This window comes from Primulina tabacum, chromosome 1 (genome assembly GCF_025594145.1).
Source record: "Primulina tabacum isolate GXHZ01 chromosome 1, ASM2559414v2, whole genome shotgun sequence".
Classification (NCBI taxonomy): domain Eukaryota; kingdom Viridiplantae; phylum Streptophyta; class Magnoliopsida; order Lamiales; family Gesneriaceae; genus Primulina; species Primulina tabacum.
The window spans coordinates 19,304,715-19,376,803 of record NC_134550.1 but is presented as its reverse complement, the minus strand read 5'-3'; the positions used below and the strand labels follow the sequence as shown (position 1 = coordinate 19,376,803).

The window sequence follows — 72,089 nt, the reverse complement described above, 5'->3', positions numbered from 1 at the left end:
ATCGATAATGCAAATATCATCTATAATGCCCTGTAAAGTATCTGATTATACATTAGTGCTGACAAGACCCAAGCTTGCTAGATTTTTTTCGGAAAAAAAACTCTCCTTCTTCTGCTGAAGTACTTTGCAAGAATACTACAAGCTGCTGATATTACTGAAGACATGAGCTTGATTAGTCTTAGAATTTCAGAAGACGTTTCGATTGTCTTGAGATTTCTGTAACTTTCACTTTGTTTAATGTACTGGAAAATTTCTAATAAATTTCAGTTGAAGTACTTGATGTTCCTTTATTCCTTTCTGCAAACAGCTCAATGTTAGAAGAATAAAATGAATAAATGATTAAGTTCAGAAGGAAGTAAGTCGTCTTATGATAGCTTCTACTGGAAACTGAAGAAAGCCTTGTTCTGTTAATGAGACAAAATACTTTCTGCATCTGACACAAAATCACAGAAGATCAGAATAAAGTTTACCTAAATTAGTGCAATTATTAAATGAAAATACTTGGTAACTGAACCGATGATAGCTTGATATGGGATGTTTCATATATATATCTACTGTAGTCAAGACTTTCTCGAGCTTTGGTGCCTGATTTTCATCTATAAATATGAACATGGGGTAAACCAGATAATCATTCTTTAAGAGAAATGGCATGAGATAATAGTCCTGATTTGGCTGATGAGTTTATGAGGGAGGTGACCGCTGCAAGAAAGAAAGCAATAGAAGACAAAGTGCTGAAGAAGACACTTGCTACCTGGACTAAAATCCAGGAGCTTAAGTCCTCCTTCGAGAGTGGGCGAGCATCTTCCACCAAGGAGTTGTTAATGATGAAGAAATATTATCGACGTCTCCATAGTGCTGATAGTGCAGACGTCGTCTCTGATGATGGCGTCTACCTTCTCATGCTCTTAAAGGAGCAAAAGACTCTGAAAAAGATTGCTTTTTCAGAGGAGTTTCTACGTACCTCTACTGGAGAGCTGACCACTTGGTTGGAATTCTAGAGAGTTTACGTTAAAACAAAAGTGAGAAATGTACGCCCCCGCTTCTATTATTTTTAATGAAATTTTATGTCTACTGATTATCTCTATCGTTCAGCTTTTACCTTCTGCAAAATTAAAAACTGAATAATCACAGAGGAAAAGTTAAGCCATAATATCAGATGATGATAAATAATCAAGTTAAATCTATTAATCCAAGTGTATTTCGAAAGTAAGGAAACTTATTCTCAGGCAGAGGTTTTGTAAAAATGTCTGCTGCTTGCTGATCAGTAGGAATGTATTCCAGACGAATGTTCTTCTTTTGCACATGATCTCTCATAAAATGATGTCTGATATCAATGTGCTTAGTTCTGGAATGGAGTACTGGATTATGTGATATAGCAATTGCACTGGTATTGTCACAAAATATTGGTGATTCAGAGGCTTGAACTCCATAGTCTTTGAGTTGTTGGTGTATCCAAAGTATTTGAGAACAACAGCTTCCAGCAGCAAGATATTCAGCTTCTGCAGTAGACGTGGCTATGGAAGTCTGCTTTTTGCTAAACCAGGAGATCAACCTATCACCAAGAAATTGACAAAAACCACTTGTGTTTTTTCTATCCAGTTTATATCCTGCATAATCAGCATCTGAGTATCCAATAAGATTAAACGACGAGTCCTTGGGATACCAGAGGCCTACATTTTGAGTACCCTTAAGATATTTTAAAATTCTTTTACCAGCAATGTAATGTGATTGCTTAGGGTTTGATTGAAATCTAGCACAAATGCAAACAGCAAACATGATATCTGGTCTACTGGCAGTAAGGTATAACAATTAACCAATCAAACCACGATACTGAGTTACCTCTACTGAAATTCCCCCTTCATCTTTATCAAGTTTAGTAGATGAGCTCATAGGAGTGGAAGCAGCAGCACATTCTTCCATCCCAAACCTTTTCAGTAGTTCCTTTGTATACTTAGTTTGGTTTATGAAGATTCCAGTATCAAGTTGCTTGATTTGAAGTCCTAAGAAAAATGTTAATTCTCCCATCATGCTCATCTCGAACTGGTCCTGCATTAACTTAGCAAACTTTGCACATAACTTGGGGTTAGTTGACCCAAATATGATATCAGCAACATAAATCTGAACTAACAATATGTGTTTGTTTTTGGCTAAGGTAAACAAAGTCTTATCTACAGTACCAACGGTGAAACCATGATTAATGAGAAATTGTGAAAGTGTGTCGTACCAAGCCCTAGGTGCTTGTTTCAGACCATACAATGCTTTATATAATTTAAAAACATGATTTGATAACAAATGATTAGAAAAACCTGGAGGTTGTTCAACATAGACTTCCTCTTGTAGTAGACCATTAAGAAACGCACTCTTTACATCCATTTGATATACTTTGAAGTTTTTGAAAGCAGCAAAGACTAAGAATATTCTGATAGCTTCGAGCCTAGCTACTGGTGCAAAGGTTTCATCATAGTCTATTCCTTCTTCTTGTCTGAATCCTTGTGCAACCAGTCTTGCTTTGTTTCTTACAACTGTTCCTTCCTCATTTAGTTTGTTTCTGAATACCCACCGAGTTCCAATGACAGCTTGGTGAGAAGGTCTAGGTACTAGAAACCAAACTTTATTCCTCTCAAATTGATTCAGCTCTTCTTGCATAGCTTCTATCCAACTGGGATCCAGAAGAGCTTCTTCAATCTTTTTTTGTTCATCTTGAGAAATAAAAGCAGCATGCATGTATTCATTTATCATCTGTCTTCTAGTCCTTAGTGGAGCTGCTGGATTTCCAATTACCAAAGATGGAGGATGAGATTTTCTCCAAATAAAAAGATTTAGATTGTCTTCATATAAAACAGTAGATTGTTTAGGAGTATCGACTGCTGGTTCTGGAATGTCAGCTGCTGGTTCTGGAGTATCAGCTGCTGGTTCTGGAGTATCAGCTACTGGTTCTGGAATGTGAATGTCTGGTTCTGGATTTTGAATATCCTTGACACTTGCTTCTGCATCATCTTCACTGTCTAATTCCAGATAAACCATGTCTAATCTTTTACTTAAAATTAGATATGTTAGTAATCTCGGGAACACTGCTGTCTTCATCAAAGACAACATGAATAGATTCTTCAACATTAAGAGTTTTATTATTGAAAATTCTAAAAGCCTTACTAACTGCTGAATATCCAAGAAATAAACCAATGTCAGATTTTGAATCAAAAGCAGCTAAATGATTTTTGCCATTATTGTGCACAAAGCATCTACAACCGAAAACATGAAAGTAAGATACGTTCGGTTTACTTCCTTTCCATATTTTATACGGAGTTTGATTGTTTCTCTTGTTGATCATCGTTCTGTTTTGTGTGTAGCAAGCTGTATTAATAGCTTCTGCCCAGAAGCGCTAAGAGATGTCTGCATCTGCTAGCATTGTTCTAGCAGCTTCTTTAAGTGTTCTATTTCTCCTCTCAGCTACTCCATTTTGTTGAGGCGTCCTGGCAGCTGAATATTCATGATGAATGCCATGTACATCTAGATATATCTCAAGAATCTTGTTAGTAAATTCAGTACCTCGATCACTTCTGATTCTAATGACAGAAACTGATTTTTCATTTTGAATCTTTTTCAGAAGTTTGATCAGGAGGTTACTGGTTTGATCTTTTCCAGCAAGAAAAATTACCCAAGTAAATCTAGAGAAATCATCAACAACAACAAGGGTGTATCTCATTCCCCCTAAGCTTATGATAGGGATTGGACCAAATAAGTCCATATGTAATAATTCTAAACATCTTGAGGATGATTTGCTGCCTTTATTTTTGAAGCTAGATCTTACTTGCTTACCAAGTTGACATGCAGAACATACATGATTCTTAATAAATTTTATGTCTGGCAATCCATCGACTAAGTTCTGCTTTTTGAGATTTTTGATAGACTTAAAATTTAGATGATTCAGTCTTTTGTGCCACAACCAGTGTTTATTACTTAGAGATGCAACTAAACATGTAGGAGAAATGATATGATCTATGTTCCATGAGATTTTATAGGTGTTGCCTTTTCTTACTCCGGTTATAACAGTAGAATCATCAGCATTTTTAACTGTGCAAGTGTGTTTCTGGAATGCTACTGAAAATCCATTATCACATAATTGACTAATACTGATCAAGTTATAACAAAGATTTTCAACTAAGAGCACATCTTTAATAGTGATGTTACCATGGATAATCTTACCCTTACCCACGGTTTTATCTTAGGTTATCTCTGGTCCAGCACAACTTACTACTTCTGATAGCAGACTTTTCTGTCCAGTCATATGTCTTGAACATCCACTGTCCAAATACCATGTTGAGCTACTGATCTTGGTTTTCTTCACCTGTTCCTGCAAGCACAAATTTTAGTATTTGGTACCCAATCTATTTGGGTCCAAGCCTTATTAGTCCCTTTGGAACCCACATTTGTATAATTTTTATACTTTGGGTATCCATGGAGGTGTGTGCAACAGAGGGTCTGTTGTTTCTAACATTGTGCATCTTAGTATGTTGTTCTTCCCTTCTGTTTCTATTGTCTAGCCTGTATCTCTTCTGAACAGGTCTAGAATGTAGTACTGGTAGTTTTTAACCTTCATAGGAGGTTGTCTTCCTGAGTTGAATCCTCTTCTGATTCTAGAACTCTGGTCAACTTTTTCCTTAGGTTCATCATAACCCAGACCATAATGCATCATTTTGTTCATCTGATTTACTTTCCTTTCTACTGAAACAGTAGGTACTTCTGGTTTTTGTACCACACTGGATTTCACAAAGTGAATATACTTCCCTTTGCACATATCCAGTTTTGGCTTAGTATTCGTTTCAAAAGTGCCTTCATTATTACAAAATCCGAGACCACTCCTGTCTCCAGATTGTTTTTGTAATTCTTGCATCTTTTCCAGTGAAATAGAGGACTTGTTCCAAACATTTACCAGTAGTGATAACTTTCGGTTTTCAGAAAGCATCTTCTGGTATTCTGCTTTTGCTCTTTCATTCTCCGTTTTTAATTTACTCATCTCAACTTGTAAATCATTACAGCTGTCTACTTGCAAGCAAGTTAACTTACTGTTCTGATCTTTTAAGTCCTGATTTTCGATCTTTACTTCCTCGAACGATTGAGAAAGTCTAGAATACTCTTCTCCCATGTCGTGTAATGCTTTGACTAAATCATTGCGTGTAAATTCATCAGAGTCAAAGTCAAATACCTCTCTGGATGTCGAGGTTGACTTAGTATTTGCCATCAGACATTTGATCTCATCTTCATCACTTTCACTCGAATGGCTTTCAGAACCAGAAGATTCAGAACTTGAGTCTGCCCATTTGGACTTACTTTCTTCTGCAACCATTGCCTTCCTGTCTCTTCTGGTCTTTTTATCATTGCGTTTGACACCCTTCTTCCTCTGGTCATCCTTCTTTGGTTTTGGACAATCAGCAATGAAGTGTCCAACTTTTCCACAGTTAAAGCATGCCATATCACTAGGTGATGATTCCTTTTTGAAATTGCGGTTGGGACTTTGAAATGTTCTATGATTCTTTCTCATGAATCTGGAAAACTTCTTAACAAATAATGACATTGCGTCATTGCTTATCTGTTCAGCACTTCTCTCAGAAGTGTTCTCTAAAGCAGTAGCAGAAGATGAACATGGAGCAACTGTAGTAGTAGAGTTAACAGTAGCTGCGAGAGCTTTGGTTGGTGGATTTGCTAAGGGCTCTTCTCCACTTCGAACTTCAAGTTCAAACTCATATGTCTTTAAATCCGAGAACAAGTCGTGTAGTACTAACTTGTTGAGATCCTTGGAAGCTCTCATTGCCATTGTTTTGACGTCCCATTCTCTGGGTAGGCCTCTCATTACCTTTAATGCAATTTCTCTATTGCCAAAGTCTTTCCCAAGAGCTGAGAGTTCATTGACGAGGCTGCTGAATCGTTCATCAAATTCATTCATAGTTTCTCCAGCCCTCATCTTCATATTCTCAAACTTCTGAATGGCTACAGACAGTTTTTTTTCCTTTGTTTCTTCGTTTCTTTCACAGATCTGAATTAATTTTTCCCAGATTTCCTTGGCAGTATGGCACATCTTGATTTTGCTGAAGGTATTTTTGTCGAGTGTCTTGTATAAAATGTCCTTCGCAACGTTGTCAAGATTGGCTTTCTTCTTGTCCTCACTTGTCCATTCATATCTTGGTTTTACAAGCATCTGAGGTGCACCTTTGGTGATAGCAATAGCTGGATTTGGCTTTAAGATCTTTAATGGACCATCAGTGATGACATACCACATGTCATCATCTTGAGCCTGCAAGATGAGCGTGCATTCTGATTTTCCAATCATCGAAATCTTCTTTTGAGAACATTGGAACTTTGCTGAAATGAGCCATGTCTATTAAATATTTTTCAGAACAAGAATAACTCTGCTCTGATACCACTTGTTGAGGATCGGGTTGAGTTTAGAAGGGGGGGTTGAATAAACTCAACGGCCAACTTATTAAATTCTTTCGAATGATGTGCTAAAATCCTGTTAGAGATTTTAACGATTCTTGTTCAAGTATAAAGACCAGCTGATCAGAAGATAATGTGCGAAAAACGATCTGTTGGTTAGTGGGTGAAAAATAATAAAGCCGAAAAGCAGTAGATAGCACAAGGTTTGTTTCTGGAAGTTCGAAGATGAATCTTCTACGTCTCCCCTTCTTCTGTTTCCAGAAGGTATCACTAAAAGACTTTGGTGAATATAGCACAACAATTGTACACACCCACTTCAACAGGACTTACCCTTCGCCTATTGAAATTCTTAGCTTTACAACTCAACTTCTTGAATGATCTTAAGTTCTGGAAAAGACTCTTTTCCAGTTACAAATTCTTCTATCAATGAAATAGTGAAGTGAATAGCTTGAGAAGATATAACAAAAAATAGCTAGCACAATATGATCTCAATGATCAAGAGTATGCAATGAAGCGTGTGCTGCTTTTTCAGTGTTTGAGCTCTTTAGATAACTGAAAGTTCTAACAATGCTCGAATGATGTTTTTCAATTCAGATTTTTGTTCAATGCTACGTGCTACTTCACGAAATCCTTCATCTCCATATATAGGCTCTATTCAACGTTCAAAAACTGAACGATTCTTTTCTTTTTGGTGGTTCAGCTTTATTGATTAAAATGGACCCTGCAGAATACATCAAAAGTAATCAGTCGCAGTTCATACCAAAAATGGTATACTGTCTTAAATGTTCTTGTATAGCATTTAATGGCATTTAATGAAGCAATAAATGCTGGTATCACGTTAATAGATCAACGGTAATATTTAGAGACTTTGAGATACGCAAGATTCTATTAGTGTATATTTCGAATTTTGTATCCTTCTAAATTATTTAAGCAGGTTTTAGCGCGATATAAGTACTTCTGGTTTACAACATCTACTGGTTCTACTGGTTTTTAACTAATCCAACATCTACTGGTTCTACTGGTTTTGTACTTAATCCAACATCTACTGGTTTTTCCTTAGCATCTCCACAATAAATTTAATTCTAACACAGAAATTCCCCAAAAGCGGCCTCGATTTTGTTGCGACAAATTATCTCATGCGGTTAGAAATTGTTCTTTCTACACAAAATAGTAACCATAGCTCATGATACCACTTGAAAGGAGATCGGTTACGGTGCCCGGATGCGCAACGGAAGTTTTAAAAAATCATATTTTACAAGCAAGAAAACTGAGCACCCTACCATAGTGTGTAGCAAATACGTACAACACAAAATGATATTCATAGGGTGTTTTTAAGATTTTTACCTATCAACCTCAAAAGATTGATGATGGCTCCAACTAAGTTGTAAACAACTTAGCTCTTGAATGGTTGACCCTCTACAAGCTTTCCTTGCTTTTGGACTCCTTCCTTCAAATTATGTCCACCACCAACTAGAAAGATCCACTCAAATTTTGTACTAGAAAATTTAGAGCATTTTTCTTTGAGAAAAGAATGTTTTCCTCAACAATTGAAGAACAAAAATTGTAGAGAATGGGGAGAGAAGAGTTTTTGGCCATTGCATGGGGTAGGAGGAGAAAAGGAAACTTTTTTGGTGCTTGAAAAAGTTAAAGTACATGTGAGACATATGCCTTGTTTATTGAAAAAGTTGTTTCCCAACTCTTCACCTTCCCATGCATGCTATTTGGGTTTGTAATATTTATAAAGCCCATGGACTTTTATTTAAAAATCTCAAACACATTTTAGATCATTTAAACTTTACTTGTATTTACTTAATCCCACTAGTTGAATAATTATTTTCTATTGGGCTCTACAAGACCCAATATTATTCAATTAATTCAATACTTGAATTAATTTAATTATTTGGACTCTACTAGGCCTACTAGTGTTTAATTAATTCAATACTTGAATTAATTTAATTTAGCCCATAATAATGTTTATGAAAATCACAATTTTAAAATACATTATTTATTTGGCCAACTTTTAATTTTGGAAAACTTTCACAAATTAAAAGTCACATTCCCCTTATATAAGTCATACTTTTAGTCTTTCTTGTGCTTATAAACTCCTTTATAAGACATTCAATAAATTGAACTAATTTTACTTCTCAACGGGATCTAAAAAGTTAGCACTTGTGTGACCCTCAATGGTTCAATGATACAACTAGCGGTGGGTTCACATCTCAATGTGATTCGCGACTAAACATGTCCTTATATAAGCATACCACAGTTGCTCCATTCTTACTTATCAACTCCTTGATAATAAGAACGTCAGAACTCAAGTCTGATAATATCCAACCAATCATGTTAAACGCCTAGCAGCATCTCTTACATGATTCCCTAGGTATCAAATGATAGTGCCTGCAAGAACCAATCTATTATGGTTAGCGTACAGTACGGTCCCTTCATCTCATTTATCCCGACCGATTCGACAACTATTGGTATATCGAGAACTGTCAATGAATCGATAATATGTGTCATGTCGTAGTTTCATCGATTGTGTAATCTATGAAACCCCTTTCATAATTACCACCATACTCTGATCGGATATTTCATACTATATACACATAGGATATCCATACCTGAAGGTAAGCGGTGAATCCCCGACTACAATGCATCGACTCCTATATGTTTCGACAAAACACCCAACCTTGCCACCTGATGAGCTCATATGAGTCGGTAAACAAGTCAAAGTGCAATGCTAGCATATAGAGTCTCAATGTTGTCCCGGGTCATAAGAACTAATGGTGTACAACCATAAACTAGGACGTTTCCACTCGATAAGTGAGAACCACTTGAAAAGTCCTTTATGGAGGGTTGTTCAGTGCACTCTACAAGGAGCACCTATCTGCATGCTCGGACATCACAATGTCCCCTACCAATGAAACATGGTACTCACATCGCAGATACTAGTCTCAAGCTCGAGCGGCCTTTATCCTTCTTAGCGGCGGCTGAATCGACTAGGAACTGTTTAGAATATACATTATTCCAAATATGAGTTTCATGATACTCATCATATGAGCATCTCATATTCTTTCTACTATTTGTATATTCAAAGACTTTATCTATGCAACTAGCATGGGTATACAGATAAAGATGTGCCAAAACAATAATTTCAAATATTATTAAAATAAAGATTGTTTATACATAGAGTTTCAACGTGAACCCTCGGCCTACACTTGGATCGACGGGCACCTACTCTAACAATATGAACAATATAAAGCAGAATATTTTGCTGGTTATATTGACTCAGGTGTTGGAATCTATACAACAAAGATTGCTACAAGAGACTTTTTCAGAAGAATCTTATTCTTATGTAAGGGGATTAAGATGACGGAAACAGTGATTGGAAGTGTTGGACAAACGCCATGGTATAAAGTAAAAACACCACCGATTTATTTTCATGATATAAGAGCTGACATTTTGCTAGGAAATAATTTCCTACAAATTTTTAAATCATATACTCAAGAAAATGAGACTAGAAGATTAGTGTTTACAACACCTTGTGATCACAAAATCATAGTCCAGCGACTCAGAAAGGCATTTTACCGAAAATTGACAATGCAGTTTTGCAGCAAGCGTGGTGATGAAGGAAAACTACTAAACCCAAAAATGAAGGATTCTAGAAGGTTTGAAAAAACAATGCTCCAAATAAGAGCAGATAAACAGCTCCAACCTGAAGAAATACAATGCCTTAAGATAGTCTTATATCAGAATGAGTTAGAGTTTGAATCAAAGGTATCACTTGAAGATGTCAAGAAAAAGATAAAAGAAAATTACGGTAAAGATCTCTTGGCATGGTGGGACAAAAATCAACTCAGAGCTTGCCTTAAAATTAAGAAAGGAAAAGAGTGTGAATTTGTCTGATGCAATCCTATCCCAATGAACATAGTTGATCAAAGGGATATGTAAATTATAATCAAGGAACATTTGGACCTTGGTTTGATTAAAGCAGGAATTTCACCATACAGAAGTCCGGGATTTCTAGTAAGAAATTATGGTAAGATAAAAAGAAATGAACCCAGACTAGTTATTAATTACCAAGAAATTAATAAGATTCTGGAGTTTGATGGGTATTGTATACCTATCAGAGAACATCTAATCAGTTGCATACGCAATGCAAAGATATTCTCTAAATTCGATTGTAAGTCTGGTTTTTATCTGATTCGAATTCAGGAAGAAAGCAAGAAGTTCACAACTTTCTCCACTCCACAAGAACACTATATCTAGGAAGTATTATCAATGAGATTGGCTAATTCACCTCAGATATTTAAAATAAAAATGGATAATCTTTTTAAAATTATTTCAAATTTATGTTTGTCTATATTGATGATGTTTTACTCGCATCTATAAATATAGAAGAACTTATTAAGCATTTAGAGATTTTCTCTGATGTTTGCAAAAAGAAGGACTGATTCTATCAGAAAAGAAAGCAGTCATTGCCAAAAGAAAGATTGAATTCCTCGGAATAGGAATCGATGAGTCTTGAATAATTTTGCAAAATCATATAGTAGAAAAGGTGCAGAATTTTCCAAATGAGTTATAAAAAAAAAAACAAATTTAAAGTTTTCTGAGAGTTGTTAATTTTGCTGGGATGTTAATCAAAAACCTAGCACAACACAGAAAAGTGTCTAGTACATTACTGAAAAAAGATTCAAAATTTATATGGACAAAAGAACACACAAAGGGACTTAGTCAATTAAAGGATATTTGTAAAAAATTTCCGGAAATGGCTATATTCCTCAGGATGAAGATAATCTGGTATTATATACTGATGCTGGTGATCATTGGTGGGCGGCAGTTTTAACAAAGCTCACACCAGAAGAAGAACAACGATGCAGATATTGCAGTGGACTCTTCTCAGATGCAGAATCCATAAGATGGCATATCAACGAAAAAGAATTTTATTCAGTAAAAAAAGCTTTTGAAAAATGACCATTATTTTAAAAGTTTACTTTAAAAGTTGATAATACACAGGTAAAAGCTTTCTTAAGGAATAGAATATAATCTAAACCCGAGAAGACCAGATTATTAAGATGGCAAGCATTATGTCAAAATTATATTTTTGATATTGTGATAATAAAATCTCATGAAAATATTCTTGCAGATTTTTTAACAAGAGATGGACAGCGGTGATATCGATGTCATCATAAAAATGCATAGGCATTTGAGGGAATACCTTGAAATGCTTCAAAACGAGTTCAACAAGCTGGCCCTAAACGCAGAAGTTGCGGGAAGGCTACAACAAGCTGATAAGAGAATTATCTCTGCTCGAATCATAGGATGTTTACAGGCTTATATTCAGCTATGGTCTGTAATACAAAGGCCTCTCCTCCAAGGCATTGAGAAGCCACTGGTTTCCCAAGTGGAGAGTTTTCAAGTACAGGACTCTATACCTGGAGCAGGGGATTCAATACCCCTAGCACAAGTGTTAAGTCGGGATCATCTCCAGATGAGTCGGTTGAAACAAAAATTGAGATTCCAGATCCTAATCTCGAGTCCTCAAGTCAACCCTTCACCTCGGGGATTGAAGAGGGAAAGATCAACCTTAGACCTAATACTGACAAGGGTAAATCTATGGTTGGTACTAATGAAGTTACAATTTCTCCATTCCAGGTGTATCAAAAAAACTGAGAGAAATTAAAAACAAGAGTGGGCATTAACCCAGCTACAATCAGGGTTGATGTTTCGGGGAAATATCCTAGGGTATAGATGAAATCAAATTCATATCCAAAGGAGGTCAAAGCATGGTATGAATTCGGGGCTCTTGCCTCAGTTTATACAACCTCACCAAGCTTCCCAGATATTTCACGATTACCTAAATAGATCCAGGAATCTTTTCATGAAACTTGGCCAAATATCGACTATTTGTCCACATGAGACATTCTGTAGCTATAATTTTTCAGTACAGCACCAGAACCAGCAGGAAAAGGCTCTCACGAAGCCTTTCAATTTCATCAAGCTAAGGAGGCCAGATACAAATGTCCAGAAATTTATTAAGGATCCTCCGTCAGAAGAGACACCTCTTGTTGCTTCAATAACTGAAGACGACATTTCTACCAGAAAAGCATGTGGTTTATGGGTTTATCTCACTGAGATTGACAAAGTCAAGTTTCTATTTAATTTTTATCATAATTCTTTAAATGGATCATTCCTGTTAAATACCATGACAGGAAAAAACAAGTTTTGTAGAAGATTTATTCGAAAAAAAAAAAAGAAATCTTCTATGGAATAACAAGCATCCAGGGAGTAAAGAAACTCGTCGGAAATTATGTAATATGGCTCATGTGGGAAGATAATCGGAGAATATCTGCCAAGAGTGCCCTAATCAGAAGGAGCCAGAATTTGGCAAGGGTTTCAGGCCTCGGTCAGACAAGAAGCATCTTGCCGAGACAGGACCAAGTGGTGAAGGACCACAATCACGTTTTTCTCGGAGAAATCAAAAGTTTAAAATTCCTCGACAAAAATAAGTGGACATATAAATACCATCATTTTTTCTTGGGGATTACAAAAGTTAAAAGATTCCCCGACAGGAGATAGTGGGCATGTGATAAACCCACTAAATGACGAAGAAAACTTGGACCCAAACAACTATAAATAAAGAATAAATGGGATCAAAATCACACAAGATTTAAACCGAAATTTAGAAGCAAAGAAAATGTACCCTACATATCTTAAGGTTTCTAAAAGACGGATTAAATCATTAAGAAAGCAGTTGATGAATTTTAAATATCTATACAAACTGTTAAAAAAAGAAGGGAACGAGATCTCAGCTGATATGATACAAATACATATATACTGGTTATGTCAAGAGATAAGATCATGAGAACAAGCCATTTCTAGATTAATGATCTAGAAAAGAGACAGATCAAGAAAAAGTGGAGGGATCATTCAACCACCCACTTAACCCACTCAAGAGATAGTGTCAAACACAGATGGATGACAATAAAGAAAAGCTATGACAACAGTTGAAGTCCGAAAATCAAATCTGAAAAGGACTTCTATAAATATTCACGCAGAAGGAAGATGAAGACATCACTCAACCTCTTCGTTTTTCTTCAAAAAAAATTTGTAATATTTTCTCTTTCAAGTTTATGTGTGCTTGAAGTTCGGCTACTATAAGTTGCTTAACAAGTTTTTTCTCCTCTACAGGAGGTTACTATGTAATAATATTTGGTATATTTGAATAAAAGAACCAAGGCTTTTGCCCCTCTCATGTATTAGTTTCAGATTGAACTACTTTACTATACACCCTGAGGTAGGAAACGAAACAGGGTTGTGCTAAGTGCTGTTGAATGAATCTGCGTCAGGAACCATCTGTTGCGACTGCGTGGTTAAGCTGTGAGGAGCAGTCTGTAAAACCCGATGTATATAACCCGACGGCAATTTGGTCAAAGAGGTAAATAGTTCGATCTATTATACGAAAGCATGATGTGCCATTTAAAAAAAATCGATCATTTTATAATGATCGATAGGCTGAAAACCTTGCGTAGCTGTATGTCTTTGGACTATATGTCTTCAAGAACAGACTTGATAGGTATAACAATGTCACGTACCAAAATCATAAGAATTAAGGATGTTTTTGAAAATTTTGAAAAATTGGGGAGTTAAAACAAAGAAATAAAGGGGTGGGGAGTGAGGAGAAAGTTGAGAATGAGAATGAGGAGTGATTTAAAGTTTGCCCTTAAAATAATATTTTTCTTCAGCCCCAACTTGAGTCACCGCTAAATTTATAATTTCGACAAATTAATAAAATATTTTCTGAAAAACCCTCATATGAATCTATGGACTCGTCAATATCATAAATTAGTAATTCTCGAAAACACAAATATAACTAAAAGAATTTAGTAAAATATAGTGGTGTTATTTTTTTTTCTTGAAATTTAAATCTTGTAATTTAATTTCTACTGTTGTTTTTTTTGTACTGTAAATTTTATTTGATTAGTCAATATATTTTAATTATTAAAATAATAAATATTATTTACTTATTTTATATATATAAATATATTTGTAAAATATTTTTTATTTTTTATATCGATTTAAGGAATATGATATAAAAATTTGTGAAACACAATGATTTTTTTAGGGAGATTTTCTTAAAGAGTCTCCACCAAATTACTATAATCAATTTGAGTATGTCTCTTGTTAGACGGTCTCACGAATCTTTATCTGCGAAACGGGTCAATCCTATCGATATTCACAATAAAAAGTAATACTCTTAGCATAAAAAGTAATACTTTTTCATGTATGACTCAAATAATATATCTGTTTCACAAAATATTACTTGTGAGACCGTCTCACACAAGTTTTTGTCAATCAATTTTAGCCTTCAATTAACTTAATTTATCAAAATAATCTTTTTATTAGATTAAATTACAAATATATCCTTTAAACCCTACTCATTATCAATTTTTCTCTCAATCTCTTTTCTTCTCTCATCAATTACATGCGTTAGGAGTTTTGAAGCACATCCATTCTAGTTCTTCAATGAATTTCATTTTTTTTCCACCTTCTTTTTTTACACAAATAATGATTAATTTTTGTTTATAATAATATATATGCATATATATGGCAAAACAGCTTTGTTTCTGTCAAATCGTTGAATATATTGACTCCAATAAAATTTTTTAATTTTGATTTTAATTTTTTTAAAAAAAAATTGACTTGATTATTGTAATGATTTTCCTATAATTTTAATTTTTTTTAATTAAGAATATTTTTAAGTTGAAATAAGTGGATGATTTGCTATATATTGCAATTCAAATATGTGTGAATTTTTTGAAATATGTGTGAAGTATGTATTAAAATGTGTATATTTATGTGTTCTTGCTGATTGTTGAAATAATTCTTTTGCTGAGTTCTTAGAAACCATACGAACTTATCACATAAACCCGAGTTCTATGATCTAATTATTAGGAATTGATGGAATGTCACAAGGTTATGGTAGACTCGAACCGTCTCCGATGGAACCTCCCATATTGAGTTAAATATTCTTAAAATTAGATTTCAATTAGTTATCAAATATTGAATGACGCAAGTTTAAAAGTGCATAAAAATTGAGAACATAAATTGAAAAATGATTGTAAAGTAACTTACTTGAAAAAATGAACATAAATGTAGAGCAATGGCGGAGAAAGGGAATGGAGTTCATGACAATTGGCATGAATTTGTCTCTTTATTTGTTTATTTTTTTCTCATAAATAGGCAGTAAAGAATTGGAGCAAATAATTTAGAATAAAAAGGACAATATAAGATATTTCAATTATATAAAACATAATGTAAAATGTTTAGTAAATAAGGTCATTTTAAAAATTATGACTTTGAAATGGGTTAGAATAATCAATTTTCTTTTTTTATGATTTTATGAATTTATGTTAGCTAAATCTAAAAGATATTCTGTAAAATAATAAATTAATAGTTTATCGATTTATTAATACTTCTCTAAATTAATAAAAGTATGTGTTCTCAACATTAATATTTGATAGAAGTATTACTGTACATTAATAATTGATAGAAGTATTACTGTAAATAGATGTATCATCGAGATTGGATCCACAATTCTTTTTGTTTTTTATGATAAAAACCTTATTTGTGTTGTGAAAAAGTAAAAATTTATGGTAAAAAGTAAAAATCTCAAACTCTCAAAATTTACCAAACTACACACTTTATAATATTTTTCTCTCTACTCAATTGTGATTTTCTTCACAAATGAGATATCTATTTATAGGAAATCTTTACAAATAATCCAAAAATAAAATACATCATTACCTACATCATCACACACTAATTTTCAATATTTACAACTCTTATTTTCAACATTCAAATATTCAACATTCAAATATTCAATACTTACATTTTAAATATATTTTTCAACACTCCCCTTTGTGATGATGATCATAATGATTGTCTTCATTACGTGTTTTTATACTGCCTCGTTAAAAACCTTACTAGGAAAAACCCATTGGGATAAAAACCATAGTAAGGGAAAAAGAGTGCAGTCACGTAAACTCCCCTCATGTTGACACGAACAATTCTTCACAAATTTCGTAGATTGCGCATCCCAATATTATATATGTGCTTTCTGAATATTGACGTAGGAAGTGCCTTTGTGAAGAGATCTGATGAGTTTTCACTTGATTGAATGTGACGAACATCAATACATCTATTCTTCTCAAGCTCCTTGGTGAATGCGAAGAACTTAGGAGGAATATGTTTAGTTCTGTCGCTTTTTATGTATCCTTCTTTCATTTGAGCAACACATGCAGCATTATCTTCATATAGTATCACAGGCTTCTCATCAGATGATAATCCGCATGAAATTTGGATATGTTGGGTCATTGATTTTAACCACACACATTCACGACTTGCTTCATGTAGTGCAATAATCTCGGCATGATTTGATGAAGTTGTTACGAGCGTTTGTTTCTGAGAACGCCAAGATATTGCAGTGCCTCCACGAGTAAATACATATCCAGTTTGGGAACGTGCCTTGTGTGGATCAGATAAGTATCCAGCATCAGCATAACCAATTATACTTGGATTAGCATCTTTTGAATACAAAAGTCCCAAGTCTGTCGTTCCTCGTAGATAACGGAATATATGTTTAATTCCGTTCAAGTGTCTCTTTGTTGGATATGTGCTAAATCTTGCCAACAGATTCACGGCAAAAGATATATCAGGCCTTGTACAATTTGTAAGGTACATAAGGGCACCGATGGCACTTAGATATGGTACTTCTGGACCAAGAATATCTTCATCATCTTCACATGGACGGAATGGATCCTTTTCTATGTTTAATGATCTAACAACCATTGGAGTACTTAAAGGATTTGCTTTATCCATATTAAAACGTTTAAGGATCTTTTCTGTATAATTTGTCTGGTGAACAAACATTCCACATTCTTTTTGTTCAATTTGTAAACCCAGACAATACTTGGTTTTTCCAAGATCCTTCATTTCAAATTCTTCCTTCAAGTATGACACAACTTCTTGAATTTCTTTATTCGTTCCAATGATGTTTAAATCATCAACATATACAGCAATAATTACGCATCCGGATGTTGTTTTCTTAATGAAAACACAAGGGCATATTGAATTATTTACATATCCCTTTTTCATCAAGTGATCACTTAGTCGATTATACCACATTCGACCTGATTGCTTTAACCCATATAATGATCTTTGTAATTTCACAGAATAACATTCCCTGGGTTTTGAACTTTGTGCTTCAGGCATCTTAAATCCTTCAGGGATTTTCATATATATATTACTATCAAGTGATCCATATAAGTAAGCTGTAACAACATCCATAAGACGCATTTCTAAATTTTCAGATACCGCCAAGCTAATCAAATACCGAAACGTAATTGCATCCATCACAGGAGAATACGTTTCTTCATAATCAATTCCAGGCCTTTGAGAAAAACCTTGTGCAACAAGTCGAGCTTTATATCTTACTATTTCATTTTTCTCATTTCGCTTTCGAATAAAAACCCATTTGTATCCAACAGGTTTTACACCTTCAGGTGTAAGGACTATAGGTCCAAAAACATTACGTTTATTTAGCGAATTTAATTCAACCTGGATGGCATCTTTCCATTTTATCCAATCCTGCCGATTTTTACATTCACCAAAAGATTTTGGTTCATGATCTTCGTTATCATTTATGATGTCGATTGCCACATTATAAGAAAATATATCATCAATTTCATCTATATCTTTTCGGTTCCATATTTTTCCAGTATTAATATAATTGATAGAGATTTCATGATTCTCGTCAGTTTGTGGTTCTGACAGAACATTTTCATCATCATGTGTTTCTTCAGGAACACCATTCTCTATTTTGTGATCATCATGTGTTTCTTCAGAAACGACATTCTTTATTTTGTGATCATCGTGTTTCTCTATGAATTTTCTTTTTCGAGGATTTTTATCCTTTGAACCGACTGGCCTTCCACGCTTCAGGCGTTTAATGACATCATGAGTATCTTCCATTTGTTTCTTTGGAATTTCAATTCGAGCAGGGGCATTTGCAGCATGTATATATGATTTAGTTACCCCTTTTGTGTCTGCAAATGCATCTGGTATTTGATTTGCTATTCTTTGCAAGTGTACAATTTGTTGTACATCTTTTTCACATTGTTTTGTTCTTGGATCCAGATGTAACAATGATGATACATACCATGTAATTTCTTTTTCGGTATGTTTCTGTTCTCCCCCTAACATTGGGAAGATTTCCTCATTAAAATGACAATCAGCAAAACGTGCTGTGAACACGTCGCCTGTCTGAGGTTCCAGATATCGAATGATTGATGGACTATCATAACCGATATAAATTCCAACCTTTCTTTGAGGTCCCATTTTCTTTCGTTGCGGTGGTGCAATAGGCACATACACCATACATCCAAAAATTCTCAGATGAGAAATGTCTGGTTCTTTACCAAATGCAAGCTGCAATGGGGAGTATTTATGATATGCACTTGGTCTGATGCGAATTAATGAAGCAGCGTGTAAAATTGCATGTCCCCATATAGAAATAGGGAGCTTTGTTTTCATTATCATTGGTCTAGCAATCATTTGCAGACGTTTAATCAATGATTCAGCCAATCCATTCTGTGTATGTACATGAGCAACAGGATGCTCAACAATGATTCCCATAGACATACAATAATCATTGAAAGTTTGGGAAGTAAATTCACCAGCATTATCAAGTCTAATTTTCTTGATTGTATAATCGGGAAATTGATTCCTCAATTTTATTATTTGAGCAAGTAATCTTGCAAATGCAACATTTCGAGTTGATAATAAACATACATGTGACCATCTGCTGGAGGCATCAATCAATACAATAAAGTATCTGAATGGTCCACATGGTGGATGGATTGGTCCACAAATATCACCCTGAATACGTTCAAGAAACATTGGTGATTCAGTTTGGATTTTGACTGGTGATGGTCTTATAATAAGTTTTCCAAGAGAACATGCTTTACATTGAAACTTATTATTCTGAAAGATCTTCTGGTCTTTCAGTGGATGACCATGTGTATTTTCTATAATTCTTCGCATCATTGTTGAACCAGGATATCCCAATCGATCATGCCAATTGGTTAATATCGAAGAATTATCAACTACCATGTTTGATTCAATGGGACTTATATGTGTATAATGCAATCCAGTAGGGAGCATTGGTAGTTTTTCAATCACATATTTCTTTCCTGATTTATATGTGATAAGACACATATATTTCTCATTCCCTTCATTCATTGTTTGAGTATCATACCCATGGGAATATATATCATTAAAACTCAACAAATTTCTTTTCGATTGTGGTGAATATAAAGCATCATTGATCAAAAATTTTGTACCATTAGGTAACAAAAATTGTGCTTTACCACATCCTTTAATCAAGTCTACAGGACCTGATATTGTATTCACCGTTGTTTTTGTTGGTTTTAGTTCCAAGAAATATCTTTTATCTCGGAGGATAGTGTGCGTTGTACCACTATCGGGTATGCAAACTTCACCTTTGCTCATAGCATTTTCCATATTTCAACTTCAAAAAATATATGCAATGAAATAAAATTACTGACAATAAAATGCAAAAATATAGCACACAATAAAACATTATCATATGGGTACATAAAATATTTTACATATTTATTCCACCAGCAAATTGATCATTGTCTGAGAAATCAATCAGAAAATCTCCAGCATCAAAATGAGTTAAATCACTCAAAGATTCACTTTGTTCAGTAAAGTTGGTCTCCTTTTCTTTCCCCTTTAATGATTCTTTATAAAGTTTACAAAGATGCTCAGGGGCTCGACAAATATGGGACTAATGTCCTGGAGTACCACATCTGAAACAAGAACTTTCATATCTTTTTGAGTGATTCTCATTAACACTCATATTTTCATGATGCCTTTTCTGTGGATGGTTTGGGACGTTCTTTTGAGATGAGTTATAAAAGTAACTATCTCGATTATTTTCAAAACCACGGCCGCGTCCACGACCACTTCCACGTCCACATCCACGACCACGACCACGACCACGACCTCGATTTCGTCCACGACCAAAATCTTGTTTATAACTTTGATTTTGGTTTCCAGATTTAAATTCATTTTTGCTTACGACATTTACTTCAAGAAATGCCGTTGAACCAGTGGGTCGTGCCTGATGATTTCTCACTAAATTCATTTGTTCGAATCTTTCTTTTAATCCCTTCCACAAAGCCATGGGATGCCAACGCAAAAATATCATGGCTTTTGCCTTTTCTTGGGATGTCGATATGCCATTTTCTTTTATGGTCTCATTTAGACTCAATGACTCAAGATGCATTTATACATCGAGAGTCCATGGCATATAATTTTTTTTCCGTGATATCAAGAGGAATGAATTCGAGTTTTGCCAAGTTTGACATGGTGGTACTAAAAAAATTACGATGCATTTTATTAGTTAATGAATATTGCAATACAAAGTAATGGATAAACAACAAGTACAAGTATTTGTAAAAATAAAAAAAACACACGAGGAGGATATTCTCCGATAAATAAAAGACTCGTGAGTATGATAACCAAAATAATTAAAAATAACTTTGAGAAAGTCATCTTCTTTTTTCTTCGAAAAATTTGATGAAGAATAATTTTAGAGAAGAAGAGAAAGTTGGAGTGATTGAATGTGTTTGTGAGATGATATTTATAGGGCAAAAACTAGCCGTTTTGTTACCGTTTATGACCGTTGGTGTACAAAAAATAAATGTATGTATTTGTATAATTTTATGGTAATAATATGGTGAATATAATATTAATCATGTTTAAATAATTATGTATATCACATTATTATAACGAGGTGTCGTAAGTTATTTTGTTTAAAAATCTTATAGGCTTTTATACTTGTCGTATCCCTTACCGGGAGTGTGGGATGTCGTCTTAACATCCTCCCAGGATTTATAACAAGTTTTTGAAAAATTTATTTTTATTATTTCTAATAATAACATTATATTGTATATTAAATAAATACACAATAAATAAATAACAGTAAAATAAATATAATTATTTTTGTTACCTTTTTCTTCTGTTTGGAGCTTGGAAAAGTATGTAGGACTTTTAGAGCTTCGTGCTGATAACGTGTTGTGAAAAAGTAAAAATTTATGGTAAAAAGTAAAAATCTCAAACTCTCAAAATTTACCAAACTACACACTTTATAATATTTTTCTCTCTACTCAATTGTGATTTTCTTCACAAATGAGAGATCTATTTATAGGAAATCTTTACAAATAATCCAAAAATAAAATACATCATTACCTACATCATCACACACTAATTTTCAATATTTACAACTCTTATTTTCAACATTCAAATATTCAACATTCAAATATTCAATACTTACATTTTAAATATATTTTTCAACAATTTGTACACTTTTTAATTCTTCATTTGGTTGTTTTTTCTTATTTCAATTTCACGCGTGGACATGTAATCTATAATATAGACAATATTTTATTATTTTTATAATGATTTTATTTTTACTTTTTAAGACTATGTTATGATAATATTTTTCAATATCGTCAGATTATGATTTGCCGTTGAGTTTGTTTCCAACTTTGTTTGACCAGGTGTTAAAAAGTTATTTGTAGTAATTAATTTTTTTTATTAATAGTATCATATGTAAGTATATGTTTTGGTAATTTTTGTAGAAATATTTTTGGGTTTTAATTAAAAATGATAAATGATAAATTAAATTTTCAAGTTTTAAAAAATTATGTAATGTTACCATGTTATGAAAATCCGAGGTTACGAACCCAGATTTTGTTAGAATTTGAGGTAAAATTTGGCCGATGATGCTGAATTGGAATTCAACACTGATCATGTATTTAATTTTAGTTTTACTGATTTTGCACGTGAAGAACTTATTTCAACTCTGCATGACATGGTAAATGAGTATCGTAAGCTTGGTATCTCCTTTGAGTAAGCTAAAGCTAAGCAAACTGATCCTACAAATGACAAAACTGAAACTAATTGTTCGCAATCAGTTGAAATGTCGAATATAAAAAAGGAGATTGTTAGGCTGACAGCGGAAAATGATGAGAACCAATCTATGATTCATCAATTGATGCCCTAGAACTCGAGACTAACTGATTTGATTCAAGTCTGGAAAAAGTCGTCAGTCACGTTGCTTGAGATGTAAGGTTTACAGAAATCAGTTGGAGATAAGACTAGTTTAAGTTTCAACAGTCAAGATGAACCTTTAACAAGTGGTACTATTATTTTTCAATTTTTAGTTATACAAAAAGAAAGGGGCTTTCGGACGCGAGTGAGAGGAGGCTGTTTGGGAAGCCAGAACTAAATACGTGCAAATAGAAATACATTCACTTTGTTAAATCAGTTGTAGTACATGAACAACCTGAGCCCAGCAAGCAGGTTGACCAGTCGATTGAAAATATGAACAAGGCTAAAATGCAGGGGATTGGATATAGCTCAAAGAGTTCACCTGATTTATGCAGTTGGTCACCTAAGCGGTCTAGTTATAACAAACAGAACTCTATGAATGTATATCACAGTCATTATCATAGTTGCAAGCCAGTTGAAAAGCGATATCGGATGAAAAATAAGGCGAACAAATCTAAAGCATATATTGTATCATCTGCACACAACACACCTAACACACACAAACTAGATAAATCTATTTGGAACACAGCGACTGGAAAGTCAGTTCGACTGATTCAAGTTTGGGTTCCTAAATGACTAATTAGTTCATGACCCAAATAGATTTGGGTACCAAATTTATTTATTATTTGTGATTGCATGTTACAGGAAAACTGACCAAAGACTCAGTCTAGTACTTGGACAATGGATGTTCAAGATACATGACTGGAGACGCAGAATTAATATCACAACTGGTCAAGTACTCAGGTCCCAAAATCAGTTTTGGGGACGCATCTCAAGGTAGAATCGTGGGTAAGACTAATCTTATCCATGGTAACATTATTATTGATGATGTCTTACTTGTTGAAAATTTGAAATATAACTTGATTAGCATCAGTCAATTATGTGATCCTAATCATTCAGTTGAGTTTAATAAACATACTTGCACGATTAAGAACACAACTTGTGACATCATTATGACAGACAAGAGATGTGGTAATACATATAAAGTCAGTAGGAGTAATTAACCTAACGAACCAGTTTGTTTTGTCACTTCAAATCAATCTAAGAACTGGTTATGACATAAGAGGTTGAATCACCTAAACTTCAAAACCATTGCACAACTGAGTAACCACGAATTGGTAACTGGTCTGTCAAAAATTGAGTTTTCAAAAGATAAAATATGCTCAGCTTGCCAGTTTGGGAAGCAAGTTAAATCATATTTTAAAAACAAAGGAAGTAAATATTCAACCCGATGCTTGGAACTGTTGCACATTGACTTATTTGGTCCAATACCAGTCATGAGCTAAGGGGAAATGAAATACACATTAGTGATTGTTGATGATTTCTCAATATTTACTTGGGTAATTTTCTAAAATCAAAAGACCAAACTATTTCACATCTGATAAAACTTTTCAAAAGACTTTTAAATGAGAGATTAGTTGGGATTGACAGAATAAGATCCGATTGCATAACTGAATTTTCAAATCAAACTCTATCTCAGTTTCTTGAAAACTTGGGAATCAAACATGAGTTCTCAGCTGCAAGAACATCACATCAGAATGGTGTTGCTGAACACAGAAATCGGACTCATAAGGAGGCAGCTAGAAATATGCTTGCTGATTCTGGTATTTCTCAAAAGATTTGGGCAAAAGTAGTTAACACAGCATGTTACAATAATAACAGATCAATTATTAATAATAATCATTCTAAAACACCTTATGAGATCTGGCATGGAAAGAAAAGTGTGGTTTCATACTTCAAAATATTTGGATGTAAATGCTTCACTCACAATAATGGTAAAAACTAATTAACTGCATTTGATGTTAAATCAGATGAAGGAATATTTATTAGTTATTCATCAGTTAGTAAAGCTTATAAAGTATTTAATAAACGCACACTTAATGTTGAAGAATCAATGCATGTTGTCTTTGATGAAACTGTAATAACCGATAATCCAACTTGAAAGATAGGTTCTAGGCACCTGCGAGGGTACTTCAAACACAATATTCTCAAAGAGCTGCAATAGATCGGGTTCTAAGAATGTAAACACCGATGAATTGAATAGAGTTTGGTTTTAAACCAAGCGGAAGATACTCGACGTAATCCTTGGTTAACAAAGTTGATCAATTTAAAAACTTTTAGCTTGTGTAAACTGAATAACTGAAATAAGGGAATCAGTTCGAGATTGTATCAGTTCAGTTATGGTGAAAACTGAACTGATATCAGCTGAACTGATCAAATCATTTTTAAAGCATAGTTAACCAGTTAGAAACACAAGATATGTTTATGGATGTTTGGAGACTTCAACCGCTCCTACATCACCCTTTCTACCACCTATAGTAGGATCCATTAGAAGACTTTGATTTATACAATACCTTGTACAAATCCACTCAGCTTTGGACTTACCTTACTGCCTAACTGAACTTCTAGCATAGACTGAAGGCAACACCTTCCAGTCAACATATGTTTAACGTCTATGTGTTGAAGACTACATACACAAGTTTATTATCTTTGTGCAAAACTCACTTAACTATTCAATAAACTTAACTCTCTGTATTTGTGAGTAATTGTGTGTGTGCGTGTGTGAAAACTTATCTATGAATACAACACGAAAGTGTTCTCACACACTGAGAGAATTGTGCTTCTAATCTAAGCTGATAACACGTTGAAGTGTTCCATCAAATCTAGGCTGATTACTTTTTGTAAGCTGATATGAGTTGAGTGTGCCCTATCTTCTTCACACACTTGTTTTTCTACACATATTTGTTGAGGGTCTTGATCGTATATATATAGGGGCAATGTAACCGTACATCAAGACTCATCAATTATATTCGTTGAATTTTGAATCTGTTCCTAGAGATTTGTGTCTTGTCCTTTCTGACAGCCATTCTGGAACATCTTGTCTTTAAGCTTTGATGCAACGTTCATTATTGTCCTTTGATTGGACAATTGCTTTCCTTAATACGCACAGCTGAATTCCACTTAGATAATCTTGTCTTGTTATGCAAATTGGTCTGCTCTTAACTGATGCTCTGAATTGGTCAGCTGAACTGGTCTTGAGCTAGTCTGGTGAAATCAGTTGGCTCGTCAGCTGAACTGATTTCACTGATTCAGTTGAACTGGTCAGCTGGGCTTTTCATCAGTTGAACTCTTCATCAGCTGGCTAGGCTTCTGAAGGTCTTTTTTTGAACCACCTTTCAGCTGAACAATTAGTTGAACTGGTCTTTGGTATTTTAGTTGGACTGGTTTAGTTTGGGCAATCAGTTGGTACTTTCAGTTTGCGTCTCGATAGCTTCAGTTTTGGCTCTGTAGCTGATCTCAGCTTTCTGCGTACTTAGGTAAATTTGTCAGAAACAAAATAACAAGTTTTGTTAACATCAAAATCAAGATTGCGAACATGAAATGTTCTAACAATCTCCATCTTTTTGATGATCAAGCGATTTAAAAAATAGAGCCTTTAAACATTTAATAATTCTCCTCCTTTGTGAAAATAAAAAAATATTTAAAACATTTAAGTGAGTAAAAAGAAATTTTCAGTTTTAGCGATAGCATATTTAGAAAAAATTGAAAGTATCCCCCTCAAGAATTGAATTAAAAAGAGTTTATAGTTCGAGGGATAATTAAAGAAAACTCCTCCTTAAGAACTGAATTAAAAACTCCCCCTTAAAAATATAATCATTTACGCGATTTAAAAAGAAATTTTAGCATCAACTGGATAAAAATGATGTTTATTTAATCAAATATGTGTCCCTTGTATCATACATTTAAGAAAACCAACATGTGTAGGGAAAATTGCTACTACAATAGAAAATTTTAAATAAATCAAAAATAAGTCAGTTTATACATAATAGAACTGGATATATCATTAATTGGTTGCCCTGAATGTTTGAAATACTGCATCGATCTTGAGTTTCTTTACTAGAAGAACAACTAATTGCCTTGGACTTGATCTCTGTGCTAGCTAACTGGTCTAGCTGATGCAAACTAGACTCAACTGATGTTGAACTGCATTAATCATCTACTTTGATCTGATATGGCAATAAAGTGGCGGTACACTGCTGATGATTAAGCTCCTAATCATCCAACATTTCAGCTGGTAGTTGGGTTTCATCTGTTGATCAGTTGAACTGGTAGGCTGGCAACTGAAATCTTATCCGCTGATTAGTTTAGCTATTTTGCTGTCAGTTTGGACTCAAAACCCTGGAAGCTGCTAAAACAACAAAATACGGAGTCAAGAAAAGTGGTTACAATGTTATTTGCAGATCCAAAAATCTTCTCTCACGGTAAACACATATAAAGTTTTTAAAGGGATTTTGAATGCCATTTTAAATATCATTTTGAAACATATTTTAAAATATCAGTTTTCAAATGTTCTTCTTAGAACAGCTGCTCTGATACAAACTGAAGGATCGGTACTAGGCACCTGCGAGGGTGTTTCAAACACAATATTATCAAAGAGCTGCAATAGCTCGTCTTCTAAGAATATAAACACTGATGAATTGAATCGAGTTTGGTTTTTAACAAAGCAAAAAATACTCGAAGTAATCCTTCATTAAGAAAGCTGTTCAGTTTAAAAACTTTTAGCTTGTGTAAACTGAATAACTGAAATAAGGGGATCAGTTCGAGCTTGTATCAGTTCAGTTATGGTGAGAATTGAACTGATCAAATCAGTTTTAAAGCAATAGTTAAACAGTTAGGAACATAAGATATGTTTATGGATGTTCGGAGACTTCAACTACTCCTACGTCACCCTTTCTACCACCTAGGTATGATCTACTAGAAGACTTTGATTTATACAACAGCTTGTACAAATCCACTCAGCTTAGGGCTTACCCTACTGCCTAACTGAACTCCTAGCCCAGACTGAAGGCAACACCTTCCAGTAAACACTTATTTAACTTCTATGTGTTAAAGACTACATACACAAGTTTATTGTCTTTGTGCAAAACTCACTCAACTATTCAATAAGCTTAACTCTCTATATTTGAGTGATTGTATGTGTGTGTGTGTGTGAGAGAACTGATCTATGAATACAACACGAAAGTGTTCTCGCACACTGAAGAAATTGTGCTTCTAATCTAAGCTGATAAAAAGTTGAAGTGTTCCATCAAATCTGGGCTGATTGCTTTTTATAAGCTGATATGAGTTGAGTGTGCCCTATCTTCTTCACACACTTGTTTTTCTACACATATTTTTTGATGGTCTTGATCTTGTTTATATAGGGCAATGTAACCATACATCAAGACTCATCAATTATGTTCGTTGCATTTAGAATCCGTTCCTAGAGATTTGTGTCTTGTCCTTTTTGACAGCTATTCTAGAACGTCTTGTCTTTAAGCTCTGATGCAACGTTCATTATTGTCCTTTGATTGGACAATTGATTTTCTTAATGTGCACAGCTGGATTCCACTTAGATAAGCTTATCTTTTTCTGAAAACTGGTTGGCTCCTAACTGATGCTCTGAACTGGTCAGCTGAACTGGTCTTGAGCTGGTCTGGTGAAATCAGTTGGCTCGTCAGTTGAACTGATTTCACTGATTTAGTTGAACTGGTCAGCTGAGTTTTCATCAGTTGAACTCTTCATCAGCTGGCCGGACTTCTGAAGGTCTTCTGCAGAACCACCTTTCAGCTGAACAATTAGTTGAAATGGTCTTTGGTATTTCAATTGAATGGTTCAATTTGGGCAATCAGTTGGTATTTTCTGTTTGCGTTTCGATAGCTTCAGTTTTGGCTCGGTAGTTGATCTCAGCTTTCTGCGTACATAGGTAAATTCGTCAGAAACAAAATAACAAGTTTTGTTAACATCAAAATCAAGATTGCAAACATGAAATATTCCAACAACAACTTATCCAGTTGAGCTAACAAATCGCTTAACAGATATCAGTTTGGAGGATGACAGTGAAGATGAAGTTCACACTGTCAGAAAATTTCTTCAAACACCAAAACCTGAAGTGGTAGATCAACTAGCTGGACAGGATGGAGTTCCTAATGATCAGTTTTTAGAATACAAAGATAATATTCAAACACAAACTGAAGTCATTCAAACTGAAACAGAAGAAACTAGTCAGTTACAAATTGAACCTAAGAAAACTGATAAAGCTCTAGTTGAACCTAGTCGCACAAGGCTATAGGCAAAAAGAATGAATATATTACGATGAAACGTATGCTCCAGTTGCTTGACTGAAAGCAATCAAAATATTTCTTGCTACTCAGCCTTCAAGAATTTAAAAATCTATCGATTGGATGTGAAGAACGCAATCCTGAATGGTTAGTTATAGGAAGAAATTTACATAGAACAATAACCAGGTTTCATAAATCATTGACCATGTATCGCCTTAACAAAACTTTATAAGGCCTTAAACAAGCTCCCAAAGCTTGGTATGAGACCTTATCAAGATTTATAATTGATCATGATTTTACTTTAGGAAGAGTTGACAAGACACTGTTCAAATTCACGAAGAAAGATAATACCCTACTTGTTCAAATTTACGATGATGATATTATTTTTGGGTCAATTAACCCCAAACTATGCGAAACAAGCTACGATAGGGCAATTGTTTCTGACCGCCCCACCACACAACGAGGAAACTTCAAGGCTGAAACAGAGGAGCTCAAGCTATGGAGGTAATTTATTAACGGCCTAGCGTGCCAAGATGAAATTTTGAGGCACGGACACTGAAGCTCGTGTCAGGGCCGGACCTTACTAAGGCGAGAAAGGCCATCGCCTCATGTCCTGGCCTAGTAGGAGGCCCATTTTAATTTTAGAATTATATTTATTTGTTGTGTTCAAGAACTATGACATACAAGGTTAATATTTTAATGTTTTTTTATATTATTTTGAGCCCAATTATTTAATATCTTATGTAAAATCTTAATCCACGGGTACTCCAATTCCTTGAAATGACAATCCTTCACCCCACTTCTTAATTAAAAATTAGTTTACTGACTTTTATATTTTCTTCTCCGATTGACTATTTTTGCAATTAATAGTTTGATAATTCCGATGATTATGTCGATTATTGAATTATAAATTTCTCTTATTCCATACCTGATGGTAAGTGTGATTCCACTACAAGAAATTCATTAATCAACAACACACATACGACAACGGTTCGTATGACGTTTTTTTAAGCAAAAGACAACGGTTTTATAAAACCGTTGTCTTTTGTGGAGTCAAAGACAACGATTTTATAAAAACCGTTGTCTTTTATAAAAATCGTTGTCTTTTGGGGGTGAAAGACAACGGTTTTTAGGGTCAATGACAACGGTTCTATAAAACCATTGTCTTTGAGCGTTTATGACAATGGTTCTATGAACCGTTGTCTATTAGCGTGTTTTTTTGGACAATCGACAACGATTTTAGAAAATCTTTTCGATTAACGTGTTTTTTGGACAAAAAACAACGGTTTGTGTATACCGTTGGCATATTTTGCGACGGTTTTACCGAAACCGTCGCTATTTCATAATGGCGACGGTTTAAAATCAAATCGTCGCTAAATTTAGCAACGGTTTAACGTAAAACCGTTGTATGTATTAACTTGGCGACGGTTTTACTAACACCGTCGCTACGTTTAGCGACGATTTTGGCTACACCATCGCTAAATATAGCGACGGTTAAACCCAAACCGTCACAAAATTTAAAATTTGAAAAAAAACCGCCATAATTATGAAAGAAGATCGATTAAAGTGCCCGAAAACGCAACGGAAGTTTCGAAAATTTTTTTCAAAAAAAAAAAACCGAGCACCCTAATATACTAGTGTGTAGCAAATACAAAAACACCAAAATGTCATACATAGGGTGTTTAGAAGTTTTTACCTATCAATCTCAAAGATTGATGTTATGGCTCCAACTAAGGTGTAAACACCTTAGCTCCTGATGGCAAGACAATCTACAAGCTTCCTTTCTAAAAAATTAGGCTCACCACCAACTAGCTAGAACCACCTTACACTTGCACTAGAAAATATAAGGTATTTTTCTTTGAGAATAGTATTATTTCCTCAACAATTGAAGAACAAATTTTGGAGAGTTTTGTTCAAGAGATTTCGGCCAAGTGAAATGGGAGGGAAGGAGTGAATGAGTTGTTTTGGTGTGTGAAAAAGTAAAAAGTAGTATTTGCATGCCATGCAATTTTTTAATGAAAAGTATTCCCCAACTCTTCACCTCCCAAGCATGCAATGTAAGCGGGCTTGTAACATTTACAAAGCCCATGGATTTTAGTTTTAAATGTCTCAAACATATTTGAGTCCATTTAAAACTTTACTTGATTTTACTCAAGCCCACTAGTTTAATAATTATTTCTAATTGGGCTCAACAAGGCCCAATGTTATTTAATTAATTCAACACTTGAATTAATTTAATTATTTGAACTCTACTAGGCCCACTAGTGTTTAATTAATTCAACACTTGAATTAATTTAATTTAGTCCATATTAATGTATATAAAAATCACAATTTTCAAATACATTACTCGTTTGGCCAACTTTTAATTTAGGAACACTTCCTCAAATTAAAGGTTACATTCTCCTTATAGAAGTCATATTTCTATTTTTATTTACGCTTATAAACTCCTTTATAAGCCGTTCAACACATTGAACTATTTTTCTTCTCAACGGGATCTAGAAGGCTAGCACTTGTATGGCCCTCAATAGTTCATTGATACAACTAGCCGTGGGTTCACATCTCCATGTGATTCGGACTAAACATGTCCTTATACGAGCATACCTCAATTGCTCCATTCTTACTTATCAACTCCTTAATAACAAGAACGTCAGAACTCAAGTCTGATATTACCCAACCAATCATGTTAAACGCCTAGCAGCATCGCTTACATGATTCCCTAGTTATCAAATGATAGTGCCTACAAGAACCATTATATTATGGTTAGCGTACAGTACGGTCCCTTCAACTCATATATCCCGACCGATTCGACAACCATTGGTATATCGAGAGTTGTCAATGAATCGATACTATGTGTCATGTCGTAGTTGCATCGATGGTGTAATCTATGAAACCCCTTTCATAATTACCATCATACTCTGATAAGAGATTTCATACTACATACACATAATTTCACATAGGATATCCATACCCGAAGGTAAGCGGTGAATCCCCGACTACAATGCAACGACTCCTATATGTTTCGACAAAACACCCAACCTTGCCACCTGATGACCCCATGAGAGTCGGTAAAGAAGTCAAAGTATAATGCTAGCACATAGAGTCTCAATGTTGTCTCGGGTCATAAGGACTAATGGTGTACAACCATAAACTAGGATGTTTCCACTCGATAAGTGAGAACCACTTGGAAAGTCCTTTATGGAGGGTTGTTCAGTGCACTCTACAAGGAACACCTATCTGCATGTTCGGACATCACAATGTCCCCTACCAATGAAACATGTTACTCACATCGCAGATACTAGTCTCGAACTCGAGCAGCCTATATCCTTCTTAGCGGTGGCTGAATCGACTAGGAACTGTTTAGAATATACAGTATTCCAAATATGAGTTTCATGATACTCATCATATGAGCATCTCATATTCTTTCTACTATTTGTATATTCAAGGACTTTATCTATGCAACTAGCATGGGTATACAGATAAAGAAGTGCCAAAACAATAATTTCAAATATTATTAAAATAAATACTGTTTGTACATAGAGTTTCATTGTGAACACTCGGCCAACACTTGGCTCGACGTGCACCTACTCTAACAATCTCCCACTTGCACTAGAGCTAACTACCCATATGCTTCAAACCCATCGATTCGCGATACTTTTCGAATAATGGTCCAGGTAAAGGCTTAGTTAGTGGATCAGCAACATTATCTGCGGAGCCGACTTTGTCAATCGAGACTTCTCCTCTTTCCATCAATCTCTCGGAGGATGTGGTACTTTCTCAATACATGTTTGGACTTCTGATGAGACCTTGGCTCCTTTGCTTGAGCAATGGCTCCCGTGTTGTCACAAAATACCGGGACAGGAGCAACTCCATTAGGAATGACGCCCAATTCTTGGACGAAATTCCTTATCCAAACAGCCTCCTTTGCTGCAGCTAATGCAGCAATGTATTCTGCCTCAGTGGTGGAATCCGTTGTACTGTCTTGCTTGGAACTCTTCCAAGAGACAGCAGCACCATTGAGCATGAATATGAATCCAGAGGTTGACTTAGAGTCATTGATATCGCTTTGGAAGCTAGAGTCGGTATAGCCTTACAATTTCAGTTCTCCACCCCCATAGATCAAGAACAATTTATTGGTCCTTCTCAAATACTTGATGATGTCTTTCACAGCTTTCCAATGTGGAAGACCAGGGTTCGATTGATATCTACTCACTACACTTAGTGAGAAAGCCACGTCAAGACGTGTAGATATCATCCCATACATGATGCTACCAATTGCAGATGCATACGGAATGTGTGTCATCGCCTCTATCTCTGCATCAGTCTTGGGAGACATAGACTTGGATAGGGACACGCCATGACACATTGGTAGATGTCCTCTCTTGGACTCATCCATTGAGAACCTCTTCATGATGGTATCAATGTATGTGGACTGGGTGAGACCAAGCAATCTTCTTGATCTATCTCTATAGATCTGTATTCCCAATACAAAAATACTTCACCCAAGTCCTGCATCGAAAATTTACTCGCTAACCATATCTTAGTTGATTGCAACATTTCTACATCATTCCCAATGAGTAGAATTGTCATCAACATAAAGTACCAAGAATGTCACAGCACTATCACTGACCTTCTTATACACACATGGTTCCTCAGGATTCTTAATAAAACCAAACTCTTTTATTGTACTATCGAATCTAAGGTTCCAACTCCTAGATGCCTGCTTTAGACCATAAATAGATCTCTGAAGTTTGCATACCATATGCTCACTTCCGACAGATGTAAACCCTTCAGGTTGAGACATGTAAATCTCTTCCTTAATATCCCCATTAAGAAAAGCTGTCTTGACATTCATCTGCCATATCTCATAGTCATACCATGCAGCTATGGCTAGCAATATCCTAATGGACTTGAACATTGCAACTGGAGAAAATGTTTCCTCAAAGTCAACTCCTTGTCTTTGAGTATATCCTTTTGCCACCAATCGCGCCTTGAAGGTCAATACCTTCCCATCCGCCCCAAGTTTTCTCTTGTAAATCCATTTACACCCTATGGGAACAATTCCCTCAGGTGGATCAACGAGATTCCACACTTGGCTCGAATGCATGGAATTCATCTCAGATTCCATTGCTTCAAACCACTTGGATGAATCGGCATCAGATAACGCTTCCTTGAAGGTCCTTGGATCACATCCATGGTTAGGCTCATCATGGCCCTCTTCAAGAAGCAGACCATACCTCATAGGTGGTCTCGAGACTCTCTCGGATCTTCTAGGAGCTTGTATCTCCTCTCTTGGCTCTTCGGGTGTGGGTTCTATAATTGTGGGTGTCTCTCGAACCTCTTCGAGTTCTATCATCTCCCCTTTTCTATCCAATAGAAATTTCTTTTCCAAAAAGTTGCATTTATTGCTTAGGGATGATAGAATAATATCCAACAGAATTCATTGGATATCCCAGAAAGTAACATAAAATGGATCGACTATCCAATTTATCTCCCACTATCTGCTTCACATAAGTAGGGCACCCCCATATTCTAAGATAAGAATACTTGGGAGGCTTACCCATCCATATCTCATATGGTGTCTTATCAACTGTCTTTGAATGGACATTGTTCAACAACAGTGCCGCTGTCTCAAGCGCATATCCCCAAAAGGATGGCGGCAACTCCGTGAACCCCATCATAGACCGAACCATGTCCATCAAAGTCCGGTTACGACGCTCCGAAACACCATTCAACTATGGTGTAGCAGGCGGAGTCCACTGCGAGAGAATCTCATTCTCCCTAAGATACTTTTGGAACTCGGCACTCAAGTACTCACCACCTCGATCCGATCGAAGTGTCTTGATGCTTCGTCCCAACTGTTTCTCTACTTCACTTCTGAATTCTTTGAACCTTTCAAAGGCTTCAGATTTGTATTTCATCAAATACACATACCCATACCTCGAAAATTCATCGGTAAAGGTGATGAAGTAGGCATGTCCATGCTTAGTGGTGATGCTAAGCGGACCGCACACATCGGTATGGATCAAATCAAATAACCCTTTGGCTCGCTCCACGTGGCCCTTAAATGGAATTTTGATCATCTTTCCTTTTAGACAGGATTCACAAGTCGTGATAGCATTAATATCAGACATATCAAACATGCATACTCCCACTAAATTGTTCATCCTTCTTAGGGAAATATGTCCTAATCGAGCATGCCACAATTGTGCCGAATTAAGAGTATCTTGTTTTCGCTTGTTTGTTGTTGTTATTGCTTGGACATTGTTTAGTGGAATATCTTTCAATTTTAAGGTGTAGAGATCGTTTTCAAGTTCTCCAGTACCAATTAAACATTCATTCTTGTAAATGTTGCAAACACCTTTGCTAAATAAACAAGAAAATCTATCTTTATCAAGCATAGAAATGGAAATAATGTTTTTCACCAAGTCTGGTACAAACAAAACATTTCTTAAAATTAACTTAAAGTCATTGTTCAAAAGTAAATAAACATCTCCTATGGCCTTGGCAGCAACTCTTGCTCCATTGCCCATCCTCAAGAAGGTCTCACCTTCTCTAAGCCTCCTGCTTCTTCCCATCACCTGCAAATCATTACAGAGATGTGATCCACATCCGGTATCCAATACCCAAGAAGTAGAGTTAATTGAAATGTTTACTTCAATATAGAACATACCATTTCCAGAACTCTTCTGGGCAAGATATTCCGTACAATTACGCCTCCAATGTCCAGGCTTCTTGCAGTGATGACAAATATCAGCAGTCTTGTCAGCCTTCACTTGTATGGCTGCCACAGTGGGAATCGGAGTCTGCCTCTTCAAGGGCACGTTCTTCTTGGGATGTTGGAAAGAACGCTTCTTTCCCTTCCCACGTGGATCGATCTTCGTACCAGATGAAGAACCCACATAAAGAACCGGCTTCTCTTTCTTGATGGCGGACTCAAAGGTCACAAGCATGTTCACCAACTTCTCAAGGGTCGGCTCCATCTTGTTCATATTGAAATTCACCACAAAAGAATCAAATGAGCTAGGCAGTGACAAAAGCAACACGTCGGTGGTCAACTCCGAAGGCAACACCAGATCCATGCCAAAGAGCTTGTCCACAAGCCCAATCATCTTCAGGCCATGCTCATGGACCGAGGCCCCATCTCGCATGCGCAAAGTGATCAGCTCCTTGACGGTAGCATGCCTAAGAGGCCGCGTCTGCTCACCAAAGAGCTCCTGAGATGCAAATGAATGTCAGCAGCACTCTTTGCATCCTCAAAATGCCTCTACAGCTCATCGTTCATAGAAGCCTGCATATAACACCTGGCTTTCAAGTCAAGGTCACACCATTCCTTGTAAGTCTGCAATTCCTCAGGAGTGCAGTCAGTCGGAGCCTCAACAGGGGGCGACTCAGTCAGTGTATATGCTATCCTTTCCGAATTCAAGACAATTTTTAAGTTTCTTAGCCAGTTGAGGTAGTTAGGTCCGGTTAATACGTGTTTGTCGAGTATTGCAGATAGCGGATTGCGAATCGAAGACATTGTCAAAAATAGTAGTGAAAAGTAAAACAGATAAATGTTAATGACTATTTTAAAATATTTAATAAGATATAAAGTATGGACTTTTACTTTATAAATGTTTACTCCCACTGTTTTGACATCTTTAACTACCCTCTAGTGAAAACGGGAAACTCCTTTCTTCAGTAGGTACGCAATGTCCAATTAGCGAATTATGATCCCGAATAATAACAGCCAATCATAATTCCTAAAAGGTAGTTTCCAATTGCATCACTATGCAACCCTCTACGTAAACTTTTGTCTCACGTTTGATTAGGACCCAATAATATGACGTCGTTCATCTTTACGTGTCAAGCCTTACCCATCAATGTTGAACCTTAATGGACGGTCTCCATGAGTTCCCTTAATAATATGAGCCGAAATCATGGGAGTTCCACGTAGTTCACATCACCATTTTAATGGATGTCACAGCTTTCCGGCACCCAGGGCCCCCCCAATAATATGAGCCGAGCCCCGAGCATGGGTAGCGTTCATCATGCACCCATTGTCGATGGAAGACATGGAAATTATAAACAACTTTATAATTCCCCTTTTCGGGCTTGATATTAATTTTGAATCTTATTCAAAATGAGGGTTTTTAATTTTGAAAGGTCTCATCATTAATTTTATTCGAAAGCTCGCCATGTTTGATCGTATGTTTGCCGGATTCATGCAACTTTGATAATAGTAACGCACATACTCATTATTTATAACATATCATACATATATTATAAACAATAAACAAAACAAGGATGAACAATCGCCCCAAAACTAATGGCCCATGTGAGCTAAGCACGGGCCTAGGTCCAATCCTAGGAAAATGCATGGGATGCAAATGCAACTATTACATAAGCTTCCAATATTTACATGTCTTCGATCTTCATAATCATCAAGGCCACCATCTTCCAATCTTGATCTTCCACTATTCTAATATTTACAAATAAATATCCATGGCAAATAGGGATACATCTCATGAGGTGGGAACGGACCATAAACCAAGCCCACTTTAAATTTCATAATTATTACAATCATTCAACACAAAATATCCTAGCATACACCTAGCAAATTGGTCTTGGGCTTTTGATAATCCTTCATGCATAATATCACATATCATACACCATCAATTAATTATCACAATAATTAATTGATCCAATATTATATATCTTGATCCAATCACTAACCGCCACGATTATAAACTAAATTAACAAAGTATACAAACTTCTTTGTCTACTTTCTAATTAATTTATTTATAATCGAATTTCTTGTAAATCACAATTTACTATAAATAATTAAAGTCCAACTTCAATTATTTATTTAATGAGATAATATGTACAACTTTTGTGGATTTAAACTTAAGGGCCCAAAAAATCATTTTTCACCAAAAAACATTTTGGCCCATTTAAATTCACAAATTGTATTAGCCATCTAATGGCCCAACAACTTCAAGGCCCATGACACTTTGATATTTCAAAACACTTTTGGAAACCCTAGTCGTCAACGCCGTCGCCGGATTCCGGCCAACTTACAAATTTTTTTTTTTATTTTCAAAGGGGGGCTGTTCGGGCAGCCCCTTGGGCTGCCATTGCTGCCCGTTTCGGGCAGCCTTTCGGGCAGCAACTTGCTGCCCCAAAATCACCCCACCACGGCCTTGATTTTTGTTGCAAAAATTCATCTCATGCGGTTAGAAATTGACCTCAATATAATATTATGTAAATGCTACACAAAATAGTATCCATAGCTCTTGATACCACTTGAAAGAGGATCGATTAAGGTGCCCGAAAACGCAACGGAAGTTTCAAAAATGTTTTTCAACAAGAAAATCGAGCACCCTAATGTACTAGTGTGTAGCAAATACAAAAACACCAAAATGTCATACATAGGATGTTTAGAAGTTTTTACCTATCAATCTCAAAGATTGATGTTATGGCTCCAACTAAGGTGTAAACACCTTAGCTCTTGATGGCAAGACAATCTACAAACTTTCTTTCTTCAAAATTAGGCCCACCATCAACTAGCTAGAACCACCTTACACTTGCACTAGAAAATGTAAGGTATTTTTCTTTGAGAAGAGTATTGTTTCCTCAACAATTGAAGAACAAATTTTGGAAAGTTTTGTTCAAGAGATTTCGGCCAAATGAGATGGGAGGGAAGGAGTGAATGAGTTGTCTTGGTGTGTGAAAAAGTAAAAGTAGTATCTGCATGCCATGCAATTTTTTAATGAAAAGTATTCCCCCAACTCTTCACCTTCCAAGCATGCAATGTAAGTGGGCTTGTAACATTTACAAAGCTCATGGATTTTAGTTTTAAATGTCTCAAACATATTTGAGTCCATTTAAAACTTTACTTGATTTTACTCAAGCCCACTAGTTTAATAATTATTTCTAATTGGGCTCAACAAGGCCCAATGTTATTTAATTAATTCAACACTTGAATTAATTTAATTATTAGGACTCTACTAGGCCCACTAGTGTTTAATTAATTCAACACTTGAATTAATTTAATTTAGTCCATAATAATGTATATGAAAATCACAATTTTCAAATACATTACTCGTTTGGCCAACTTTTAATTTAGGAACACTTCATCAAATTAAAGGTTACATTCTCCTTATAGAAGTCATACTTGTATTTTTATTTACGCTTATAAACTCATTTATAAGCCGTTCAACACATTAACTATTTTTCTTCTCAACGGGATCCAGAAAGCTAGCACTTGTGTGGCCCTCAATGGTTCATTGATAAAACTAGTCGTGGGTTCACATCTCCATGTGATTCGGACTAAACATGTCCTTATACGAGCATACCCCAATTGCTCCATTCTTACATATCAACTCCTTGATAACAAGAACTTCAGAACTCAAGTCTGATAGTACCCAACCAATCATGTTAAACGCCTAGCAGCATCGCTTACATGATTTCCTAGGTATCAAATGATAGTGCCTGCAAGAACCATTCTGTTATGGTTAGCGTACAGTACGGTCCCTTCAACTCATATATCCCGACCGATTCGACAACCATTGGTATATCGAGAGTTGTCAATGAATCGATACTATGTGTCATGTCGTAGTTGCATCGATGGTGTAATCTATGAAACCATTTTCATAATTACCATCATACTCTGATCAGAGATTTCATACTACATACACATGATTTCACATAGGATATCCATACCCGAAGGTAAGCGGTGAATCCCCGACTACAATGCATCGACTCCTATATGTTTCGACAAACACCCAACCTTGCCACCTAATGACCCCATGAGAGTCGGTAAACAAATCAAAGTGTAATGCTAGCACATAGAGTCTCAATGTTGTCCCGGGTCATAAGGACTAATGGTGTACAACCATAAACTAGGACGTTTTCACTCGATAAGTGAGAACCACTTGGAAAGTCCTTTATGGAGGGTTGTTCAGTGCACTCTACAAGGAGCACCTATCTGCATGTTCGGACATCACAATGTCCCCTACCAATGAAACATGGTACTCACATCGCAGATACTAGTCTCGAACTCGGGCGGCCTATATCCTTCTTAGCGGCGGCTGAATCGACTAGGAACTGTTTAGAATATACAGTATTCCAAATATGAGTTTCATGATACTCATCATATGAGCATCTCATATTCTTTCTACTATTTGTATATTCAAGGGCTTTATTTATGCAACTAGCATGGGTATAAAGATAAAGAAGTGTCAAAACAATAATTTCAAATATTATTAAAATAAAGACTGTTTATACATAGAGTTTCATTGTGAACACTCGGCCAACACTTGGCTCGACGTGCACCTACTCTAACAAATTAGCGACGGTTATACTTAATACCATCGCTAATAGCGACGGTTTTACCAATAACTGTCGCAAACTTTCTTTAAATACCACATTTTCGCGGAAAAAAGACCGTTGTCTTTGAGCACACCCTTTAACAATAGGGACTTTAACAACAGTTTTAAAAGACCTACGACATTTCACCGTTGTCGTAAGGAGGTCTTTTTTCTTGTAGTGTTCACTTTGAGAACCAAAAAAAAAATGAATTATGTATATGTTTCCCACTTCAATTTTGGTTTTACAATTCTTATGGAACGTGAATCCTATATTTTGTTAGTGTACTATTGAGTTATATTTTTTTTGAGTTGTTTATCCAAAATTCATGTGGGCTTGTGGGAGATTTAGAATATTTTTTTGGGTTTTTTCATTTATCTTGTTGGTTTGTCAAGTTTATGCATAATTCCTTTAGCAACATAAAATCGAGAATTGTAACGATTGATAATTTCATACTCATGATACATAATTTATGATTTTTTTGTTCACATAAATTTGTTGAATTATGCGTTAATCATTTTCTGTTGTTGGTTTTGTTTATGCTATCACATATTTAATAATTTTTAATAACATGTAGATACAATATCATTATAATTTCAAGTTTTGTTGGTTTTGGAGAATTTAAAAAATGAATATTTAACTAGCTTGATGAAGTCTTGTAGCGTCAACTATTTTTAAATCATGATAGAAGTTCAGACATTAATAGTGATGAGTTATCTTTTTTCGAGAGAAATTGTCCGACAACTAGATTATACAAATTCAATAAATATTTTTATTTTTAAAACAGTTAAACGAGTAGTATTGATTTAATAATTTCAAATATTTGTTAACTTGTTATTAATGTAATATATTATTACTAATATATTTATATATTTTTTAGTGTATTTGTTATTTGTACATGAACTGAACTTTACAATTAGTTACCATAATAAGAAGATTCGTTTTTATTTCTCGTCTCAGGTCCTATTGAACACATGTATGGATCTGGCTCGTGTTAGGGTAGTCTCAATTTACTGCCCTAACGCAACACGACAATGAAATAATAATATGATCGGATTTTTTAAAAGGAATGAGGATTTTCGAGGATTCTGGGACGCAAATAAAAGAAAGGGGAACCTAAATTCACGAAGGGCAATCAGATGCACAAAGGAGCCACCCAAGGGATAAACTAACAAGAAGCCGCAGAAGAAGAAGAAATCGATGAACAAGAACCCTGCATTATCTTTTTATCTTTTATTTTAGTTAGGATTCAGGGGATGTTACCCCCCAAACATTTATGTTTTGATTTCTTTTTGAAGATTGAATTTTGTTTTCAAGTATACGTGATTACGTTATTGTTTTTATTGCATATTTGGAGAATGATCAACTTCTAAGTTATTTTATATGTTATAATTGAGACCGATATGAGATTTTATAGCTTGACGGGGTAACATAATTTATGGATCTAGAAACTTGCATAGAGGTTGGGTACATGTTGATAACTATTGACCGAAATTTCAAAGTTAGAGGATTTCACGGTTCGTTAATTCGGTTGCAATAGTTAATTAACACAAGGACAGTTGGTTATTGTATTTTGTTAATTTAATTAACATAGCTCGCCATAGTATATTGATAAATTAGGAAAGTCCGCCAAAACTATAACTTAATAATTAAAATGCAATCATTAGAAACAAACAAGAGATAAGTGAACTGAGATCATAACAAGTATTTGATTATTATTTTATTTTCAATTTTATTTATATTTTGTTTGATTCATAATTTTATTTGAATTTCAAGTTAATTTATTAATTAATTCATTTATCGTTTTAGATAACTAACAAATTGTGCTTGACATAAGTTTATCGTATATCAATCTCTGTGAAAATGATACTTTTAGAAGACTAATACATATACGATAATATCGAACAGCTTGAAAAGATTTATTTTTTTTATAAATTATTATGTTATAACTCAATCTTTGTCATATGGCCTACTTTCTTTACTATTTTCAAGTAATTGGAACACATTAGTCATATCACATCATCATATAAAATTTTAAGATATATCACACACGCCATTCAAATTTTTTATTTGCACTTACTGTACTCTCCAATCATTCTCATTATTGAATTGAACTCGACATACTGTGTATTTTCAACCAAGATAATACCAACATTACTTCATCTAACACTATACAGACCTCTTAACAAACACCAAAGACCATAACAAAATAGTGCCTTTCATAGAAAAGCCACCGTTTCTGCTACATCTGATCAATATACCATAAGTGTTTGAACCACTCATTCTGCAACATTCATCATGGACATTGAGAATCAAAACACTTCAAACGCAACCAAAATTAATGGTACCCAAGAGGAGCTGGTGCCTCTCTTAATTCCTTCCCCTGGAAATGAACATCCTGCACATGACAATTTCATTGTGTGAGTATTTTGTTATCGAAGCTGAAAGTGTAAAATTCTAACCCCATGCATATGCTCTGTCATTCCTATAATCAAAGTTAGACAACATCACAAATTTCTTCGTAGAAGATAATATTTCAACCAACCCAAGTCGTAAATGATGAGGTTCTCATACCATTTCTATACCTGACTATCTTTGAGTTTGGGTCCTGGTATTAATTGTTCAGAACTACGTTGGGAGTGTGCAAAAGAACGGCAAAAAAGATATGGTGTGGAAGAAGATGAAACAATAAATAAATAATAAAAAACGAAGGCCAAAGCATACAATTCAGGCATTTAAACATTATATTGCACTAAAAAAAAAAGTTTAGGCTGGTCAGCTGACAATACCGAAGCGAAATGGTTGACATCTCGATGGTGGGCTTCATCGGCCCTGATGACAATGATAACATCCTTCAGAGTCGCATCTTTAGGAAGTCTCCAGTAGTCAATTGCAATAGCTGGAGCAGGGACATTTTGAATGGCACCACTTTCAATATCCTTCAGGTACTCAGTATACGAATGCACGGCCTCCTCTTCTAAGTAACCAACAACTCTATGAGCCAGTTTCGGAGACATCAAGTACAGTACAAAGAAGGCATTGAAGAAGACTCCTTGAACTGTGAGCACCAGAAATCTCTCGTACCATTTAGGCTGCACAAGCTCTACCATGGTCATCAAGTGCATCCTCTCGTTTTCAGCTTCTTCAAGTAATGCTTTAATCCAGCCACCACTTTGCTGAAACTTTCGCAGAGACCTGAGATGCAAAAGCATTCCTCCTACCATACCAGGAACAGCAGCCACAGTTTCAAGCATCATTGCTCGACATCCATACCGCCTCTGCAAAAAGAACCTTATGTATTAATGAAATCATTAAAATACATACTATGCTGTCAAGATGAGCGTACAAGTGGTTACTACATTTCATGTTCATTTTCAAAACCATGCTTTTATTCTCTGGAAATAAAAAACAAAACCCTTTCACTATTTTCTCAAAGCACATTTCTGTCCAATTTCACTTTTTCCTATATAGTTTTTATTTTCATTCAACTTTTCACCAATCCCAGAAAACTTCATTATTATATTGTATCATAATCTAAAAGACTACGTTTTCAGATTTTAAAATGCTCCATAAGCTATTAGAAATTTATCAAACCCAACAAATTCTTGCATGATGGAACATCTGCAGAAAAAAACGTCCTTCAGAGAGAAAATCGAGCATATATTACATTCTCCAACAAAATTTTTAAGACTCGTTTTCAGATACCACACATCTAGCATGAATCCAAACATAGCCACAATATCCAACAGTCAAAAAAATTAAACATAAACCCGAAGAGGAAGGAAAGATTCAGAGTTTTAACTTTGATCCAACGGCAATAACCTAAACCATATGATTTCATAAGTGAAATGCAGTTGTGATGTGATGCAGTTGCTTTCAGACTTTACTAATTCCAAGTATCAATGGTGGTAATTTAATAGAAATGAGAAAAAGTGTGCATAATAGAGTTTACATCCATATCCTCCCCTCAAAAAAAAGAAGACGGCTCCAAATAATTTGGGCCATGAATAAACTGGTTGCGCTTTTGTGATTAACCCCATCTACATAAACACCTACACACCTTACATGTGTGTGCACAAATTATAATATGAAATTTTGACACATCATATACAGCGCTAAGAATTCGCAAAGTCTTCCAACTCAATCCAGCTCAAACAATGCAGCAATAGTATAGTTTACCATCACCAAGCTCACCAACCCTTGTCAGCTTGTTACTCTTCCCAAATAACCAGCGCCAATGCCCACACATTGCAGAAACATATGAGCTTCTTAGTCATTTCTGTACTCTAATATTTTAAATATTTTGTTAATTGTGTCGCATTCAAATAAATTGTATCTCTTATTATCGGGTTTTTTCTCTCTTTTTAATGCCAAAAAGAGCTTATGGCAAGGAGGAGTGGTGGGAAAGGGCTGAAGGCAGAAGGAAAATAGATAATGGGGTTGATCCAGTTGGAGACATGGGAAAATCAACAAACTCAGTCAACGAAGCCTTCCTTGTTTTAGCTGAATTAATTCTCAGGATCATTGGAGCACAAGTTAAATGGATGTATAAGTGTTGAAGATCCGAAATCTTGTTAGGATAGGACTTATCTTTTAAGATAAGATGTCATCTTATCTTTGTATTTTAAACATTGGTTAGTTTAGATTAGATTATATTAGATTAGATTAGGGTGCTATCCTTTCATTTCTATTTTGTATTTAATGCAGGGCATTTACCGATGAATAAAGTATAAATAATCTTCTTTCTTCTCCTCTGTATACTCTCACATAAACTACAATAAGGTTAGCTAAGTGCTTGGGTATCCATTTAAACCATTATATTTTGTGAGTGTAATTCGTGTAAAGGTTCATACTACAGCGTTTGTGTATAGATGTATCTAAAAACAACTTAAACTTGGTGGATTTGGGTGCGGTTACAGGGTGGTTGTTGTTTTGCACACTGCTAGAACAACTTAATGACATCTGCTCAGACACTGAATTGAGAACCTATAACTGATAATATGAAACGAGGTAACCCAGGATATGGAAACACTAATAGAAAATTCAAACAAGTGTGACTGTATTTCCTCAAACACTTAAGCTCATAATAAAAACTTATAATGAAATAATATTAGGGCTCACATATCTCAAGATAATAATCTAAGCAGCAGAATCCAAAAGAAAACAGAAAAGAGAAAAGAGAAAAGAAACCGGAAGATAATTTAAAAAACAAAAAACAAAATACCTTAAAAAATAGGTCTGTGGGAATTCTAAGAAGTTTCACTGTTCGGTATGCTACTTTATCAACAAATTTCTTCGGAACATGATGCTTGTTAAGATCTACTGACGAGTTTGAATGATAAGTTTCCCATGGCTGCACCACAAAAATGAAATCAGAAGTGTTCAGGGACTTAGCCAAAATACAGGTAATTAGTACTCAGAAACCTGAGTGCTTGATTGCATGATGTATTACCACACACTAAGACATCTAGATACAACTTCAATTCGCTACCTCACAGTTGAACTGTTGTAAACATTAAAGAAGCAGTTTCTGATGTTTAATTTTCTATTTAATAAATAAACTAATAAGCCCACGCACAGCCAATCTACAAACCAGTCATTTCATAACATTTTTGCTCAAAGTCAAAATTAGAGATCATATTGTTATGTTCCTCTCGTTTAAACCATGACTTTCAAATTGGAGTTGGTGTCAAGAATGCAGCAACACATCTACAGAAATTGAGAGATCTCAGCTTAGAAGAACAAACACCGCATCCTACTAACTCAATTGACAATCAAGACAGATCATGCACTCCCAATCCCTTATACAGTCTAATGAGATGCGGACCTCGTGTAAGGCACTACGGTAGTATGAGTAGTTCCAGATAGACAAATTCATATATCATGAGCTGTGTCGCACCAAATCAAATTACTTGCCCAAACTCATCAAGCTCCCATCTTTTAGCTCAAACTAAGACACACATTCCACTCTATGGATCATCAAAATTCTGAAGTTATGCTAGCACTATAGAGTGATAGACTGACCAAAATTAGGACGTCTACTCATACACTGTTCCGAACCATTAAAAATTACAGATACACATACGTTCACATAAATTGGCAGCTTCTAACACGTAAACAGGTCTCCTAGTATAGAAACAACACCTGGCATGGTTTCAATTATTGAATAGGATGTGATATTTGTTGCTTCCATGGCATATCAACAACTGCAAAAGCTTCTGAGAATCATGACTCCAGGCTAACGGTTGTCTCAGGCGGCAAAAGAAGAGCACGAAACAACATACAAAACAGATAAATAAAAACAAAGAGATATGCATTCAATACACCAACAGGTAACAAGCATGCATCAAATCATATCTTCGATCCAAAATAGGCAGTAAAATCAAAGAGAAGCAGCAGAGCTACACGATCTATCATTTTACCATGAAGCAGTTCCAAACCCACTCAGTGCCGTCTTCTCTAGTGATCTTAGGCCTCGCGATTCCCCAGTAGCTCGAAATCCCACCTTTCTCCACCTTCTCAAGTGCCACGTCGTGACTCCCCTTCTTTTCTGTCCCCGACGCCGAAGGCTCTGCCGCCGAGCTCAACAACCGCCTCCATCCCACCGACAAGCCCAAACTCTGCCCCTTCGCCGCCCCAAACACATCAAACGGAGTCGCCGCCGCTGAGGAACTGCTAAAACCACGGCCGATAACCACGCGCTTCACCACCAAGCGATTCATCTTCGTAGTCTCCCAATGAACCGAACGTGGAAGCAGCAAAATTTACATGCGCATCGGGTCAAAAGCAAATAAGCAACGGATGCGCTGACTAAGGAGATTACGAAAATGCCCTTGTCCATTGTCCGGAATCCCGGGGACCGACCGTTTCTTTTTCTCCAAGTTACAGGAACTATTGTACTCTGTGACGGTTGCACGCAAGGTTTACAAAGGTACCATAAAATTATATTATACTCAGACATTATTTTAATTTTTTTTAAAAAAATGGATATTTTTATGGGTAAATTGTGAAAAAATACTCAAACCCAACTAAACTTTAAATGTAATACTCACAATGAAAATTTTTGATTCCACTACCTAAAAAGAAGTTAAAAAGACAAAAATACCCTTATGTGTACTTATTTGTGAAAAATTCAAATGGTTGATTTTTTGGGCCTGAAATGGTATTAGAGCTGAGGTAAAATTATTTCAAACATACAAATTTATTATTATGAAGTAATTAAATGTTTGAGTAAGAGAATTATCTCAAATAACGTGAATCTGAACCCAGGTTCGAGATTATTTATTTACAGGAATTATTTCAGAACTCTGGAATATTTGAAATACGAAGATCTAACCAATGTTAGATATCAAGAAGGAACTTATCAAAGTCCTAAGGTAAACTTATGATTCAAAATAACATGTTCTTAGAAATAGTACCATATTTCTCTAAACTCGCAGGAGATCTTAGAGAAATTCAAAAGACGGTACAAAATTATGGCAATATGATGTATTATGTACCATAAAATGTGGAAAAAAAATCCTTGAAAACCAGGAAAAAATTCTTGGACTATTAAAGGATATTCGAACAAGAATTCAAATCCTAGAACAACAACCAAGTTCTAGTAAGAGAACTTCATAAGGAAGGTTACCACCATCCTTTGGTACTAAACTCATGTTACATCAACAAGGGAAGGCCAAAGTAGTGTTAAAACATTTAATTGAAGAAGAAAAAATGAATAATCTTATTAAATCTGTTTCGGAAAAAAAATTAATCTGATGACAACTTTAGAAAGGACTGGTTTTGAGGATCTACAAGACCTTGCAGAATCATTTGCAAATCTCAAAGTCGTAGATCTGAGGATGAACACAACGGGAGGTGAACAACCTTCTATAATATGGTCATCTTCTCAGGAACCAGCAAGAGAAAGTGTGGGATCTCAGAATATATATATGAGAGAATCTCAACCCGATTTCCATATGAGTGGAGAATCACACCCAGCGGGAACAAGGACAAGGAGAAATCAAATTCCCTTGCACCAAACACCCCATGGAAAAACTGTTTTAGAACATATACATCTTTATGGGGTTATGCTTAACCTTGATGTACTAGATTTCAAAAATAGAGAAGATCTCATAGATGACTGGACATCTGCTATGAGAATCACCGCTGGAACACTTGATCTCAACATAGAAGGATTCATTAAGCTTTTAGAAATGAGTCTTGTAGGATCAGTTAAAATTGCTTGGGACATAACTTCATTAGAAACCAAAGACTCAGTCCTAGCTAGAGAATCTTTTAGTGAGATAGCTGGAAAAATGGCTACCCTATTTAAAACATAATTTATAGGGGTAGACTATTTTAACAGTCAAGATACAGAGAAGAGAAAGAAATATACTCAATCTCTGTATAGCCTTGAATTACATGACATATGTTTAGTGGATGAATATATTATGTTATTCACCAAATATAGATGGAAACTCAGGGGTCGAAGAAAATATAGTTATGCAGCTTTTCTTCGCCAAAATGCCAAGTCCCTGGAGAGAAATGCTTATAAGGGAATATGTCACTGGAAATCCGGATACGTTGGCACGAAGAGCCTCTTTTCTCAAAGGAAAATTGGCAGAATTATGTCATATGGTAACATTACAAAAGAATTACAAACGCTTAAGGGGTATTAATAAAAGAACTCCTTTGTGTTGTAAAGAAAATGATCTTCCAACAATTATTTTAAGCAAACCACAAAGCCGGAAAATGAAGAATTTTAGATCTCATCTTTACGCCAGAAGTGGGAAAAGTTCTTGGAAACCAAGAACATTTTGGTCTAGACAGAAAGCCAGATATTACAAATCTGGACAAAGAAGTGGATCATCAAAAAGTAGGATATCATCCCAAGCATCGAGTACATCTCAAAGCATAGGAAGAACACCTACAAATAAAACTTTCAGAAGAGCTCATACTCGAGCTAATGAAAGTTATAAAGATTGTAATTGCTGGACATGTGGAGCAAGAGGCCTGACCGTCAATTTTGGTTGGGAATAATTCTAGCAAGCGGACTAGGTCAAGTTATAGTAAATGGACGACAAGTCTAAGTATCGATCCCACAGAAACTATTATTTAAGTGCTAAGATTTAAATTATTCGATTTAATCTATGCAAACAATAATAAGTGATTTGATGATAATTTAAGCTAGTTAAATTAAATTAAGATATGCTAAATTATTAACTAATATCGAATTTGCAGAACAAGTTCAAACTTGGGAAATTTTCAAATTCAACAAAATGACCGGAAACACACAACGGTCCAAACTTTGATTATTATCACGCATTGGAATTAATTAACTACAGATTATTCGATGTCACGATGAAATTCCTTGAATTAACTATAAATCTATTTCTAGAATTTATAATCCTATTTTCATTTAACAGTACAATTATTTTTAATTGAATTTAATTAAACAAAAAATCATTATTCAACGATGGAATCACAGCTGTCGCCTAAAATCGCACCTTGAAACCGAATACTATTTCTAGTCGGTTTAACCGTGTGTTGATCAATATTTTTGAAGCTAAGTTTAATCTATTCTCTTTTGAGTCAAGATCAAACAACAAACATGCAAATAATTGACCAAATTAAAAGCACGAAAATTACGTAAACATTAATCAATAACATGAAATAATTTCATAAATCAAATAATCCAATGAATGAACGAAATCAAAAGTTTGTTCCTGTCGTTGTCCTGATCACAAGAAAAACTACTCCATAAATTCAAAACTAGAAGAAAATCTAATATTCGAATTCATGATTAAAAATAAGAAAACAAGATAGGAGAAAATCTCAGCGATGGTGCAGCGAATCTTGCGTGTGAAGTGCGGTTCTCTCTATTTTCTCCCAAACCGTCGCCGTCTTCTCTGCAATTGTCTCCCAATAAAAACTTGCCAAAAAGTCAAAAGTCACTCTTCATGATCTAGGTTTTTTCTTTTTATATCTCCCCAAAATCTCTACCAAATCTTCGGCAAATTTGAGTCTGATCTCAAGGGCACGGACCCCGTGCATACATCAGGGAATGGGTCCGTGTATACACTGTTAAAAATTCTTTCCGGAAACGCTGGACACGGACCCCGTGTAGAGGTCCGTCTCGGGGTCCGTGTAGACACTGTAAAACTCATTCTCGGATGCTAATGGACACGGACCCCGTGTACAGGTCCGTCATGGGGTCCGTGTAGACTCTGTCAAAATCTTCCCTCGGTTTTTTAGGCACGGACCCTTACACGGGGTCCATGTAGGGGTCCGGATACTTCTTTGTGCTATTTTCCTATTTTTCCGGGTATTTCTGACATGGCATTGCGCAGCTTGACTTTCTTTCCCTTTTGTTGGCTTTAACCATCTTTCGGTCAAACCTGCAAATAGCAATAATAGAACGAATAAAGCGCAAACTTTCAAAGAAGGAATAGATTCACCCGTTAATATTGCTATATGCGATAAAAGAATGGGGAACATTCAAGATTCAGTACTGGGAACTATCTCAGGAAATCTCTGCGCAGGAAAGATTGTAGGAGTAATCTATCCAAGAATTGCCTACAATATGACAGATCAAGATTTCAGTCGAGCCTTGACATTACATCAGAATTTCAAGGAAAAAATACTAATGAAATAAGGTAATAGACCATATTCTATTACCTATCAAATTTCATATGCTCTATCTAATACACATCATTCAGAATTGTTTATTAAAAATGAGTTCATTGAAATACCTTAGATATTCGGAAAGGTTGCTCAGACAATTTATCCAGAAAGAGTTGAGTTTCCCCTAATACAGAAACAGATATCCAAATACAAGACAAATCGATTCTATAGAGGAATCAAATTCTTAGATTGGAATCAAGAAGACTATCTTTTCAAGGGGATATAATTACAAGTTAAAGGTGGGGAAAAACACATGTCCAAGAAACCCAACAAGAGCTAAAAAAATTTTCTACAATAGAAAAGCTCAGATGCCCAGAAGAGTGGAAAGAAGTAGAAATAGTATTTGATATTACAAAACAAAAGAATCAATTCCCTTGTAATATCATATACTATCTAGAGCAACCTATGATAGTAATCAATATCGGAGAATTGGAAGTTCATATCAAAAGAATTCCAGGGAAAGAACCAGATCGATTGGTTTTTGGACTAGAGTTTCTCAAGGAACATAAACCATGGAAACGTCTAGAATATGGAATGGAGTTTATGGCAGAAGATAGGATGTGGAAAATCCAATGACCACAAGTCCTTTCTCGATATACATTCCAGTAGAAATGTTATACGAACAATATAAGGCAGAATATTTTTCTGCTTATATTGATTCAGGCGCGAGAATCTGTACAGCAAAAAGATGGGTTTTTCTAAATAATTTGGAAGAAGAACTACCAAAGATTGCTGGAAGAGATTTCTCTAGAAGAATCTTAATCTTATGTAAGAGGATTAAAATGACCGAAATTGTAATCGGAGGTGCTGGACAAACGCCTTGGTATAAGGTCAAAACACCAGCGATTTATTTTCATGATACAGGAGCTGACATATTGCTATGAAATAATTTTCTACAAATGTTCAAGTCCTATACTCAAGAAAATGAGACTAGACGATTAGTGTTTACAATACCATGTGATCATAAAATCATAGTCCATCGATTAAGAGAGGCATTTTACAGAAAAATTTACATTCAATTTCGCAGCAAGCGTGGTGATGAAGGAAAACTTATGAACCCAAAAATGAAGGATTCTAGAAGATTTGGAGAAACAATACTTCAACTAAGAGCAGAAAAAGAGCTCCAACCAGAAGACATAGAATGCCTTAAGATAGCTCTACATAAAAATGAGGCAGAGTTTGAATCTAAGGTATCATTAGAAGATGTCAAGAAAAGATCAAAGAAAATTACAATGATGATCCCTTGGCATGGTGGGACAAAAATCAACTCAAAGCTTGCCTTAAAATTAAGGAAGGTAAAGAATATGAATTTGTCAGTTGCAACCCTATCCCAATGAATATAATTGATCAAAGGGATATGCAGATTATAATCAAGGAATATTTGGACCTTGATTTGATCAAAACAGGAATTTCACCATACAGCAGCCCAGGATTTCTGGTAATAAATCATGGTGAAATAAAAAGGAACAAACCCAGATTAGTTATTAATTATCAAGAAATTAATAAAAATCTGAAGTTTGTTGGGTATTTTATACCTAGTAGAGAACATCTAATCAGTTGCATACGTAATGCAAAGATATTCTCTAAACTCGATTGTAAGTCTGGATTTTACCAGATTCGGGTGCAGGAAGAAAGCAAGAAATTCACAGCTTTTCCACACCACAAGGATATTATATCTGGGAAGTGTTACCAATGAGATTGGCTAATTCACCTCAGATATTTCAAAGAAAAATCGATAATCTATTCAAAAATTATTTTAAATTTATGTTTGTTTATATTGATGATGTTCTAATTGCATCTAAAAATATGGAAGAACATATTAAGCATCTAGAGATTTTCTCTGATGTTTATAAAAAGGAAGGACTGGTTCTATTAGAAAGAAAGCAGTCATTGTCTCAAGAAAGATTGAATTCCTCGGAATAGAAATTGATGAGTCAGGAATAATTTTGCAGGATCATACAGTAGAAAAAGTGCAAAATTTTCCAAATGAATTAAAGGAAAAGAAACAACTTCAAAGTTTTCTAGGAATTGTTAATTTTGCTGGGATGTTTATTAAAAATCTAGCAAAACATAGAAAGGTGTTCAGTCCTTTACCTGAAAAAAGATGCAAAATTTATATGGACAAAAGAACACACGGAGGGACTCAGTCAACTAAAGGAGGTTTGTAAAAATCTTCCAAAAATGACTATTCCTCATGATGAAGATGATCTGGTATTATTTATAGATGTCAGTGATCATTGGTGGGCGGAAATTTTAACCAAGCTCACACCAAAAGGAGAACGACCGTGCAGATATTGCAGTGGACTTTTCTCGGATGCAGAAGCCATAAGATGACATATCAACGAAAATGAATTCTATGCAGTAAAAAGGGATTTTGAAAATTGTTCATTATTTTTACTTGCAAAAAAATTTACTTTAAAGGTTGATAGCACACATGTGAAAGTTTTCTTAAGGAATATATTAAAATCTAAACCTGAGAAAGCAAGATTATTAAGATGCAAAGCTCTATGTCAAAATTATATTTTTGATATTTTGATTATAAAATCTCATGAAAATATTCTTGCAGATTTTTTAACAGGAGATGGACAGCGGTGATATCGTTGTCATCATGAAAATACAGAGGCATTTGAGGGAACACTTTGAAATACTTCAAAACGAGTTTAACAAGCTAGACTTAAATGCAGAAGTTGTGGGAAGACTACAACGAGCCGATAAGAGAGTTGTCTCTGATCGAATTACATGATGTTTATAGGCATATACTCAGTTATGGTCTTTAATACAAAGGCATATCCTCCAAGGCATTGAGAAGCCACTGGTTTCCCAAATTGATAGTTTTCGAGTACAAGACTCTATACCTGGAGCAAAGGATTCAAAGGCCCCTAGCACAAGTGTTAAGTCGGGACCATCTCCAGACGAGTCGGCTGAAAAAAATTGAGAACTCCAGATCCCTATCTCGAGTCCTCAAGTAAACCTTTCACCTGGGGGATTGAAGAGAGAAAGATCAACCTTAGATCGAATACTGAGAAGGGTAAATCTAAGGTTGGTACCAATGAAGTTACAGTTTCTCCATTCCAGGTGTATCAACAAAACTGGGCGAAATTATAAACAAGAGTAGGCATGAACCCCGCCACCATCAGGGTTGATGTTTCCGGAAAATATCTTAGGGTATAGATGAAACCAAGTTCATATCCAAAGGAGGACAAATCATGGTATGAATTCAGGGCTCTTGCCTCAGTTTATACCACATCACCTAGCTTCTCAGAAATTTCAGGTCTATCAAAATGGATTCAGGAAGCTATTCATTAAACTTGGGCAAATAATGACTATTTGTCTAGAGGAGACATCCTGGAGCTTTATTTTTTCAGTACATCCTCAGAACCAGTAGGGAAAGGCTTACACGAAGCTTTTCATTTTATCAAGTTAAGGAGGCCAGATTCAAATTTCCAGAAATTTATCAAGTATCCTCCGGCAGAAGAAACACTCCTTGTTGCTTCAATAACTGAAGACGACATTTCCACCATAAGAGCATGGGATCTATGGGTCTGTCATACTGAGATTTACAAAGTAAAGTTTCCGTTTAAATTTTATCATAATTCGGTAACGGATCTTTCCTGTTAAATACTATGATAGGAAAAATCACAAGTTTTGCAGAAGATCTATTTGAAAAGAAAAGAAATCTTCTGTGGAATAGCAAGCTGCTGGGGTGTAAAGAAACTCATCGGAAATTCTGCAACATGGCTCATGTGGGAAGATGGTCAGAACAGATCTGCCCAGAATGCCTAAATCAAAAGGAGCCAGAATTTGGTAAGAGCTTCAAACCTAGATCAGACAGGAAGCATCTTGCAAAGACATGACCAAGTGGTGAAGGACCACAACCACGTTTTCCTCGGGGACATCAAAAGTTTAAGATTTCTCGACAAAAATAAGTGGACACGTGATCCTAATCACTTTTCTTGGAGATAACAAAAGTAAAAGATTCCCCGACAAAAGAAAGTGGACATGTTACTAACCCACTAAATGAACAAGAAAACTTGGACCCAATTACACCTATAAATAAAGAATAAATGGGAACTAGTAAAATACACAAGAACAAAGTCGAAACCTGAAGAAAATGTATTATACATATTTGAAGGTTTCTAAAAGACGTATCAAGAGAATAAGAAAATAGCTGATGAATTTCAAAGCCTACCACAATAGGCTAAAAGAAGTAGGAAATGAGATATCAGATGATATAATCCAGATACATATAAACTGGTTATGCCATGAGATAAGATCAGAAGAACAAGCTGTTTCTAGATTAATAATCTAGGAAGAAGACAACTCAAGTGGAGGGACCACTCAACCACCCACTCGACCCACTCAAGAAATAATGTCAAACAACAGCTGGAAGATATTAAAGAAAAGTTATGGCAAGAGTTTGAAGTCCGCAATACAAATCTGTCAAGGACTTCTATAAATAATCAGGCGGAAAAAAGTGAAGGCATCACTCAACCTCTTTGTTTTTCTTCAAAATAATTTGTAATATTTTCTCTTTTAAATTTATGTGTGATGTAAGTTCGGCTACTATAAGTAGCTAAACAAGTTTTTCCTCCTCTACAGGATGTTAATATATAATAATAATTTGTTATGTTTGAATAAAAGAACCAAAACTTTTGCCCCTCTCATGTATTAGTTTCAAATTAAACTATTTTACTATACACCCTGAGGTAGGAAACGAAACAAGGTTGTGCTAGGTGTTGTTGAAGGAATCTGCGTCATGAACCATCTGTTGCGACTGCGTGGTTAGGCTGTGAGGAGCAGTCTGTAAAATCCGGTGGATAAAACCCGGCGGCACTCCGGTCAAAGAAGTAGATAGTTCAATTTATTATACGGAAGCATGATGAACAATTTATAATAATAAAAAATAAAAAAATTGATCATTTGAATATGGTATATATACTGGAAACCTTGCGTAGCTGCATGTCTTGGGGCTATATGCCTTTAAGAACAGGCTCGATAGGTCTAACAATGCCACATACTATATTTGAAGGAATCACGGTATCCTTGGAATTTTTAGAAAATAAGATAGTTAAAACCAAGTTTTGAAGAGATGGGTAGTAAAAAAAAAAGTTGAAAAGAGAGTTGGATATTTTTAAATAAATTGTCCTATTTTTATTATATCATTGGTATATAACTAAATTTAATTATTTTACTATAATACCATTACTTTTTTAGTAAATATATTGTGAAACGATCTAATCAAATCAATTCACAATTAAAGTCAATTTCCAATCGGTTTTGCTTCATGATGAGAACAAACAACGTAATTTGTTTCTGGGGCTTATAATAAGTTAACATGATTGGCCCGATATGAATGGATAGAACTTGGTAAATCAAGTATTAGTCATTCTTATTTCTGTATGTAATAACTGCTCCCAGGTAACAGTCAAGTATTAGTCATTCTTATTTCTGTATGTAATAACTGCTCCCAGGTAACAGAAGCAGTCTGTAACAAAGTGCAAATCCCTTCACTGTCCAACTGTACATGAAAACCAAGTCTCAGCACGGCCACATGTTATGGAACTTTAAACCAAAACGAAAAGGGGCTCTCATTGTTGGATCAAATTTTATTCAGCTTTATCGCCAGCGATGCTTTCATACAAGAGAATGTATCCATGGTCAATATTGGGCGCATATTCGTTAGCTGAACCGAAGTACGTCTGGATAGCCGACTCCTCAATCATCTCAACAGTTTCATCATCAAAGAGCAGCCAGTGATTGTGACTTTTGACGAGACTGACATAATGCCCATGATTCGGCCCACTCCCTACGTGTACTACCACGGCAAATAATGAGTATTCGGAGTCAACATCGTCCATGGTGCAGGTGAGTTTTAGTTCCAAAGGGAATACCACACGATAGGACAACTTCTTGTGCCGATTTAGCTGCTCCATGTACTTGAATCGCTTGAGATGAATGACGAGGATATGTGGGGGTTTCTTTATCTTCATCCTCTTCTGTGCTTCTTGCAAACTGTGTTTAGCGTACAGAGTTTAATTTTTCTGACAAGTCTCAGTAAGAATAGACGTCAAGAAAGGCGCCTACCTGCAGCACTTATCGCAGAAGAATTTATCCTCGGCATTCAGCATTTCAGTGGAGCTGAAGTTCTTGAGGCAGCTAGTAATTGAACTGTTTTGTTCGATATCAAGGCTCAGATCTAAGAATGTCTCATCCCTTGCTGTAACTGTCTCACACCTTAAACATTTTGTCTCATTGGTAAGAGTACCCTGCGTCTCGCCGAGAGTCAGAGATAAAATGAGCAAGAAGCATATCAACATTTGGCAACCACATCACGTAATGATTATATGAGTTCTCAAACAATAAAAAATTACTAAAATGCTATGTATGATAAAGCTTGAGCTCTGCTAAAAAGGCGTAACACGCAAGCAATGATCATTTTATATCATGGTACAGCACATTTCTGATGTGAGTGGAGATTCAGCCAATAAAATTTGAATCCAAAAATTATCATTTTCATAAATTCCCAGAGTGTTAACCTGAAAAATTGTGTGCACCCAGGTAACTAATGCTTCCTTCTTAACACCATTTATAGGGCCATTGCTCAGCCCATTTGCAAGACCCTCAACAGAAGAAGTATGTGGAATACTTGGCACTTTTTTAGACTCTTTCTCCAGTGTGTCGACAAGTTCATTTAACAAAAAGTTCAAAAATTCATGGGCATCCTGCATGAAAGCATGGATATCACATCATCTTGAAGCTTGAAAAGAGAAAGTTATAATGAAGAAGATTAGTATATTGTAAAGTTCATAACCATCTATACTCAACTTTTGCTTAATTGTCGAAACTTCCAATAAGTTGCCATCTAAAAGAACTAAAAGGTTCATAGCTATATGAACAACCACCACATAGCAAAACAATAAATGTTCTGAATGTTTATAATAAAATCTTTCGTGACAACAAATCCCTGATGTGAATTTCAGGAATCAAATGAACAAAAAAAAATAACTTTGGTGTCCACAAACACGTATCTATGCTTCAGACATGAATTTTAATCACAATAGATTAATGGTGAAAAAAGGATTTATCAGGAAACGTTTGGCACTCGAAAAAAAAAAAGCTTGGACAACTTAGATTCTATTGAAACCAACACAGTGCTTCCAAGTGGCAAAAGAAGCTAGCGTTCACCAAAAACACACCTGATGCATGTATCCTCGGAAAAGGTCATTTTCTTTTCTTACTCTCTGTACAAAGCGTTTTGGAGCTATGACACCTGTTTTCTTCTTCTGTGAACTTATCTGCACAAAATTAATTAACACATTAATTTGCAAAATCTCAGAGTATGCCAAATTACAGGCATTCAAATCAACAACAGCACCAATACACAATGTGGCTTCGTTCCAAACTGATGGCTGCTAAACCAATCAGGCAAAATGAACCAGCCATGTGTTTTCCCAAATTTCTCATGGATAGTTACTGGTTAACAAATGTCGAGAAACCAATGTTTCAGCCTTTCAGGTAATTACCAAAGCTTTTCTTTTGTTATTTAGCAGATGATGATTAAAACCATGAAATGAGCCATGAAAATTATGAAAAAAGTATTTCAAGGTGCACTTGGAACCATGATAAACACATTCACATCAGAGGGATTCTTTTACCAAGCAAGCGATTTGGCCTCATGTATTAAGTTCACGAAATTCCGACAAAATAAATTGATCAGTCAAGTAAGAAGCTTATAAGCAGTTCGAATGCTCAAAGATGTATCAAAGCAGCCAAAGACTAAACACTTAGTTCAGCAATGAATCTACTACCTGGAAGTACAGCTCTGCAAGACAAGTCAAGAGATTTTCATCTGCTTCACTTGTTTTGTTCCTTGAAGAATATTCCAACAGTTGTTCACGAAACGGCGCACAGAAGTAAAGAGCCTGCAAAAACAAGTGACATCGAAGTAAGGAAGCATTCAAGATTCTCATCACGGTCATACAATAAAAGGCTTGTTGCTACACTTTCAAAACACATTTCTTTCAGCACTCATCATGGTAAAAACAGACAGGAGATCTCAGCAACAGCCATTGAGATTGCATTAAGGACAAATTGAGGCCATCCATGCAGTAACTAACACTTGAAATTCTGCAATCCAGTTTGTAACTTGAAATTCAGTAATCCAGTTTCCTTCACAAATGGCATATCAATTTCTTCCCCAAGACCAAATTAACCAAACCAGAACACACCAAATTTTTTACTTTAACCCATTTAATCAAACTCATAAGAAAATAAAAAAATACATGGCAGACCCAATAAACTCTTATCCTGAAATCGGCACTCAAGAAAACCAAAATCAACAAAGCAATATAAACTTATAATCATGGTTCGAGGCTGCTGTTCTAGTTCCATTGATATTTAACGAAAATGTTGCGGTTATCGTCGTGGATTACTTTTATAATAAAAATAGAAATAATTATATAATTTGGAAAAAATTTAATTGAACAAAATAAGAAAATTTTGAAAAAAATCACAGAAAATGTTATGCAGCAGCCGCGACAACCAAAAAAACTCAGTTCCGTTCCGCGACGACAACCTCCACAAAATAGCCGAAATTCCACGATGTTATAGTTACACAGCCATATTAACCTGGAACTTTGTCGATTCCCGAGACTGCGACCCATGATTAAATCAAGTCTTCCTTAGAGATAGCCAAATGCACAATCGAAACCTCCTAGCTTTTCCTTTTGACTTGACCACAAAAATCGAAATGACCAAGGAAAACATCCCAAAATCCAAAACACACATCCCAAAACTCATCAAAGCCCCCAATTAACGAGAAATTAAAATCACAATAAACAAGAAATGAACGCTACAACAACATCCCACCTGGAGCACGCTGTTGCAATAGCAAGTATTGCCGAAATTCTCCAACCCGAAATACCGCTCTCCCTCAGGAAACTGATCGCCTAAAGCCTTCTCTAACTTGGAACCTGTCACACCCATCGCAACTGTGACACCATCCAGCATATACCAAAATTCCTCTATCCCTCCAAACTTGCAACTACTTGTTCACAATAACCAGAATTAATTCATCAACTTCAATCGGTTCCGAGACTGGGGCGATGGATATCAGTATGGATTGATACCTATTTCTTGAATTTAAGGAGTTTCTAGGGTGTGTGAAAATTGTTTTCTTCGCCTAGGTGTCCCATGAGAATTGTCTACGAGATCTTTCTGTAAACTCAAAACGACAACGAGTTTTTGCCTGATTCGGTCGTTTACCGTGAAAATGCAAAATCAATGGGACAATTTTAGAGCAAAATGATCAATAAATTCCCGTGCCAATAATAAAATGTATTGTTTTTGTCAAATCGATTTTGTAGTATCATATCTGTTTTCTTTTTTCTTTTTCTTTTTTAATGAAATTCGATATAAAAAAATCGAAACTTTTGAATAAATATATGATATTTTAGATATGTTATTAATATACGAACAACTATAATAAATTTTGATATTAATGACACATTTTTTTTATATGAAAATTCGCTATAAAACCATGAACTAGTATTAATAAATGATATATAATTTAATAATTAATGTTTAAGATCTAGCAAATATATTAATTTTTAGTACCAAATATGTATAACAAATTTTGATATTAACGACACATGTTTTTTCGTATGAAAATTGATACATAATATTAAATATTTCACATTAATATATTATATTCAATATAAATTTTTTCAGATTTGATACTAATATATGATATTTGAGCACACAAATAAGTGTAATAAGTATTGCATTAATATAATTATTCTAATTTTATACTCAAATTTTTATCTTTTGTTCATTACTAAAATAATTTGTTCTGCAATATCGTATATATATTCATGATTTTCAATGTTTTGTATTGAATTTCATAATAAAAAAATAATTTTTACTCTGTGTATAGATCAACTTTGACTCATATCAAAAATATATATCCGTGAAACTCTTCACAAGAGATTTATTCTTATTTTATATGCACATTAATTAAAATTTAATGCATATATACTACAAATATATGACCATATCATTTACGTGCATTGATTTTTTAAATTATTAATTATTTTAAAAAAGTTAGTTATATATCCCATATTTTTATAAATTTTTTAATCTATTTTATTTTATTAAGATTGAGCACATCATATTAACTACCTAGGAGAACACCAAATTTTTCTTTCAATTTTACCCTTATATGATACTAATATTACACTACCATACCGACACATACAGAACAATCAGAAATTAACTGTATACCGAAATTTTCGATACGATATCGAAAATTTCGGTACGGTATATGGTATGTATTTTAAATGTTTTCGGTATTTCGATATATACCGAAATACCGAAAATTTCACTTAAAAATTAAGGTATTTTAAGATTTAAATTTTTATTTTGTTGTGTTGGATTTCAGATTTTAATCCAACAATTTGGGTTTAGTCTAAAAAACAAGGATTTCTCGTTTATCTTAAGTCTTCCTTCGCGTCTTTGCAGATTGCCCTAGCCCTAACTTGATTCTCCTCCAAATCGAGGAAGCTTTTGTTGGGTTTTGTGCCCAAAAACAAATGTTTTTAATTAATGTGAGAAATATTTCGATATTGTTTTTGCATGCATGTTTTTTGATGCTTTATAAATATCTGGAATCCCAGGATTATTATTATGTGATTTTAAATATTTGTATATAAGTGTTATATACATGAGGATAATATTTAAAATATAATGATCTAAATATGTCCGCAATTATAAATTAAAGTTGGGATCTTTAATTTAAAATTGTTAGCGTGGTCCATTTTAGAATAATCTTATCTGGATTATTATTAATGAGATTATTATGAAAACACATTATATAATTTGATTATATAGGATTGGAGCATGATTAATTTTGAATCTCTTTAAATTTCCGTATCTCATTGAGATTTCAATTAATAATCAACGATGGTCATATATGAGTCAATCATAATTCTGAGTAATTAATAAACTCCTATTTATGATATTGTATTTTTTGACATATCGAGTAATGACACAAATTATATGATGTCAAAGTTCTTGGTACATTGGAAATACAATAAAATAAATAGCTGGGAATATTAATATACAAGACGAAATCCATTCCTTCGTAAAAGAAGATAGATAAATGGTTCCCTTAAGTGTTGATTCGGGACTTGAATAATAAGAGCGCTCAATTTATGATTAGATCATAAACATATTATTCATTGGAGAATCAATGAGACTTAAGGAAAAAGATATAATTAAAGAGGTTAAGTGAAAATTACCTAGCTTTAATTATAGACAATTAATGGAGGATTGATTCACATGTATTGACTATATCAATGGACTATTCAATTTTTGTTGAGTAATTTTATATCTATTTTTTCAAGAGTGCAATTCCAAGTTTATAGTGGAATATTTTTGGAATTGATAAAATTAATATATGCAAATTAAAGAGTTTAATTTATTATCAATTTTATTGGAGCTTGAAATTATAGGTCCATTTTAAGGCCCGAGATTTTAATTACTGTAATCCGAGATTAATCTGAAATGATTTATTGATTAATTGATATGATTATAGACAGAAAAGATCAGACCGGGAGAGCCGAAAGAAGATTTGACATGAGGTGCAAGAAGAGTCCCCGCGCACATGCGCGACATGTATGGGCGCACATGCGCGAGGAAGACAGAACCATGCGCGCACATGCGCGACTTAGATTCGCGCATATGCGCGAGAGGTCCAGAGAGTTGGGCGCACATGCGCGACCTCAATACGCGCACATGCGCGGAACGTCCAGAGAGTTCGGCGCACATGCGCGAATGGTGAAGGCACGCGACAAAAGGTCTCGCGCATATGCGCGACTTATGTGCGCGCATATGCGCGAGCAGTCCGGTAGTTCGGATAAGGCTTCCGGCGCATATGCGCGACTTTGTGCGCGCACGTGCAGAACATGCAACAAGCCACTTGCCATAACCGTAAGCAACGCATGTATATATATATATATATAAGCAACGTCAATCATTCAGAATGAAAGAAGAAAGAAACCGAAGCTCCAAGTTCCTGATGTGTGAAAATTGAACGTCACGTAAATTCCGTCCGTCTGATTTTAAATCTGAGTACAGCACCGTGCTTCTAGAGACGACAGCTACAACTGGGCGTAAGTTTTGTTACGTTTTGATGTCGTTTGAAATTATGATATTGTTAGAATTGAATAGGAATCATATATGGTGTTTCTGATACAGTGGACATCGTATAATCGAAGTCAGATTAAAGAACAGACTGGTTATGTAATTGTTATGATTTTTGGAATTGATTGATTGAGATTCGATATCAGATTTGTATTGTTATTGAAATTATGAGTTGCCCCGATATTGATTATGAGTTCTGGTATTATATCTGTGGTGTTGGAATTGACGGGGTTATCGAGACTGTATTTTTATACCGTCGAAACATCAGTTGATTGATATTGATCAGATTCGGTATTGATTTAGATGGTATTGTGATATCATATGTCGATTGGCATTGATCAGATTATGTTTTGATTTGAGTATTAATCAGAACAGGTTTTGAACTGAGTTATATACTGATATTGTATCTATTCGATTGTCATTATCAGATTGGGTATGGACAGAGTTGAATTCGGGACTTCGTCTTCGTCAGACCGAGAAGATAAAGGTATAAATTAATGTTGAGTTGGGATTGCACAACTCGAGTGAAGTTTGGCTCGAGTTTCCCTAAATCACATACTTTACCTTATTGTATTGATTTGATTGATGTACTTGTTCTCTTGATTTATAGACAGTAGGTATTAGATGAGTAATCTTGTGACAGAAGCGCCTGATAGTGGTGGGATCGCCACGGGCACATTGCACGATGTCACAAGATAGTGTATTGGCGATAGTGCCAAAGTCTGTCACCGGATGATTGCCTATCGATATGGATAGAAATGTGGCTTCTTCTATTACTGGTGATCGGTACCGTATCGATGTGGATAGAATTATAACTTCTTCTATTACTGATGATCGATATTATATCGTTGTGGATAGAATCGAAGTTTCTTCTATTACTGGTGATCGATACTATACCGATGTGGATAGAATCCGAGCTTCTTCTATTACTGGTGATCGATACAATATCGACGTGGATAGAACTGGAGTCTTTTCTATTACTGTTGGTCGATATGGGAATACCCACATCTGGAAACCGGGATCCCTAGACTAGGATTGAGTCTAGTCTAAAATGTGGAGTCATGAGTCTAATTGACAGTTTACATTGAGTTATGTTGATTATGTTCATGAATAGGGTACATGATGAATTATGTTGCTGATGATGGTACATGTTTAGAATATGATTTATTCTTGATATGGATTTATATTCTGATTTGAATACATGTTAGACATATCTGTTATATGCTGTTATATTGTTTTTATGATTGCATGTATACATGATTTATACTGAGAATGTAATTCTCACCGGAGTTATCCGGCTGTTGTCTTGTTTGTATGTGTGCATGGCAACAGGTGGGATAGGATCAGGGTCAAGAAGAGAACGAGGCTGGACTAGATAGCGTGGAGATCCGGGCTTCGAAGCAACTTAGGATTCAACACTGATATATAGTTGAACCTAGTTGAATTCTTGTAGATAATACAAGATTTGTATGTTTATGTTTAGTATGTAATCTGAATTGAATTACATTACGTTTTCGCTTTGTATTTTTTTTAAAAAAAATTAGACCCTGTTTATTATAATTGGTTGAATTATTCCTAAAGACGATTAAGGAATGAATTAGCGTCCGGGTCCCCACATCCATTGTTCCCCATGTCATCTCCGATTTACTTCCAACACTTATTTATTAACATAAAATTTTTGAATTTTAAGTCATTGCTCAATTTTAATTTGTTTGGAAAATCGTAAAGAAAAATATTTTTTCTTTAGCGATTCATTTATCTCATCTCAATCAATTAATTTTGAATTAATTGTCAAACAATAATTTGTGATAGAGATCACAAAAAGATACACATTCGAAATATTTAATTTTAAATTATTAATATCAATTATTTTCTATTTGAAATATTTATTAGATAAATATTTGTGAAACTAATTTTTGAATTACGATGGTGATGAGATCTTCTCCATTATTCATGATAATCCTTGTGATAATATATATATATATATATATAAAAGGATATGAAATGTTATATATAATATAATAATAGATTGAGTAGTGGAGGAGATCATGCCTCCTCCACTTCAATCACGTAAATCACTTCCCTAAAAGAGGGAGGTGATTTTAAATTTAAATAAAAAGTTTGTTTTTATATCATATATAGAAGATATGATTTTGGGATCAAAAATCTTGACAAATTAAGAGATATTCTTCACAATCATATTTTTTCTCTTGATTTTTCTCAATGGTTGAGATTTATAAATAGAGAAATATATCAATGTACTGGTAAGCGAGAAAAAGAAAAAAGAAGAGCAATATTTTGGTGACGCCCACACGTCAGTTCGTTGGTTCGAGAGAATAGGCGTGGAAGAATTACATTATCTTAACTCAAAGTAATTTTGGTGGAAAATGTTGTTTTATACGATTCGATCTATGCCAAGCTTCCGCAAAATATAATTTATTTTTAAAATTCGGTTTGAGAAATTAACAATTTGTATCAGAGCGGTCAACACTCTATACTAATTTAATTTTATAGAGATTTTTTTCTCTATATTTCGGATACATTCGTGCTTATTTATCTTGGTTGGTCTATGATTATATGTTCCACTCCCTCGTCAAAGCCTTTCCTGTAATTAGCATGATTTTATTTTTATTTTTTCTCCATGCAATTTGATTGTTACATTCATGTTGATGTATGGACTGATCAATGAATATTATGAATTTAATTGTTAAATTTCAATCATTGTCATCATCGATTTATAATTTTAAAATGTTTAAAATTTAATTTAAATATTAAATATCGAGGGTGACAATTTTTTCTATAGTGTTATCTCATACAACAAATTGCGAATTTGTTTTTTCAATATCGGTTCCTATGTCTCGTGCATAATATATCTAGTATTCATGATGATTGATTTGATGTGTTCAAGGCATGTGCATGTTAATTTTAAAATTATTCTTGTACTGCTTGTGGTGCCTTTATCGTGATGCACGCAATATTTATAATTTTAATTTGTTTAAAATTAAAGGACTTGACAATTTAAAATGTTTAAATTGATTAACAGTTTTATAAAATAAGAGTTATTTTATAAATTTTATATTAGTGGTTTAAAATGTTTAAATTCACTATTTATTATAAAATAAGAGTTATTTTATAAATCAAATACATTTTTGTAAAATAATGAGTGGGAGCGGGTAATATGACAATATTAACCTTTGGTCTCCACCGTTAGAACAATACCGTGAGTTTTTTGTAGCGCTTCGAGACGTTCTTATTATGTCCTCCCTACGGAGGGTGTCTACAAATTACAATAGCAAAGTTGTTTTCCATGAGATAATGTAACGACCCAAGGCTATCCCGATCTTGGGCTCTGACTATGGGCTCTCTCTGGAACTCTAGATTCTTCCCTCACGGGCTTTCCATAGGCATCGTTACTCATAAGCTATCCCGATCTTGGGCTCTGACTATGGGCTCTCTCTGGAACTCTAGACTCTTCCCTCACGGGCTTTCCATAGGCATCGTTACTCATAAGCTATCCCGATCTTGGGCTCTGACTATGGGCTCTCTCTGGAACTCTAGACTCTTCCCTCACGGGCTTTCCATAGGCATCGTTACACATAAGCTACTCCAGCCCATGCACTGGAGTTTGTAACTCCCCAGGATCGAACCTAAGACCACATGTAGCTCAATTGGTACCAGGATTGTGCTAAGTACCTATATATCCTTTTATTGTAACGACCCAAGGCTATCCCGATCTTGGACTCTCACTATGGGCTCTCTTTGGAACTCTACACTCTTCCCTCACGGGCTATCCATAGGCATCGTTACTCATAAGCTACTCCAGCCCATGCACTGGAGTTTGTACCTCCCCAGGATCGAACCTATGGAAAGCCCGTGAGGGAAGAGTCTAGAGTTCCAGAGAGAGCCCATAGTCAGAGCCCAAGATCGGGATAGCCTTGGGTCGTTCCAGATAAGATTTTAAAATGTATTTTAGTTTTGACCTACCCTACGGAGGCAATTACTAAATTAAGTTTTAAAATCTGATACGGTGGGTTACATTCATAAAAAAAGTGATTAAATTAGTTAATTATCTTTTTGACTAAAATTTATAAGAAATTAAAAGTTGCTAGAAATATGAGATATTTTATATAGCATTTATTAATTGAGAAAGTCTTATTATAATTAGCAATTTTGACCTACCCTACGGCGACATTTAATTGTGGTGATTATAATTCTTTAAGACTTCAAGTAACATGTTTTGTGTATTATCACGTGCTTTTATGCATTCTATTTACTTTGTCTTTAAATTATTTTGTGATATTTATGCAACTGCACATTGAAAATATTTCTCATTATTTCAGAAAATATGTCAAATCCTATTCTTCTTCTTCTTGCATCACAAGTTTTGACTGGTGAAAATTTTTCTAAATGGAAAAGCAACATGAATATCCTCTTGATCAATGAAAGTTACCATTTTGTCCTCAAGGAGGATTGTCCTCCGGTGCCTCCAGCTAATGCTTCAAGGACTGTGTCACAAGCATATAACAATTGTATTGTTGCAAACAACAAGGCACGTTGCTACCTGTTAGCATCAATGAATGAAGTGCTTAGAGCTAAGCATGAAGCCTTTGAGACTGCTAAAGAGATTATAGAATCTCTACAACAAATGTTTGGACGTCCACCTGAACAAGCACGCTATGAAGCTGTGAAAGCAGTTCATAGCGTGAAAGCAGTTATGAACTGCAAGATGAAGAACGGTTCTTCAGTTCATGAGCATGTGTTGAAAATGATTAATCATTTCAATGATGCTGATATCAATGGTGCGAACATTGATGAAAAAACTCAAGTTGGCATGATCCTAGAGACACTCTCTCCTGCTTTTCTCCAATGTAGGACAAACTATGTTATGAATCATAGGGCATGTAATATGACAGAACTCCTAAATGAGCTGCAAAGTTATGAATCTCTGATAGATGATAACAATGGCAAGGCAAATGTTGCTGAAGCTAATGTGGCTGTGGGAAAGGCTGCTTCTTCCAAGAATAAAAAGAAGAAAATGTGAGAAAGTTTAAGGGCGAGAAAAAGATTCAAAAGAAGAATTGGAAGGGTGCTGAACCCAAACCAAATGGAAAATGTTTCCATCGCAACGTGGATGATCATTGGAAAAAGGAACTGTAAGAAGTACCTTGATGAGCTGAAACAAAAGAAGAAACAAGGTAAATTAGATTTACTAGTCATAGAAACATTATTTGTTGAGAATGATTTCTCAAGCTGGATAATTGATTCAGGAGCGTCTAACCATGTTTGTGTTTCTTTGCAGATGCTGGAGTCGTCCAGGGATCTTGATGAGGGAGCTTTCATGATGAGAGTAGGCAATGGGGAAAGATTATCAGCGACGGCAGTTGGGACAGTGCGACTGTCATTTAAGAATAATAAATATTTGATTTTGAACAATATTTATTTTATTCCTGGTTTCCAACGCAATTTGATTTCAGTTTAGAAGTTGCATGAACAATTTATTTATGTTTCTTTTGATATTGATTCTGTTTCAATTAATAAGAATGGTATGAATATTTTTTCTGGTTATGTTGAGAATGGTCTTTTTTTTATGAAGCCAATTTCACATAATTTACTTCAAACTGAAATGTTTAAAATCGCTGAACCAACCCCTAAGAGAAGAAAAATTTCTGATGAAAATAATGATACATATTTGTGGCATTTAAGGCTTGGTCATATCAATGTAGAAAAGATAGAAAGACTAGTAAAGGATGGTCCTTCGAAAGAGTTAAAACTTAGTACTCTACCAGTTTGTGAATCCTGTCTTGAAGGAAAGATGACCAAAAGACAATTTTTGGCAAAAGGTGAAAGAGCTAAAACACCTCTGGATATTATACATTCTGATGTATGTGGACCTTTGAATGTCAAAGCAAGAGGAGGTTATGAATATTTCATCACTTTCATTGATGATTATTCAAGATACGGATATGCATATTTACTGCAAAGAAAGTCCGAAAGATTGAGCACATGATACTAACTACCTAGGAGGACACCAGCTTTTTCTTCCAATTTTATTCTTATATGATACTAATATACACTTTTGTTTTTTGTTATTTTGTTTTTTTTTTAATTTCAACACACACTTTTATTTTTTTATTTCAACAATTCAGATATCAATTTAGTCACTTCATAAATTGCCAAATTATACTTTAGTCCATCGATAATGATAAAAAAAATTTTACACACACGCATCGCGTGTGCATAATAAATAGTATTAATTAAAAATGTAGATAAGGACAGATATATATTATGATAAATTTCAAAGTGTTTGAAAGTGAGAATATGATAATTATAAATGGATTGTAAATTTAAATTTTGATAAATTTATAAAATGTATTGTTTATGTTACTTATAGGTAGGGGTGGGAAAAATATCGAAAATTTCGGTATATCTCGCACATACCATACTGACACATACAAAACAATCAGAAATTAACTGTATATCGAAATTTTTGGTACGGTATTGAAAATTTCGGTACGGTATACGGTATGTATTTTAAATGTTTTCGGTATTTCGATATATACCGAAATACCGAAAATTTCACTTATAAATTAAGGTATTTTAAGATTTCAATTTTTATTTTGTTGTGTTGGATTTTAGATTTTAATCCAACAATTTGGGTTTAGCCTAAAAAAACAAGGATTTCTCGTTTATCTCAAGTCTTCCTTCGCGTCTTTGCAGATTGCCCTAACCCTAACTTGATTCTCCTCCAAATCGAGGAAGCTTTTGTTGGGTTTTGTGCCAAAAAAAAAATGTGTTGGGGATCGATGTAGAGTTTAGAGGAGGTGAATAAACTCTTTCCTTTGACGATAGTTTTTGCAAAGTGTGCTAGAATCCTGTTAGAGATTGTAGTTGTTCTTGTTCAAGCGTAAATCCAGTAGATCACAAATATAAGTGCAGAAACTATCCGATGGAGTAAGGTGAAAAACAGTAATAATAGTAGGCAGTAGACGAGTAGTTGTTTCTGGAAGTTTGAAGATAAAATCTTCTACGTCACCCCTTCTTCTGTTTTCAGAAGGTATCACTAAAAGACTTTGGATTTTACAGTACACACTTGTACACACCCACTTCAGCAGGACTTATCTTTTGCCTACTGAAACTCTTAGTAACTCAACACAATATAATTCAATACAGCAAGTTTTTGGAAAAGACTCTTTTCCAGATTACAAACTCTTCTTCGAAAAATTAGCGTAAGGTGTTTTGCTTGAAGAGGTGAAGAAACAGCAGTACAAAATGATATCCAAAGATCAGATGTAAGATATGAAGCGTGTGCGTCTTTTCTGCAAATTGAGCTTGAAGATAACGATTGGTTCACGGTTGCTCAAAGTAACGTTGCATAGATAATATGTTTCTTGATAAAATGATCAGCGTGTTTTCTCTAAATGGGTTTGATCCATATATATAGATAACTTGAATCCAACGTCTATAATTAGAACGGCTTCTTTGACCTGTGATAGAAAAAACTTTAATGCTTAAAAAGATTCCTGCAAAAAGACTACAAAACAATCAGTCTTGTTTCATACCAAAATAGGTAATGCGTATTAAATGACTTTGTTCAGCATTTAATACTCGTACTTGATAAAGTAACGGTAACATTTAAGATTGAAACAACTGAGTAAAAGCCGTTAAGTATTGTTCTACTGAAGCCAAGTTCTGCTTATTACTGCTTCTGTTTTTCTAAGCCGTTGAGTACTAACTAAAGTACTGCTTAAAAGCGAATCGAGAGCTTCTACTTTGCATTGACTTCTGGTAATTGCTATTCCTACTGTTTTTGATTCTCATCACCACAACTAAATAAAGTCTATAAATTTCCCCATTTGTGTTGATGCCAAAACCTAGAGGTTAGTAGCGATGAATAATAAAGCAAATAACAATTAAAACTAGATGATTCAAAAGTAAATAAACAGTTGAACAAGGTTCATAAAGCAGTAAGAAATTCTAGTCATCTGTTCCAATGACCCGGAACATAGTATCCTCATCCTGAGGAGGATCTAGATTTCTGAAGGATGATTCAGCTTGATGTCCTCCAGTTCTTCCTTCAGCTTCTGGTCTGCCTTCTATTTCCCCCTTTTTGGCATCAGTAGCCTGCACTCGAGTGAGTAAGAGATCCACTCGTCCAGTAAAAGTAGCAATGCCATTGTTCAGTATCTCCCGAAGTGGTGTGTGACTCAAAACTTGTTCATTAAGAGCCTGAATTGATTGAGATTGAAACTCAATCTGAATGTTGATAGTTTCGAGTCTGGAGTCCATTGATTCAACTTTGGTAGATACGGAGTGAAGAGATCCGTCATGATTAGAGATTCTACGAAGAATATCAGATTGACCAACCACGAGGTCAGCGTGGCTTTTCAGGATTTTAGTTCTGAAAAGGTCGGATCCAACCTCAAGTTTTGCAATGATTATGCTGTATTGATGACATACTTCGAGATTCGTTCTCTGAAATTTGTGGTGGCATAGACCTCACCAGCATGTTCATGAGATAACTTCTTGACGATCTTTGAGATTCTTTCAACACTCCGTCTGAGAGTGTCAAACTCAAACTCAAGATTGAATTGCTCTTCTTCTAGAGAGGGGCTTCTGGCGAGCATTCTTTCTTTGATATCCGCAAGATGCGTAGTATGAGCAATTTGAGAGGGTGAGTCAATAAGATGAACAACCAGAGCAGTAGAAGGGACAAATTTGGTAGAAGCAGTAGCAATTGCAACGGGCTGTTCAGAAGAGGTTTCTTCAGCAGTAGTAGATGATCTATGTGCAGCAATTTCTTGTGGTTCGGCAGCTTCCAAGGCTTCCAGTTGTTCAGAGTCTGGAATGGATGAAGATGGATCATTCAAAATAGCTTCCATTTCCACTCTACGTTCAGTAGAGAAGATCTCTAGATTTGGCAATGATGGAGAACGAGTAGCATCTGAATCTGCCAAGGGTTGATTTGCTGTTTGAACTGTTGGGTGGACTACTGGTGTAGCGAAGGCAGAAATAAAAATGGATTCAATGACTTCGTCCACCGAAGCCAATTCTCGAACATAAATAAGAGATGAAGATTGAGTAGGTCGCGTAGGTGATGCAGGAGTACTGAAGATCTTAGCTTTTGGTGAAGCTGCAATCCGTTCC

General features: G+C 35.1%; 3 protein-coding genes across 6 annotated transcripts; 1 reads left to right on the top strand and 2 right to left on the bottom strand.

The window, feature by feature from the left end:
* Positions 1 to 42,121: 42,121 nt before the first annotated feature.
* Positions 42,122 to 46,955, bottom strand: LOC142542750 (ubiquinol oxidase, mitochondrial-like). 2 transcript variants are annotated; one of them, XM_075649571.1, is made up of 4 exons: positions 46,502 to 46,937; positions 45,304 to 45,432; positions 42,869 to 43,357; positions 42,122 to 42,477 (listed from the first exon to the last, which is right to left on the bottom strand). In XM_075649571.1, exons 1-4 carry the CDS (start codon positions 46,799 to 46,801, stop codon positions 42,418 to 42,420), a joined length of 978 nt encoding a protein of 325 aa, XP_075505686.1. In that variant the 5' UTR covers positions 46,802 to 46,937; the 3' UTR covers positions 42,122 to 42,417. The 2 variants fall into 2 exon arrangements, with proteins under 2 accessions (XP_075505686.1, XP_075505694.1); XM_075649579.1 differs by lacking the exon at positions 45,304 to 45,432 and having other exon boundaries at positions 46,502 to 46,955.
* A 9,153-nt stretch (positions 46,956 to 56,108) lies between these two features.
* On the bottom strand, positions 56,109 to 60,062 carry LOC142542736 (ubiquitin carboxyl-terminal hydrolase 4-like). 3 transcript variants are annotated; one of them, XR_012819577.1, is made up of 7 exons: positions 59,613 to 60,062; positions 58,553 to 58,666; positions 57,941 to 58,039; positions 57,281 to 57,466; positions 56,829 to 57,010; positions 56,207 to 56,756; positions 56,109 to 56,155 (listed from the first exon to the last, which is right to left on the bottom strand). XR_012819577.1 is itself a non-coding variant. In XM_075649536.1 (6 exons), exons 1-6 carry the CDS (start codon positions 59,751 to 59,753, stop codon positions 56,351 to 56,353), a joined length of 1,128 nt encoding a protein of 375 aa, XP_075505651.1. In that variant the 5' UTR covers positions 59,754 to 60,062; the 3' UTR covers positions 56,109 to 56,350. The 3 variants fall into 3 exon arrangements, 1 of the variants encoding a protein (XP_075505651.1); XR_012819578.1 differs by having other exon boundaries at positions 56,221 to 56,756; XM_075649536.1 differs by having other exon boundaries at positions 56,109 to 56,756.
* A 7,228-nt stretch (positions 60,063 to 67,290) lies between these two features.
* On the top strand, positions 67,291 to 67,841 carry LOC142506092 (uncharacterized). Its single transcript, XM_075619241.1, has 2 exons — positions 67,291 to 67,770; positions 67,818 to 67,841. Exons 1-2 carry the CDS (start codon positions 67,291 to 67,293, stop codon positions 67,839 to 67,841), a joined length of 504 nt encoding a protein of 167 aa, XP_075475356.1.
* Positions 67,842 to 72,089: the final 4,248 nt, after the last annotated feature.

What these genes read in the sequence shown, in the direction of transcription:
- LOC142542750 (XM_075649571.1), bottom strand. Translation starts at nt 46,801, where the DNA reads ATGAATCGCTTGGTGGTGAAGCGCGTGGTTATCGGCCGTGGTTTTAGC. An exon ending in GGGTTTGGAACTGCTTCATG is followed by an intron (nt 45,433 to 46,501) that starts GTAAAATGATAG and finishes TTTGTGGTGCAG; the next exon opens with CCATGGGAAACTTATCATTC. An exon ending in ATGTCAACCATTTCGCTTCG is followed by an intron (nt 42,478 to 42,868) that starts GTATTGTCAGCT and finishes TGTCATGTGCAG; the next exon opens with GATGTTCATTTCCAGGGGAA.
- LOC142542736 (XM_075649536.1), bottom strand. Translation starts at nt 59,753, where the DNA reads ATGCTGGATGGTGTCACAGTTGCGATGGGTGTGACAGGTTCCAAGTTA. An exon ending in TCCGAGGATACATGCATCAG is followed by an intron (nt 57,467 to 57,940) that starts GTGTGTTTTTGG and finishes GCTTTCATGCAG; the next exon opens with GATGCCCATGAATTTTTGAA. An exon ending in GGGTGCACACAATTTTTCAG is followed by an intron (nt 57,011 to 57,280) that starts GTTAACACTCTG and finishes GGCGAGACGCAG; the next exon opens with GGTACTCTTACCAATGAGAC.
- LOC142506092 (XM_075619241.1), top strand. Translation starts at nt 67,291, where the DNA reads ATGTCAAATCCTATTCTTCTTCTTCTTGCATCACAAGTTTTGACTGGT. An exon ending in ACATTGATGAAAAAACTCAA is followed by an intron (nt 67,771 to 67,817) that starts GTTGGCATGATC and finishes TCTCCAATGTAG; the next exon opens with GACAAACTATGTTATGAATC.